The sequence below is a fragment of the Momordica charantia genome (genome assembly GCF_013281855.1).
Source record: "Momordica charantia cultivar OHB3-1 chromosome 5 unlocalized genomic scaffold, Mcharantia_2.0 BLBB01000005.1, whole genome shotgun sequence".
Classification (NCBI taxonomy): Eukaryota; Viridiplantae; Streptophyta; class Magnoliopsida; order Cucurbitales; family Cucurbitaceae; genus Momordica; species Momordica charantia.
This window is the reverse complement of record NW_028275163.1, coordinates 24,923,000-24,974,433: the sequence shown is the minus strand read 5'-3', so window position 1 is coordinate 24,974,433 and position 51,434 is coordinate 24,923,000. Positions and strand designations below refer to the sequence as shown.

At 35.4% G+C, this 51,434-nt stretch overlaps 7 protein-coding genes and 2 long non-coding RNA genes across 16 annotated transcripts; 4 read left to right on the top strand and 5 right to left on the bottom strand.

Moving 5' to 3' along the window:
* Window positions 1-420: 420 nt before the first annotated feature.
* LOC111015111 (putative L-type lectin-domain containing receptor kinase VI.1) lies at window positions 421-2,835 on the top strand. The gene has a single exon (XM_022290033.2). The coding sequence runs from the start codon at window positions 686-688 to the stop codon at window positions 2,690-2,692; it is 2,007 nt and encodes a 668-aa protein (XP_022145725.1). The 5' UTR covers window positions 421-685; the 3' UTR covers window positions 2,693-2,835.
* A 2,789-nt stretch (window positions 2,836-5,624) lies between these two features.
* AMT2 (ammonium transporter 2) lies at window positions 5,625-8,680 on the top strand. The gene is made up of 4 exons (XM_088123579.1): window positions 5,625-6,583; window positions 6,701-6,986; window positions 7,186-7,289; window positions 8,140-8,680. Exons 1-4 carry the CDS (start codon window positions 5,942-5,944, stop codon window positions 8,572-8,574), a joined length of 1,467 nt encoding a protein of 488 aa, XP_087979705.1. The 5' UTR covers window positions 5,625-5,941; the 3' UTR covers window positions 8,575-8,680.
* A 28-nt stretch (window positions 8,681-8,708) lies between these two features.
* LOC111015122 (PEBP (phosphatidylethanolamine-binding protein) family protein) lies at window positions 8,709-9,848 on the bottom strand. The gene is made up of 2 exons (XM_022290047.2): window positions 9,154-9,848; window positions 8,709-8,920 (listed from the first exon to the last, which is right to left on the bottom strand). Exons 1-2 carry the CDS (start codon window positions 9,580-9,582, stop codon window positions 8,846-8,848), a joined length of 504 nt encoding a protein of 167 aa, XP_022145739.1. The 5' UTR covers window positions 9,583-9,848; the 3' UTR covers window positions 8,709-8,845.
* A 557-nt stretch (window positions 9,849-10,405) lies between these two features.
* Window positions 10,406-14,236, bottom strand: LOC111015013 (receptor-like protein 39). The gene has a single exon (XM_088123566.1). It carries the CDS (start codon window positions 13,957-13,959, stop codon window positions 10,561-10,563), a length of 3,399 nt encoding a protein of 1,132 aa, XP_087979692.1. The 5' UTR covers window positions 13,960-14,236; the 3' UTR covers window positions 10,406-10,560.
* A 4,039-nt stretch (window positions 14,237-18,275) lies between these two features.
* LOC148211585 (receptor-like protein 6) lies at window positions 18,276-21,564 on the bottom strand. Its single transcript, XM_088123570.1, has one exon. The coding sequence runs from the start codon at window positions 21,562-21,564 to the stop codon at window positions 18,397-18,399; it is 3,168 nt and encodes a 1,055-aa protein (XP_087979696.1). The 3' UTR covers window positions 18,276-18,396.
* A 1,606-nt stretch (window positions 21,565-23,170) lies between these two features.
* On the top strand, window positions 23,171-28,917 carry LOC148211584 (uncharacterized). Its single transcript, XR_015790729.1, has 5 exons — window positions 23,171-23,799; window positions 24,018-24,095; window positions 24,933-25,070; window positions 25,877-27,635; window positions 28,269-28,917. It is a non-coding gene; the product is annotated as an uncharacterized LOC148211584 (long non-coding RNA).
* Window positions 28,918-30,063: 1,146 nt separating this feature from the next.
* Window positions 30,064-34,228, bottom strand: LOC111014965 (uncharacterized). 7 transcript variants are annotated; one of them, XR_015790951.1, is made up of 6 exons: window positions 33,890-34,228; window positions 32,798-32,951; window positions 32,346-32,553; window positions 31,224-31,332; window positions 30,786-31,089; window positions 30,064-30,536 (listed from the first exon to the last, which is right to left on the bottom strand). It is a non-coding gene; the product is annotated as an uncharacterized LOC111014965 (long non-coding RNA). The 7 variants fall into 7 exon arrangements; XR_015790953.1 differs by having other exon boundaries at window positions 30,064-30,517; window positions 30,786-30,947; window positions 33,890-34,227; XR_015790952.1 differs by having other exon boundaries at window positions 30,786-30,947; window positions 32,346-32,517; window positions 33,890-34,226.
* Window positions 34,229-34,466: 238 nt separating this feature from the next.
* APTX (APRATAXIN-like protein) lies at window positions 34,467-37,999 on the top strand. Of its 2 annotated transcripts, none has more exons than XM_088124339.1 (6): window positions 34,467-34,676; window positions 34,788-34,904; window positions 35,107-36,065; window positions 36,558-37,203; window positions 37,338-37,508; window positions 37,588-37,999. In XM_088124339.1, the coding sequence occupies exons 2-6, from the start codon at window positions 34,809-34,811 to the stop codon at window positions 37,924-37,926; spliced, it is 2,211 nt and encodes a 736-aa protein (XP_087980465.1). In that variant the 5' UTR covers window positions 34,467-34,676; window positions 34,788-34,808; the 3' UTR covers window positions 37,927-37,999. The 2 variants fall into 2 exon arrangements, with proteins under 2 accessions (XP_087980465.1, XP_022145665.1); XM_022289973.2 differs by having other exon boundaries at window positions 34,783-34,904.
* A 1,744-nt stretch (window positions 38,000-39,743) lies between these two features.
* Window positions 39,744-42,912, bottom strand: LOC111015108 (pyruvate decarboxylase 1). Its single transcript, XM_022290030.2, has 6 exons — window positions 42,169-42,912; window positions 41,915-42,078; window positions 40,675-41,325; window positions 40,456-40,573; window positions 40,181-40,369; window positions 39,744-40,095 (listed from the first exon to the last, which is right to left on the bottom strand). The coding sequence occupies exons 1-6, from the start codon at window positions 42,694-42,696 to the stop codon at window positions 39,925-39,927; spliced, it is 1,821 nt and encodes a 606-aa protein (XP_022145722.1). The 5' UTR covers window positions 42,697-42,912; the 3' UTR covers window positions 39,744-39,924.
* Window positions 42,913-51,434: the final 8,522 nt, after the last annotated feature.

The window sequence follows — 51,434 nt, the reverse complement described above, 5'->3', positions numbered from 1 at the left end:
GATAGCTAATTTTTTTTTTCTGTATAACAAGATTAATAGTTACTCGTTAGATTTATTTGAGAATCAATTATTGTCCTGACCAAAACTAAATAGAACCAAAACCCAAAATTTAGTGATGCAGGTAAAAATAATGTTTTAAGGGCTTAAATAGATATGCAAGTTCATAATTACAATCATGATTTGACTAAAACGGATTATTGTGTAAATTTACCATTAATTGGGGAGACAGAGGGAAGGAAACGGTCTGATGAGGAAGGAAGTCACTACGCAACTGAGCGTTGAAATGTAACGGTCTGATGAAGATTGAGGAGCGAGTCATCACTACGCAACTGAGTTTTTTGCCTCTGGCGGCCCTTGAATGAATCTCATCTATATATTCATTGCATTAACTTTCTTCATTTTTGTTGGAAACGAATGGGTGGCACTGCCATTAGCATTTTTTTGCTTTGGACTTCAGCCTCTGAAATTTCAAACTTTCCCCATCAAACCATTTAATCTCCCATTCCCATTCCCAATGACTTTGCTCTACTCCACATCTCAAATCAATGACTCTCTCAAACCCTCCAACCATGGAGTTTCCCCTCCAATTGACCCATTCCATATCTCTTCTCTATATTAACAATGGAGTTCAAAAACTGACCCATGTGTTCTTCTCTGGAGCTTTGTTTTCTTACCAAAGTCTCGCATGGCTGTTGCAGCACGTTTAGCTCTTCTTTCTGTGTTCCTCTCTTTGGCTGCTCATTCGGCGCAGTCTTCATTTCCCTACCATGGATTCAACGACACAAGCTTTGATCTTGATGGTGGAGCAACCGTTGTGAAACCATCTGGTGCGTTGAGGCTCACCAACAGATCACAAAAAATCATCGGCCACGCATTCTATCCAATTCCGTTCCGGATGTTTGATGAAAGTTCCAACTCATTTCGGAATGCTTCGTCTTTCAACACAAGTTTTGTGTTTGCAATCGATCCATCGAGTCCCGGCCAAGGGGGCTACGGCTTGGCCTTCACCTTAGCTCCATCAACCCAATTTGCAGGTGCTGAGAGTGGGCACTTCCTTGGATTATTCAACCATTCCAACAATGGAAGCTCTTCCAACCATATATTTGCTGTTGAATTTGACACTGTTAATGGGCAAGATGAAGGAGAGAACAGCAAAGGAAACCATGTTGGGATCAACATCAATAGCATTTCATCTGTTGCTTCCAAACCTGCTGGTTATTCCAACTATGGCAATCCTAATAACGGCGACTTTCAAATCGATTCTGGCAATCCGATTGTCGTTTGGATTGAATATGATGGCCCCAGAAGAACTGTGAACGTCACTATAGCTCCAATGACCAAGCAAAACCAAAAACCAACAGAGCCACTCCTTTCGCATCAGATTGACCTGACTCCTTTTCTAAAGGAACAAATGTTTGCTGGCTTCTCGGCATCGACTGGAGATAAAACAAGCTCTCATTACATTTTGGGATGGAGCTTTGCAGTGAACGGATCGGCGCCGCCCCTGAATCACTCTCTTCTTCCCAACCCACCAAAAGAGCAAGATCCTCCTCCTTCACGCAATTCCCACTTAAAGGTACTTTTTGCAGCTTTATCTGTGGTGGCCATTATAGGAGTGCTTTTCTTAGCTTTCTGGTTCAGAAGAATGTGGCAAACTGAGAGCCTTGAGGATTGGGAAAGAGATTGTCCTCACAGATTCAACTACAGAGATCTTTACACAGCAACAAAGGGATTTAAAGACAGCGAGCTAATTGGAATTGGGGGGTTCGGCTCAGTATACAAGGGCCACTTACGTTCAACTGGAATTGAGATTGCTGTGAAGAGAGTAAGAAGAAACTCAAAACAAGGAATGAAGGAATTCGCAGCAGAAATCGAAAGCTTAGGACGATTAAGACACAAAAACTTGGTTAATCTTCAAGGATGGTGCAAGAAACAGAACGATCTACTCATAGTTTACGATTATATTCCAAATGGATGTCTCTATTCGCTTCTATATCATCCAAAAAACAACTACATATTGAATTGGAAAGAAAGATTCAACATCCTTAAAGGAATTGCCGCAGGATTATTGTACCTTCACGAAGAGTGGGAGCAAGTGGTGATCCACCGAGATGTAAAGCCAAGCAATGTTCTAATCGACGGCGACATGAATGCACGATTGAGCGATTTTGGCCTGGCCAGGCAATACGACCACAACGAAGTATCGCACACGACCGGCGTCGTCGGCACCATCGGCTACATAGCGCCGGAGTTGGTTCGCACAGGGAAGGCATCGAAGAGCACCGATGTGTTCGGCTATGGAATTATGCTTCTGGAAGTGGCGTGTGGGAGAAAGCCTCTGGAACCGGAGCAGTTCATATTGGTCGATTGGGTGATGGAATGCTACGAAACTGGAGGAATTCTTTACGCTGCTGATCCGAAGCTGAATTCAGTGTATGAGATTGAGGAGATGGAGATGGTGCTGAAATTAGGGCTTCTGTGCACTCACCAGAGACCAGAAGCTCGGCCGACGATGAGACGGGTCACGAGATTTCTTCACGGCGACGATCCACTTCCGGCGGTCGACGGCTGGGATTGTTCTCAGAGTTATTACGGATCTAACTCCAGAACGACTGAAGTCATTTCAGCAATGTCTTATCGCTCATCGTCCATCGGCGCAATCTCGTCTGGCTCCATAGACGCTGGCAGATAATTTACCATTTTCCTCTTTTATTTTTCTTCTTTAAATGTTCATTCATTTTTATCTTTATCATTGTAACCTAGTTGTTCAACTTTGTACAGAGACGATCATCAGAAATTTGAAAAGGTTACTGTTCAAAAAAAGAAATTTGAAAAGGTTGTTAGATATATATTTTTTAAATCTGAGCTGTTAAGTATCTTTACACCTCTTCTACAGGTTGCAATTTCTACTCCAATAGTGTAATATTTAAAAAATAGGGTAAAATAATTTTGCTTTTACCCTTCAAATTTTGGTTAATGTCTATTGGTCTATGAGATTTCAAAAGAAATTTATGTTAATATCTTCTATCGAAAATAGATACTAATTAAACTCATGTTGACTAATCAAATTCAGATAATCATAATTTAATCGATAAATAAAAGATTTGAAATTTCAAGGACCAAATAGGCATTAAATTCAAATTTTAAGTACAAAAGTAAGTATATATATATATATATATATTTTTTTTTTTTTAAAAAAAAAAAAAGTATATATTGTACCTACAAAATATTAACAAAAATTTCAAACTAAGAAATTTCCAATTATTATTAGTTACTTTTCGTTAAGTATAACTCAATCTAAAAATGATTTCAAGAACTACTTACAAAAAAAGAGTTTAAATGTACATCTCATATTCTTTTTATCTTAACGATAGACATATAAAAATAGAAATTGGAATTGGCATTAAGTTATCAATGTTAAGTTACGTTCGTTCATGACTAATAAATCAACATATTTTAAGCATTTTTTTTTTTTTATTGAAACAAATATTAGTATGGGTTAGAATTTAGATGCAGTGAAGAAACTTCTTCGAAGAAGACAAATTTAAAGTCTAGTGCAACTCGGGCCCAGCCCAATTGAATGTAATTTCGAGGTCCACTCGTTTACTCATGGATGGGCCTTAAATTTTGTTTTTTTTAATACTTTGTTCTAAAAAGTAAATAGGTGCTTCAAAGAAGGTGTTTTTCGTAAATACGTTCTAGAACATGATAATATCAAGGCTGTACATTTATCTATGGGTATCAATAGTCCTCCTTATTTTTAGTTCTTCTTTAGAAAAAAAAAAACAAAAAAAACAAAAAAGAGTCATTCTCATTTCCACCCCATTCCAAAACAATCCCATCGTCTTTCAAAAAAAATCTGCATTTATAGAATGAGCGGAATTGTGGAAATGAGGAACGAAACTCACCATAGGAAATTTTGGAAGGAACGTTTTCTTGCGTAGAAGTTTCTTTTCCTCGTTGAAAAGTAATATTTATTCCAAACTGAAAAAAGTAATACAACAATTTATATTTCATTAGCCTTTTATCATTCTGCAGAAAGAGTGATGTTTTCAAGGAAAATAATTTAAAAAATATTAATATAAAGGTTAAAGACAACTTTAGTAATTAAACTTGTTATGTATCGTTGACCTATAAGTTTAAAAGGACGTCTAATGTATTCCCAACCTTTCAATTTTGTGTCGGGTAGATTTGTGAATTTTAAGGAACGAGATATTATTGAAACTTAAGAGATTTATTAGATATTTTTTAACGTCCAAATATCTATTAGACACAATATTAAATGAAATATAGGAGTAGTGTTGGTATCGAAGTTGAAGAATGTCTTTATCTTCTCTATCTAAATATTAAAATAGAAAAAAAACATCGTCATTAATTCTCTTTTTAACGAAGACTTTGGGTCTCCATCCTATTTAACAAAGTTATCCATTTGAAATCAAATGAATTGTAACCTAATAAAATCTTTGCAAAATTACATATCCAATATAAAGTTCAAGTATTGCAATGGCTCAAAACTTGAAGAAGGATTAGAGGGTGCACAAACTTCTCCAAGACTTCGGTTGACTTTGATTCAATTATTCTATATCAATGCTTATATTTAATTAAGTGTTACATCCATTTGATTTGACACCTTTCAACCAAAAACCCTAGCCTTTTATATTATGGTTCTTTTTCCACCTCCGACTCTACCCAACATCAAGTTTTAATTAAATATTAGAAAACGTTACGTGTCGTAATAATATAAAAATAACCATGACTATAATGCTTTTTTATTTTATAAGTTAATTAGCTAAATCTATCAAGCTCATAGAGTATTATTTTTTTATCATAACATTAGTTGAGAATTAGTCCACTAAGATAATCGGAAAAATACCATTTTCAATATGTTATATATACACGACTCAAAATAAAAACAAAATTAAGTCTAAGATGGATCATATTCAAATTAAAGTTATTTAATTAATTTGATTTGGTTTTACAAGCTCACAAGTTGAAAAAGAAAAATAATCTGATGTTTGAAAAGCCTTGTGTCAATCCTATTGGAGCCACCTCTCGAAATTAATGGGAAAAAAAAAAGTTAAAACACAATCTATACCAATTTTAAGGGTGTTCGGAAATCAAATTACAAAATAGTTGTCAAAATATAGTTCAAATGTTCAATTAGGTCGTAAATTCGAATCTCATTACTACTGTGTGTTGTATTAAAGAAAATAAAAAAGAAGCTTTTGTTATAAAAAATATTATGAAATTTTTTTTTTTATGTTGATTGGAGATATATGTCAATTACGACTCAACTATGCTCGTTTTGACAAAATATAAAGTACATTTTATTATATTTAACGTACTTTCTTTGTTACTTTCTAGATTAAGTATTAAAAAAGTAACTAATGATTTCAATTTATTATATTTTTTAGATCAGTATTTAAAAGATAAACTAAATCATTAAGAAAAAAAAAGAATTGTGTAAAACAAAGAAGTCGAAAACTTGATGTTGAAAATTAGGGTTAGCTCAACTTTTTATTGAAAATTATTCCATAATTAAGATGATTTAGAGAGAACACACGGAACGCGGAACGACGGAAGGGTCCAACGGCTGAAGAACATGGCTCAATCAGCACACTTCGATTCTTGGAGTTCATACTTGATTAACCAATCCAACGGCTCAACTAAAAGCAACTCCCCGTCCCCATTTCTTACGGTCAACCTTTTTTATGCGTCTGCTGGAAAAAATTCAACTCGTCAATCCCCAATTTCTCTACACATTCCTTAACGAATGATCGAAATTTCACCATCTAACACATCAATTCGTAGAAACCCACTTGTCCTTCCCTCACAGTTTCCTTCCTCGGCCGAAATTCCTCTTTAGAATCTTCATTTTCGAAAGTCCCATCTTCTTCCAAGTCTCAGAAATTGGGCAACTGAAAAAAGAAGAAGAATAAGGATGAACAACCCCGCACCGCCGGGAAATATGGCCTCCGGATCTCCGCCGTGGCTGAACAGCGGCGACAACGCGTGGCAAATAACCGCCTCCACTCTCGTCGGACTTCAGAGCATGCCGGGCCTGGTGATTCTCTACGCCAGCATCGTCAAGAAGAAATGGGCCGTCAATTCTGCATTTATGGCCCTTTACGCCTTCGCCGCCGTCCTAATCTGCTGGGTTCTCTTCGGCTATCGCATGGCCTTCGGCGAGCAGCTCCTTCCCTTGTGGGGCAGAGGCATTCCTGCTCTCGGCCAAAGTTACCTAATCGGCCAAGCCAATATACCCGAGAGCATCCACCGCCGCCGCGACGGCACGGTGGTGACGCCCAGAATTGAACCCAGCGTTCCCATGGCCTCGCTCGTCTACTTCCAATTCACTTTCGCTGCGATTACTGTGATTTTACTTGCTGGCTCTGTTCTTGCTCGAATGAATATCAAGGCCTGGATGGCCTTTGTTCCTCTTTGGGTCATTTTCTCATACACCGTCGGCGCATACACTATATGGGGCGGAGGGTTTCTCTTCCACTGGGGCGTCATCGATTACTCCGGCGGCTACGTCATCCATCTTTCTTCGGGAATCTCCGGCTTAACCGCTGCTTACTGGGTAATTGCAAAAAAACAAAAAAAACCCCAACAAATTTCGCCCACTCTCCGACCAAATTCGCAATCGGAAATCGGAAGAGCGTTAATTGATTAAATTTTACTCTTTTTTTGTGGTCAGGTTGGTCCGAGAATTAAGAGTGATAGAGAGAGATTTCCGCCCAATAACGTGCTGCTGATGCTCGCCGGAGCGGGGCTGCTGTGGATGGGGTGGTCGGGATTTAACGGCGGCGCGCCCCACGCCGCCAACGTGGTGGCCTCGATTGCGGTGCTGAACACGAACGTCAGCGCGGCGACCAGCCTGCTCGTGTGGACCACTTTGGATGTCATTTTCTTCGGGAAGCCATCGGTGATCGGAGCCGTTCAGGGTATGATGACCGGCTTGGCTTGCGTTACGCCCGGCGCAGGTAATTCCGCCTCCACATTAATTAGTATTTAATATTAGTTATTAAACTTTTAAAAAAATAAAATTCCTAATATTTGTTATTTTCCTAAAATTCATTATCAAAATGTTCATAAAATATATTAGGAATTTAGGGTCGTTATTGATTGCAATCTTGGTTCCTTCTCAAAATATTAAGATTTTTAACAAATTATTTAAAACAGGAGTTGTGCAAACGTGGGCGGCTATCATAATGGGGATTCTAGCAGGAATCATTCCGTGGGTGTCCATGATGGTCCTCCACAAAAAATTGAGTTTCCTTCAGAAGGTATGTCCTTAAATCTTCCAACTGTTTCTAAAAATTCTCACCTACTTTTTAAAACAAAATTTTAATTTAAAAAATTGTTTATTTAATCATTTTTTAAATTTATTTTCTCTCACTTTTAAAATTTACTTTCAAGAGCTCACGTGTTACGCGTAAAACAAGAATTGAGAGAAGAAATTTTATTAATGAGTAATTCTCTCTCGTTGTACATAAATACAGGAGACTGTAAATAACAAACTATGGTTAACAAACTATAGTAACTCTAACATCACGAAAGCTATTTTGTAATCAATAGTTATAAATTTATTGGTAATATGAATAACATATAATTTTGTCATTGTTTATCAGGTTTTTTTTCCTCAGAAAATGACATAAAATTAAATATTTGCCAAATTAATGCTAGTTTCTAGCTAGTCTTTGGCAAATCATAGTCAATGGTCCGGGCCCTCTGTCCTTACAGATTACTGTTTTGTTGTTTGTGGAATTTTCTTCCGAACGTCACTTTCCGTCATATTTGAATATTCTTCCCGATCCCACATCTTTCGTGTATAATTATCTTCAACAGATCAATAATTTCATCCCTTAATTTTGTAGAAATATAATCGATAGGTATTTCTGACGAAAGTATAGTAATAAAAAAATCCATTACAAATATTTAAATTGATAATATTTTGCCTTATTAAGGAGCAAGATCAAAGCCCGTTAATTCTCCCAAAAAAATATATATATTTACAAAATTTACATATTCTTTTTAGTTCTACAAATTTACATTTTTTCCTCCATAATATTAAAGATATTTGTCTTTGAGATCCAATATCCGTAATTTGTGAAATAATGTAAAATGTAATAATAGGCTGACGACACGCTTGGCGTATTTCACACGCACGCGGTGGCGGGAATGTTGGGCGGGCTTTTAACTGGGCTTTTGGCGGAGCCCGATCTATGCGATCTGTATCTACCGGTCCCCGACACGCGCGGTGCCTTCTACGGCGGAACCGGCGGCATTCAGTTTCTTAAACAACTGGCCGGAGCCATGTTTATAATAGGATGGAACGTTGTGTCGACGACGATTATACTCCTCTTTATTCGGCTGTTCGTGCCGTTGAGGATGCCGGACGAGGACCTCATGATCGGAGACGACGCCGTGCACGGCGAGGAGGCTTACGCTCTTTGGGGCGACGGCGAGAAGTTCGATCCGAGAAGGCACGGCAATGCGACGGCGAGCACGGAAGAGAGAGCGGCGTCGCCTTATATCAACGGTGCCAGAGGAGTGACCATCAATTTGTAAAAATAAAATTAAAAAAGAAAAAAAAAAGTTTCTTTTACTCTGTTTCTTCTGCGTCTTGGTGTATAATAGTGTTTTGGAATTGCTTGGGTGTTCTTCCTTTTTCTAATGAATGCTTTCTCTGGTGTGGCCGAGGATTTCAAGCGTGGAAAAAAGCGAAATCTCTCTTATTAAGAAAGGAAATAGTTAATCTAATTTACAAACTGCTGTCTTTTTGCGATATCAGATAAGATATATAGATAAAATAGTACAAAAAGTTTAATGTCTCTCATGATCAGAAGACCGCCATTAGTACTGCTTCTCCCAGCACGTGCCCTTCTATTGCGTCTAACAGCTTGTCCTTTGTTGCCTGCAACTCAAAGCATCGAATCATCATATAAATTTTTTCTCTCTTTTTGAGATCGATCATATAAAAATGTTAAAAACGAAAATACTCAAGGTTAATCTATTTTTCCGCTCATTAATTTCACAACTTAGCAAAAAATTCCTTTCCAAATTCTTGAATTTAGATCACCCAAAATTATTCCAAGACTGCTGAATAAACTCTAATAATTAGAATTAAGAGGGAAGGGTTAATTTTACCTTGTGGCCGAGGTTCAACTGGTCGTCCAAAGCGTAGAGCTTGAACTCGAAGCGGTGGCCGTGGGAGGGCAAAGTGGGGGCGCGCCAACCAGGGATTTTCTCGTCGTTATTCCCCTCTTGGATAGCGGCATAATCAGCGCCGAGCGCTTCGTGTTTGCCCGAGAAATCTTCGGGCAGGCCCTTCAATGTGGGCGGAATGTTGAGGACCACCCACACGGTCCACGGCACAATCGGACCCTGCGGGTCCGGCGCGTCGATGTCCTGCACCACCAGGGCAAGGCTCTTGGTCCCCTTGGGCACATTGTACCATTCCAACGGCGGAGATTTATTCTTCTGCGTCCCTTGCCCTTCCGACGTGTACTTTCTCGGCAACCTCCCTTCGTGATCTATCGCCGATGACACCAGCCTGAAATCCTCGCTGTCGGCCATGCCTTCAAAAATTAACACTAATTAGGCTTTAATTTCTTCTTCGGTATCGGTCGTTGGTTTTGTTGCGTCATTGGAATTGATTTATACACTGCGCCCTTGGTTCTTGCCCATATCTTCAGCGACATTTGGTCAGGAAACTTCAAGTTGGCAACAAAAGGAGAGGGTTCAAGAAGCTCACGACACGTCACTCTTGACGTGGCAGACTTAGAGTGTCCTCCGCGGACTGGAGATCTGTGCATTTTCACATCTTTTCGTAGAGAGAAAAATTAAGGAAAGAAAAAAATTTACCCATTCAATTTTTTGTAAATTTTTTTTTTTTTGCCAAATCATGTCATTTTTTAAGGACTCAGGTAGGCCACTAAAATTTTAGCGAAAGATTGAAAAATTTTCTCCCCAGTATATTACTGAACAAGTTCAAATTAATTGACATTCTATTTTTAAATTTGCTATCAAATAAATATTCAAAAATATTAAAAATAAAATACAGTTCTAATTTTCTATTTAATCTTTTTGTTTTCAGAATGCAGCTAAATCAACTAAAAAGGACTTTGAAACTTGAAAACATATTTTGATCTGTATTGTGGTTTTTAATGATTTAATGATCATATTTTTAAAATATAAGAACTATTGACAAATATTGCAGAAGCTAAACTATAGAAACTACAAATAGGTTTTAACCAAAGAAAAAAGAAGATAAAATTGAACAGTTTAAATACATCCAGTATGAAGATCAAGGTAATTGAATCTCCCTATTTTGCTTACACTTTCATGAAGAAAATTATAATAAATGATCATTTCGAATTAAAAAAGAATAAAATATACATCCAGAGGAAGGGTAAATGGGCGCATTTCAATGGTATGTCAAACGACATTTTCAACAGCCCAAATCTTCAACTTCATGATCTCTCTAATTATGTACATAAGAAATGCTCTTATTTTCAACATTACAGAATCGCCTAAAGAATGAAGCTAAAATTTTCACGTTTTAATTTTCTCTGGGAATGCAGAGAAAGAAGAGGACGGGGATGGTGAAGGGAGGCATGTACATAGAGGATCATGAATGACCCTTTTCAAATAGATGTCAAGTTTTGAACAAAAAACACAATACGGCCCTCGAAATTCTGAGGATATTTCTTCACTTTCTTTATCTTCATATCCACCTCCAATGTCTTCATCTTCTTCACTATCATCTTCTGGTTCTACTTTCCGGTCCCTGGAAGTCAGGTAGATACATCCCATCAATGGGAGAATTGCCAGAAGAATTTTGTCGACGGTGTCGTCGGACCATTTTTTTCCGACCTCCAAAAACATAAGCGGAGCAACAACTGCAGCTGCTCCAACTCCGAACCCCACTCCAATGAACATGAACTGCCAATCAGTAGAATAAGCTACTGAAACATTTCCTGAGATACTTGTATCTGAAGTTGGTCGAATGGCAGTTTTACATTCCTTGGGCAAGGGGGCTCCGCATAATCCTTCATTACCTTCAAAGGAATCTGGTGGGAAGGATTGAATTTGAGTGCCAATGGGGATCATCCCCACCAACCGATTGAAGGAAAGATTCAGTACAGATAGAAACGAAAGCAGTGCAAGCTGTGAAGGGATTTTGCCAGTAAGAAAGTTGCTTGAAAGGTCTAAAGATCCCAGCTGACTCAAGTTTCCGATGGATGAAGGAATTTCATCAGACAGAGAATTGTGCGAAAAGTTGAGAACATAAAGTGCCTTGAGTTGTCCGATTTCTACAGGTATTTGGCCACTGAAGTTATTGCACGAGAAGTCGATGGCTGTGAAGAGTGTTAGGATTTTTGACAGTTCCATGTCCAGACCTTTGCTTGTTACTGTCACTGTGTCTTGATAATTCACAGAACTGAATTTGAAGAAATTAAACCGAAGGTGATTAGCTCTTGACTTGCTATATTCTTCCTCATCCACCATTGCTTTCCACTTCATCATGCATTTCCCAGATATATTACCAGTAAAGTTGTTTCGAGATAGGTCGACAATCTGCAGGCTACGCCACGTGCCATTCGTTTCTGGACATCCGAACTTCCCATAAAATTGGTTCGACCGAAGAACAAGGACGCGCAAGGTAGATATGTTCTTCAATGGACATGGAAAGACATCGTGTATCTGATTATTCCCAAGGTCCAAAACCTCCAAATCTCCGCAATTGGATAAAGAACTTGGTACCTTCCCTCCAATGTTGTTTCCACTGAGATCAAGAGTCCTCAGACTGCATGTAACTGGAAATGTACTAGGAATAGAGCCACTGAAGGTGTTTCCTCTTAGATTTAGTACCACAAGATTATCAGTCATCTTAGTTAGACATTGGGGAAACATGCCACTCATGTTATTATTAGATAGATCAAGTACCTGAAGACTTGTAGCATTGCATATGGATTCGGGAATACTACCTCGAATATCATTTCTTGATAGAGAAAAGAAGACTGTAGATGAGAGGTAGTCTCCAACATCAGGTGGAATAACGGAACTGAAACTGTTATTGGAGAAATCCAAATAGGCAGCAGATGGAGGAAAGAATGTAAGTGGCCCTTTAAATTTGTTGGAATGGAGGTCAAGAAGCAGAAAGGAAGAAAGATTCTTTGGTGACCCTTCAAAGCCCTCAAGAGAGTTGCAAGAAACATTTAGTTGATTGACACTTTTAAGTTCCCAAATCCAGAGAGGTATTTCTCCTTGAAGTTCATTATGGGAGAGATCAAGAGAGTTGAGTTTGGATTGGTTTCTCAAGAAGCCAGGGAAACTTCTCAATTTGCAAGAAGCCAACTTTAATGTGGTCATTTGAGGAAAGGCAGAGAAGTCAATACTTTCTGTTTCAACTGACAGGCTGTTGCTTGAGAGTTCAACTCTTGAAATATTTTTCAGCTGCTCGAACATGCTTAGATTCAACTTTCCAGTAAAATTGTTGAAAGAAAGTGAGAGAATCTTAAGACCCCGAAGTTCAAAAACCGACAATGGGAATGGACCTCCTAACTGATTGCTCTCCAAATCAAGGGTATCAAGTAAGAAAGAAGACACATTGGAGAGCTCCTCCAAACTACCGTTCAATTGGTTGTAGCTAAGCTGAATCTTCTGGACTGATGGAAGATGGAAGAGAGACAAAGGAACATTTCCAGTGAGTGAATTGTTACGCAAGTCAAGATTAACAAGATTGGAAAGCTCTTCCCATTTGGTGGAAAGCATGGAACCAATCAACCGATTATGAGCAAGGTTCAAGACAGTAAGATTCTTCAATAACGAAAATGATGGGATTGGACCAACAAATCTGTTAGTTGAAAAATCCATATACGTGAGTTGTGTGAGCTTTGCAGTAGAAATTGGGATCAACCCTCTAAAGTTGCAACCCGCCAAATCTAATCTGGTCAAGTTCTCAAAATATCCAATAGAATCTGGAAGTGTCCCGGAAAAATTCGTGGTATGGAGCACTAGATTTTGAAGGGGTGCATTGAATTGAAAATCTGGAACAGAACCTTGCAGCAATATATTATTGGATAAGTCGAGAGTCCGAAGAGTTGATACCTTGAATATGCTCTGTGGAAATGCTCCAATCAATCTCGAATTGCTAAGACGCAGCGAAGTCAAATTTGAGAACCCTTCAAATTCCTCGGGAACAGGTGAGGAAAAGTTGTTATTATCCAAACGAATTTCTGATAGATACTGAAGCTTCACAAGGGAAGAATCGAGAGGTCCAGAAAGAGAACAGCTCGACAAACTCAACACTCTCAGATTAAGCAGTGAAGATGATAAGACCTTGCTCCATTCACTTCCTCCTGCTGATAAATCAACACCATCTAGAAATAGCACTCTCAAATTTCTCAAATTCTGAACAAGAGTCATCAAATTTGGATTCTCAAGTTTCAGTGTCGAAGTTTGTAGGAAGGATGAGCTAGAAAGATCCAGAGTAACCAACCTCGTTAAGCTTGAAATCCCAATAGGAATTTGGCCCCCAAATCCTGAATTAGACATATTCAGAACACTCAAATTGAGAAGTCTTTCAAACCCGGACGGAATCGTGGAATTAAAACCGTTGCAGGACAAATTCAGATTTCGCAAGAACCGAAGACCGAAAAGACTGCTTGAATTATCAATCGCACCGGAGATGAACTCATTGCTCAAATCAAGACCGACGACACAGCCGTCGTCGCAGATTACACCATTCCAATTACAGTAATCGACACTTACATTCCACATCACGAGTTTCTTGGAGAAGGAAGAATCATATGTGAGATTATTCTTCAATTCGAGCAACAGAGACTGCTGATCCTCAGGACATCGTCCACGGACCACATACTTTCCGATGCTAAGGAAAATCGAGCAATGGAGCATCAAGAAAATGCATGAAAGAAGCAGATTTCTCATCGGGACCGATTATGGGAAAGTCCCATAAGGATAATAGAACCGGAAAGTGGTGCGAATTAGAAAGGGGGTTTGGGAAGTTCATAAGCTACCAGGTTGAGGTTGACCGTGAGACATGTGTGGGTTGGGCAGGAACAGAACTCTGAATGGAAAAAGTTGCGAAGACGAAGAGCAGGGAAGGAGAAGAGGAATCAAAGAGAAATTAGGGGAAATGGCATTACGGGATGGTGGAATGGTCAGCGTCAGCGATGGGAGCGGTTTCAAAGTAAACCGCGTCTATGTGAAAGCAATTAAGCAATAATGCAAAAATTCCGCCGCCGCGACTCGTATACGAAGCTACGGCCATTTTCTATTTTCTTTTTCACCGAAAATATATTATTGAGAAATTAGAAGTAGAATAGAACCAGTGATAAATAGTTTCGTCCTATTTAAAAATAATTTTTTGCAAATAGATAATTTTATACGGCAGATATTTATTACTTTTTAACATTTATTACAGTAAACATTTAGGAGCTAAACTTTTATACATATTTACAAAAATGTCAACCACTTTTGTATTTTGCAAATATGGCAAAATATTTGAATTTTTATTTTCGAAATTTTTATTATTCCAGTTTTACCCTTATGATATCTGACATACACCCGATGTATATCTGATATAAGCCTAATGAATGTATATCTAATATACACCTGATGAATGCATATCTGATATATGTTCGATATATCTCTGATATACTTCCGATCTATCTCTGATGTACATTCGATCTATCTCTGATATATATCAGATGTACGTATTATACATCTAATATACATCTAATGTATCTCTAATTTATGATATATTAAATATATTTGTAATGATATACCTATGTATATCTTATCTGATATATATTCGATGTATCTCTGATGTACATTTTATGTTCATCTGATGTATATCAGTGGCATCCTAATACATCATATGTAGATCACAGATGCATCAATATTAGATATCAGTAGATATCATGGTTATATCAATGGTAAATTAGAGACATATTAAGTATATATCATGGATGCATCAAAGTTATATCAGTGGTAAATCATATAATCATATGAGAAGTTATATTAGTAGATATCATAGTTATATAAGTGGTAATTTAAAACATATCAAGTATACGTATATATAAGTGTTATATCGGCATGGTAAATCAATGGTAAATTATATAATCATATAAGAAATTATATCGGTAGAAATCATAGTTATACCATACCTATATCAGTGGTAAACCATATTAGAAGTTATATTGGCAGATATCATAGATATATCAAAAGTAAATCAACTGTATATCAGTATTATATCAGTAGTATATCAAAGACATATCAATAATATACTACACATGTATTAGTGGTAAATCAATAAATAGTAAATAATATAATCATATAAGAAAATATATAAGTAGATATCATAGTTATATCAATGATATATCAGTTGTATATCAGTAGTAAATCATATGTATATATATATGTATATCATATATATATATATATATATATATATATATATATATATATATATATATATATATAAGTACTATATCAATGGTATATCAATGCTACAAGGGTAAAATTGATATTTTATTACTGGACCTCCGTTTTTTCTAAAAATTTTGCTATATTTTCAAATTTAAAATGTAGATGCTAAATTCATTATTTCCTTAATTTTTTTTTGCCATATTTGTAACTGTCCCAAACATTTATGATTAATATACATTTATCATTCGCGAGATATGATGGGTTTTTTCCAATTTTCAAATATCTTTATTTTGGCTAGCTTAAAATTATGTAATATGTTGAAGGTAGATTTCAGCATACACGTGGTAGGAGACGAGTGGACATGGAAGGTGACACGTGCCTCATAGATCCTGCAGAGGATTAGCCCAAGTATGCACATCTCGGGTCATCCATATGCCCAAGCCGAGACCGTTTCGGTGGTGGAGCCGAACAAGCCTGTTAATAATCGTGTTCCCATATTATTGGTTGAACTAATTAGCTTACCTCAGTTCGGTCACATCTCCGACACACTCTACGACAACATGCCGCGTTTCACGGTAACCTTAAAGAGCCGTTGAGGCATTGTCGAGAACACGTCGGGGTCTTCGCCTATAAAGAGAATCATTCCGTTCATTTAGAAGTATGCGAACATTTCGATTCTGTCTCGATTTAGTTCGGACTTTCACTGAATTTAGCATTGAAGTGCTCACCCTGTTAATAATCGTGTTCCCATATTATTGGTTGAACTGATTAGCTTACCTCAGTTCGGTCACATCTCCGACACACTCTACGACAACATGCCGCGTTTCACAGTAACCTTAAAGAGCCGTTGAGGCATTGTCGGGAACACGTCGGGGTCTTCGCCTATAAAGAGAATCATTCCGTTCATTTAGAAGTATGCGAACATTTCGATTCTGTCTCGATTTAGTTCGGACTTTCACTGAATTTAGCATTGAAGTGCTCATTCTGTTTTGCAGGTCTTCTACGTGACATTCAAAGCTCTCTGTCCAACTCACCATAGCCGAACCGACGTTCGCGGAGTTAATCAATTTCTTGATTCAACATTTGGCGCCGTCTGTGGGAATGATTTAATACTCTCAAGCCGTTACCTACCAAATAACCGAAACAAGCGATGACAGTCCCAACCCGCTCACAACTGTCCCACACTCCTAACATCTTTGAGGGGTGAGATGGAGAGTGTTGAACCTACACTCATAGGACCTATTCTCATGTCGCGGGGACATCGACTGACCGCGTTCCGACTCGCCGGCGGGCGATGAACGTGTCAACCCGGAGCATCCCATTGCTAGCGACAGGCCAAATGGCCCACCTGCTCCAGATAACAGGGGAGAATTTCCCCTCTTTCTCCATGCCTGCTGACCCTCTCAGGGTAGGGGTATGTCTGCGCTCAGGCCAGAGCTTTGACCCATCCATCATCGCCAATGTAATTGCTATGATTGCAGAAGTCAGGGCTCGCCTCTCTGCTATGGAGCAAGTTGAAGGCGAGTCAACGCCTTCAATCATCCATGACCCACACAAGGGGTAGGGACCAGCTGACTCGACCCCAAGGACAAAGGGAAAAAATCGGGTGACCTCGCCAACAAAGACCAGGCCGACCCCATCGGAGGCATCCACATTGGCACTCCACCACCCGGAGCTCGCTGTCCAGTTCATCTATCGCGAACCAACGTTTACAAAGTTGATCAATTTCCTGATTCAACATAATATTTGCTAGTATTTTTAAGTTGAGCTATATTTGCAATTTTGTACCAAATTGCTATATATATAATTGTTGCTATATAATTTAATCCAGTTTCAAATTTATTGAATTTCCCTCAATATCTTTAGTTTGACAAGACAAGAAGTGGAGATTTATACTCTTGAACTTTAACATAGATGTATTATGACTAAATTAATGAGTTGGTAGGTGAATTCACATGAACAAGATTAATGAGCCACAAAGGAAAAGAGGTTTGTTGAGACGATATTAATATACAAAATTTAATTATGTTCTTAGTGTGCTATGCTTATATTTTTAAATATGCTCTTTTTATCTTTAAAATTTTAATAAAAATTCATTACTTTTAAATATAAATTAAAAATTTTCATTTTAGTCACTCTATTAAATTTCTGCAGTTATTTAAGATAAGTTTATGTGACTTTTATGTTAAATGTAATTTAAAAAATTAATCATTAAAATTAAAATAGACCTTTAAAATATGAGGCCAAAAATAAATAATTAGAATTTTTTTAATAGCCGAAAAGTTAACAAAATACAATAAGTAAAAAAAGAAAAAAATCTAGGGCCAATCTTCACACTTGGAAAGAAGTAATAATAGCTTTGGTGGTGATCGATGTTCTATTCTCTTTAACTTTTAATTAATCACTATTAGAAATACATAAAATATTTATTATTATTATTTTTTATTTCAAGACGTGGGAGAAACTCAAGAGGTAGAAACTAATATTCTTATTATAAACAATCATTTTTTTATTAAAAAATATGATAATTTCTATTTCTTCAACGAATACTGGTTGATGAGAGAAAGACATATGTGAATTACCATAATTATTGGTAGCATCATATTCAGGATTTGAAACAATATGGTACTGGATCTAGCTTCGAAACTTTTATTGATTGAATAAGGAAAGAGAAGACGACTATTTTGTTTTGTGCTTTACTAGATAAGGTATACCAAGAGAAAAGCCTATTTGACAATGTTGACAATAAAAGTTACCAAAGATCTTCATTTATCAAATTCTAGCTTGTCCACGAATAAAATATAGTAAGTCAGTTCTTAGAACCATGTGATTTACTAGTGCATTCGATTTGCATTGAGTGATGGTGGAGTTTTTAGAGTTCCTGACTCCTTATTTATTTATTTGATGTATATGTCAATCATGATACGAACAAATTTACTTTTTACCTTTTCTTTTGTTACTACTAAAAACCAAAGACGAGGACCATCTCATCAGAGTAGTCGATTGTTTCTCCAAAACCCTAAGGCCGGCGATTACTCCCGTGACCACTCCTGATAAGAATCCAAGGGAAATGATTATGTATTTCCATCCAGATTCATTTTCTGAAACTTCATCTGAGATTCTTGTATCTGAAGTTGGTCGAATGGCAGTTTTACATTCCTTGGGCAAGGGGCCTCCGCATAATCCTTCATTGCCTGCAAAGGAATCTGGTGGGAAGGATTGAATTTGAGTGCCAATGGGGATCATCCCCACCAACTGATTGAAGGAAAGATTCAGTACAGATAGAAACGAAAGCAGTGCAAGCTGTGAAGGGATTTTGCCAGTAAGAAAGTTGCTTGAAAGGTCTAAAGATCCCAGCTGACTCAAGTTTCCGATGTATGAAGGAATTTCACCAGACAGAGAATTGTGCGAAAAGTTGAGAACATAAAGCGCCTTGAGTTGTCCGATTTCTGCAGGTATTTCGCCACTGAGGTTATTGCACGAGAAGTCGATGGCTGTGAAAACTGTTAGGATTTTCTTCAATTCCATGTCAAGACCTTTGGCTGTAACTGTAACTGTATCCTGAAAGTTCACAGAACTGAATTTGAAGAAATTAAACCGAAGGTGGTTAGCTCTTGATTTTCTATAAACTTCCTCATCCACCATTGCTTTCCACTTTATTAATTCTTTTTCAGATATATTACCGGTAAAGTTGTTCCGAGATAGGTCGACAATCTGCAGGCTACGCCAGGTGCCATAGATCTCTGGACATCCAAACTTCCCATAAAAATGGATCGACCGAAGAACAAGGACACGCAAGGTGGATATGTTCTTCAATGGACATGGAAAGAAATCATGTATCTGATTATTCCCAAGGTCCAGAACCTCCAAATCTCGGCAATTCGATAAAGAACTCGGTACCTTCCCTCCGATTTTGTTTCCACTGAGATCAAGAGTCCTCAGACTGCATGTAACTGGAAATGTACTAGGAATAGAGCCATTGAAGGCGTTTCCCCTTAGATTTAGTACCACAAGATTATCAGTCATCTTAGTTAGACATTGGGGAAACATGCCACTCATGTTATTATTAGATAGATCAAGTACCTGAAGATTTGTAGCATTGCATATGGATTCAGGAATACTACCTCGAATATCATTTCTTGATAGAGAAAAGAAGATCGTCCATGAGAGGTAATTGCCCACATCGGGTGGAATTACAGAACTGAAACTGTTATTGGAGAAATCCAAATAGCCAGCATTGGGAGGAAAGAATGTAAGTGGCCCTTTAAATCCGTTCGAATGGAGGTCAAGAAGTTTCAGAAAGGTAGAAATATTCTGCGGTGACCCATCAAAACCAACAAGAGAGTTGCAAGAAAGATTTAATTCACTGAGACTTCTAATTTCCCAAATCCAGGGAGGTATTCGTCCTTGAAGTTCATTATGAGAGAGATCAAGAGAGTTGAGTTTGGATTGGTTTTTCAAGAAGCCAGGGAAACTTCTCAACTTGCAAGAAGCCAACTTTAATGTGGTCATTTGAGGAAAGGCAGAGAAAGTAGAACTTGAGTCAGTACTTTCTGTTTCAACTGACAGGCTGTTGCTTGAGAGTTCAACTCTTGAAATATTTTTCAGCTGCTCGAACATGCTTAGATTCAACTTTCCAGTAAAATTGTTGAAAGAAAGTGAGAGAATCTTAAGACCACCAAGTTCAAAAAACGATAACGGGAATGGACCTCCCAACTGATTGCTCTCCAAATCAAGGGTATCAAGTAAGAAAGAAGACACATTGGAGAGCTCCTCCAAACCACCGTTCAATTGGTTGTAGCTAAGCTGAATCTTCTGGACTGATGGAAGATGGAAGAGAGACAAAGGAACATTTCCAGTGAGTGAATTGTTACGCAAGTCAAGATTAACAAGATTGGAAAGCTCTTCCCATTTGGTGGAAAGCATGGAACCAATCAACCGATTATGAGCAAGGTTCAAGACAGTAAGATTCTTCAATAACGAAAATGATGGGATTGGACCAACAAATCTGTTAGTTGAAAAATCCATATACGTGAGTTGTGTGAGCTTTGCAGTAGAAATTGGGATCAACCCTCTAAAGTTGCAACCCGCCAAATCTAATCTGGTCAAGTTCTCAAAATATCCAATAGAATCTGGAAGTGTCCCGGAAAAATTCGTGGTATGGAGCACTAGATTTTGAAGGGGTGCATTGAATTGAAAATCTGGAACAGAACCTTGCAGCAATATATTATTGGATAAGTCGAGAGTCCGAAGAGTTGATACCTTGAATATGCTCTGTGGAAATGCTCCAATCAATCTCGAATTGCTAAGACGCAGCGAAGTCAAATTTGAGAACCCTTCAAATTCCTCGGGAACAGGTGAGGAAAAGTTGTTATTATCCAAACGAATTTCTGATAGATACTGAAGCTTCACAAGGGAAGAATCGAGAGGTCCAGAAAGAGAACAGCTCGACAAACTCAACACTCTCAGATTAAGCAGTGAAGATGATAAGACCTTGCTCCATTCACTTCCTCCTGCTGATAAATCAACACCATCTAGAAATAGCACTCTCAAATTTCTCAATTTCTGAACAAGAGTCATCAAATTTGGATTCTCAAGTTTCATTGTCGAAGATTGAAAGAAGGATGAGCTAGAAAGATCGAGAGTAACCAACCTTGTTAAGCTTGAAATGTCAATAGGAATCTGGCCCCCAAATCCTGAATTAGACATATTGAGAACACTCAAATTGGAAAGTCTTTCAAATCGGGACGGAATCGTAGAATCGAACCTGTTCCAAGCCAAGTTCAGATTCTGTAAGAACCGAAGATGGAAAAGACTGCTTGAATTATCAATCGCACCGGAGATGAACTCATTGCTCAAATCAAGACCGACAACACAGCCGTCGTCGCAGCTTACACCATTCCAATTACAGTAATCGACACTTACATTCCACAGCACGAGTTTCTTGGACAAGGAAGAATCATATGCGAGATTATTCTTCAATTCGAGCAACAGAGATTGCTGATCCTCAGGACATCGTCCACGGACCACGTAATTTCCGATGCTAAGGAAAATCGAGTAATGGAGCATCAAAAGAAGCCATGAAAATAGCAGATTCCTCATTAGAAACGATATTTGCTGCAGACGGGAAACGAATTTTTAAGAAATCGTAATGGACTTGGATTGAATAAACAACTTCTAGTATAGAGATTTATCAGATAGCCAGTAATCATAATTTCGGGGAAGAATTTGACATTGCTACTACAGCCAAACTAACCATCGACTGAAAATCTGTAGTCGTCTCGCGGGTAGGCTTTCAATTAGCATTTTTAAAAAGAAAATATCTATATTAACTGTGCATAAGTTCAATACTCCTCTGTTAGGAGTGGAACACACCGAGTAGGGAACAAATTTGCGACTTTTTGATTAGAGTAAGGAACGAATTTGCGACTTTTTGATTGGAAATAGTTTTCTTGACCAATTGAGTTAGGTTTCAAGTTAGTCTATGTTTAAAATAGTTAGTCAGGTATGATTAGTCAAAATTTTGATGGATTTGTTAACAGTTGATTCTTAGCCCCCACAATTGAACGAAAAAAAATGCTTTGATGGATTTAAATCATATTTTGATTTCTGAAATTTTAGATTTATTTTATTCATCACTAAGTTTTCAAAAGCTCAAGCTTATGAAAATAATGACCCTCGCATGAAATTGGAAGCCAAGCCATTGTTGACCCCCTTGACTTTGGGCGACTTTGATATTTTCCTTTTTAGATAAGATATTTAATAAGGACCATTTCTTTACTTATTTTTATGACATTTAGGAGTATTATTCAGTGAGTTTGTAGATATCTTTAATCTTCGATCATCTCAAGCAATAGATATTTGAGTTTCTTTAAAAAAAAAAAAAAAATCAGAACTTTGAATTTCTAGTTGAGTGTCTCTTTGTTAATCTGGTACTATATCCATTTTTTTTTATTATGTTAATGATATCTTCTTATTCCTATCTAATATAGAAATTTGTCTGTTAAGATCTAGAATTGAATATTTTAGTTGTTAATTATACTCTAAGGTATAAATAATTTTAACATGAACATAGTTAAATTGATAAAACAAGTAGAGTAACTTCATTTAAATTTGCAGATTTGAATCTACACCTCATATTTAAATTATAATATTAAAAAAATAAAATAACCTTCAATGAGTTTTTTTTATTGGAAACCATGTATGATTTTTTTAACATGCAACGTTCTTGGATTGAATAAAGGGAGAGAGAAAACAAACAAATTTAATTTTAATTATCAAGTTAAGTATGCAGCTTTTGACCAATGTATTGACTATGAGGTTTAAATCATATGCTTTTTTATCCTTGAGTTTGTAGAATTATTTCCTTTTTTTTTTTGACTATCAAAATGTTATTTTAGTCTTTAAATTTTTAAAAGAAATTATTTGGATGTGAATTATTTAACGTACTGATAATGTAGCTATAAAAATGTATATCAATATATTAATTCATGCACGTTGAAACTAAATGTAGCTATAAAAATGTATATCAATATATTAATTCATGCACGTTGAAACTAGGTGGGTTGGTTGAGGTAATTATTGAGTATGTAAATATTAGATAATAGAATAATAACACTATTTTTTTTTAATTTATGGGATAATTTAGAAACAAAAACACAAAATGATTCGTCTAAAAAAACACACAAAATGATTATTATTTAAATTTAATAATTAAATAAAAATTTTAAAATTCAGAGGCGAAAATGAGACTATTTAAACCAACGGTCGCAAACTCGGAGTCGCGATCTCTCTCCCGCCAAAGCCCCGCTCCATCGGCATCCTTTCAAAGTCTCCCATGGCCTTCTTCTGTTTCTCACTTTTCATCGCCATATCGATCGACAAAATGTTATAATCTCTGTTCTATTTGCTTGCCGATGGAACCGAAGAGACCGCAACCAATTTTGTTTTCTTCGTGCCTGAGTTGAGAACCAACATAGGCTTGATTTCAGGTTGTTTACCTTTGTAGTTTTTACTTCCAATCGACGAACCTCGACAGCGACAAAACGCTACATCGTCGAATCTTTGTTTCAAATCATCAATGGCGGAGCGGGATCCGGAGCCATTAACGAACTCGACGAATCGGTCATTCCTATCGCTTTGCTGCGGTCCTTCAGTGTCCATCAGGAATTGGCTTTTAAATAACGCCGAAAGGCCATCACTGTAATTCACTGTTTTCCTAGGGTTTACCAAGGATCCGTATTCATATGTTTGAGGAATACTGTTCGATGACGGTAGCATGCTATTGAGCTTCTCAACGATATGAGGATTGTGTTAGATCCAGCTGCAGTACGCTCTGTAAGATACTCGTTTTGCAGATCTCTTCTTTCTCCATCGTTTATCTTCTGTCACAATGCACAAATGTGATGAAGTAATTTCGGATTGGTAGTAAGTCGTTGTTACTTGGCTTGATGACGAATTCAAGTTAATAGTCGTTTCATTACTGTGATCCAGTTACTCATATTGACGGAATATTACGTCCTTTTATCAGTAAGAACTCTTGATGATTGATCCAGGTCATCACATGTGGCCTAATGCTTGCTTCGCATAGTCCAGAGAGGAAACGATATTTGTCTGATGAAATATTCATCAATGTAAGTTTAAATTTCAACATGCTGTTGATTTCCTCAGATTGTTCAAATTTATCCATTGAAAAACTTATCATTCTTGGTTTAAGGTATCGTCCTTAACTGTACAAGGAAAATAAGGTATTGTCCTTAACTAGAATTCGAGATATCGTTCTTATTTAGAATTAGATTGCTCCATCATGCTTTCGCCTTCACTAGAATATATTGCTCGTCCTCTGAGAAACTGTTTTCTGCCTGTCTGTTGGCCTGTCTTGTTCTTTTACTCTAGTTTGATATATCATTCTTGAGAAACTGGATTTTTGGATGTTTGGTTGAGATAATTCATTCCATTTATTTATTTCATTCATTCAATGGAATTGGTTTCTTATTCTGAAATAGTTTTTAAAAAGATCTGAAGAATTCAGAGTCAACAAAGTGGATTTTTCAAAACCTTGCTTATATCGACCTTTTCTGCTATACTTTATAGTCTTTTTTTCACACGTCCATCAGCATCCCTGTTTTTTCAGTTTTCATGTACGGATACTCTTACTGTTTTTATTAAAAAATGTTTGGATACCATTACTGTGATGTCATGATGTGTAGAATGAACGAACTTACCTGGACCTAGTCCTTGGTAGTCTCAGGATAACCTTTCTGGCTTTTGCTATTGTGGATTGATTTTGTCTTAGGAATTCATTTTCCTTGGTTGTGTGCAACTTTAGATGCAATTTCATTTTTTCATTGGTGTTTGATGAATTAATGACAAATTCTAGTTAATAGTTGTTTCATTATTTTGGTCAAGTCACTCACATTGACAGAATATTACGTCTTTTTATCAATAATAGCTCTTGACGATTGATACAGGTCCTGGGGCCTACTAATGCTTGCTGTGCAAATTCCAGAGAGGAAACGATACGTGTCTGATGAAATATGTTGTATGCTGTTGGTTTCTCTCGATTGTTCAATCTTATTCATTGATGAAGTGATCATTCTTGGTTTAAGGTATTGTCCTTGACTAGAACTTGAGATATAATATTTATCTACAATTAGATTGCTCCATTATTTTCTCCCTAAAGCATTAGAGTGCTTGTCCTCTGTAAATCTGTTTTCTGCCTATTTATTGGTCTTGTCCTCTACTCTAATTTGAAATATCATTCCTACGACACTAGATTTTTGTATTCCATTCATTCAATGAAATTGGTTTCTTATTCAGAAAGATCTAAAAAAAGAAGAAGACAAGAAAAATCTGATAAATTCAGAGTTAATCCAAGTGGTTTTTCCCAAGGATGCTCTTATTGTTCCTAGTAAAAAATAAATAAAAAATCGATGCCATTACTGTGATGCGTAGATTGAGAGAATTTACCTGGACCTAGTCCTAGGTAGACCCAGTATAACCTCTCTGCTTTACGAAAGTGGTGGATTGCTTTTGTTTTACGAAACTTTAGATGGACTTTAACCCCCCTCCCAATTCTTCATTTTAGACGTTTAAATCTTTCCACTTCTAACAGCGTCTGCGTGACCATTTCCCTAGGAGAACTTTAAGGAAGAAATCACTATTTTCCCATGCCAACTTTAAGGAACTGATCACTACCTTATCGTGTACTATTATCCCTGTGCCCTTCCCTCGTGTTCTTTCTTCGTTATTGTGTATAATCTTTTGAGATTCTTTTTACTTATTGAATCCCATTTTTGGGGGATAGTATATATTTGTTTCTACATGCATCATTTGGGAAAGACAATCTAATTGATATAAGATTTTGGTTTTTTTATTACTACTGACGTGCTAATGTCACTTTGTTATTTCCTAGGAGGAGTCTGATGTGCTTCGGATATGGTTGCATTCATCATCACGGAGATTTGAACTGGTTAGCTTGGTTCCTTATTTTCCTTAATGGTATTGCTGGAGTCATGTAATAGTCTTATGAAATCTGCTCCTAGGAATGCTAATTAAAATTTGGGCTAGACGTTGACAGGTTAGTTGCAGTACCCTTTACCCATGTATATGAAGATTCACTAGCATATCGTTCTAGCTCCTGCTTTTAGATAATTGTGTGCTCTCAAACTTGTTCTTAAGCAATTATATTCCTCTGGAGGATCTCTCATGATTTGGGCGACATTACGGACCAAAACACATTTATGCTTTCTTGCTGCAAAACAGTAAAAACATTGCATTATCTAATCTGGGCTTTAATCCAAAGGGGGGCCCTTGCTCACCTACACCTGGAGGTCTATCAATGGTACACTTGCCTCCCTTAAAACATGATGATGCCATCATGCCATAGAGCCTATCAAGACTATCCTTTAAGAGCGGCTGTCTCTATCAAGACCATAGAGCCCAGCAAGATATTTGGCCATTTAATACAATCAGGATTTTTGCATGAAGTTTAAGAACGAGGTTTGTACATGAGTTCTTTGTTTGAAATACTTTTGAGGTAGAAGTTTTTGAGGTAGCTAAATTTTGCTGTTACTTTTGGTTGCTATAGATGCTGCCTTTACTCCCATTGTATCTAACACTTGTTGGGGTGGTTTTTTGTTGTTAATTGGGGGAATATTTGTTTTTGCTCGTATTTTGTTAACAAGAAACAACTTTTTATTAATAGATGAATATGAATAAAATGTCCAAAGAAATAACCTCCAAAAGAAAAAAGAAAAAAAGATAAGAACCACAACCAAAAGAGAGCGGGCCAAAACAACCGCTCTGAAATAAAAAAATCCAGAAACAAGCCAAATTACCAACTAACCAACCAAGAAAACAAAAACAGGAGCCAAAAAGAAACTCCTCTCAAAAAACCAGAACCAATAAATATAAATACCAGCAAACCAAAACCAAAATTCCCTGTAAAGAAATTAAATCTTAAATAAAAATTTCTTGCCCTTTAAAACCAGACACTTCCGAACTGAGTTTGTGCTAGATTGGTAATTCTAGCTTGCTCAAAATAATCCGAAAAATCGCTCGTCAAGAGGAAAGGGATTAAAGTCCTTTGAACAACCATTGGATAACCTCTGTTTAGAACCATCTTCATCAAGGATTGTCAACTGAACAGCCAACTTTAGAAACTTCAGCAGTGAATTCTTTATCGAAAGACAAAACTGCTAACACTTGCATCGTAATCTTCATCATCATACAAAAAATCAGTCTCCGAAGGGGGAAATTATTTAGAAGAATGAGCTACTCACCCAATTGTTTTTGCTTGGTTGGTACGGTCTTTTGCAACTTTCCTCATGTCAATGAAACGTGTTCCTAATATATATATGTTTTGACATGCAAATGAGGCTTGCTTTTGTCATTGCGGCATGATTTTTCTAAATTCTAATTATAATTCCAGAAAGTGTTACTTAATTGTAATTTCTCTTTCGTTTTCGCTCTCATCACTCATAGATTATTGGATTGTATTTTCAGCCAATATAAATTCATTATATAATCTTTGGTCTAATTTCTCTATTTCTTTTTAGTTTATGCAGGTTTTGCAAGCAGGTTTTGAGTATAGAGTATTCGCGTATCAGATATACATTTAAAGCATTTACATTGCAGTATCTCATGTTGTCTGATGGAAAAGTTTAAAAGGAGTAAGTTCAGATAATAAAACTGCTGGCAAATGGTATGGAATTTGATGTCTGCAAAACATATTTGTTGTCGTAGTCATAGAATCGGGGAATCGCGACTTCCATTAGGAAAGCTAGAAAGGGGTTTAAAGAGTTAAAAGGATTAAGTTCCTTGGAGAACAGGAACTGCATATCTTAGAATTGATGTTGGTAAATTGTGTTGTCTAATGGGGTTGGTAATCCAGTGAACCATCGCCTTCTGAGTTTGAAGTTCAAAGAGCACTTTTCAACCTTGGAACCATTACTCCTAAAGCTTCTTGCAATTCATTTGATTTAAGAAAGTTGCTCAAATCTTTCACTCTTAACCGTCCAGAATTTTCTGAAAATCTTAAGCACATCAAGAAATGGCCATTCCTATTGGTAATCCTTGCCAAGTCATCCTACACAATGTTCTAAGCGAGTGAAAGTTGCTGCTTAGAATGACTGGATAATATGACATGACAAGTCAGTTTATCTTTTTGGATTTCCTTCTCCTTGGAGATTGTGACGAGATTAGAGAATTTACCTATATTGTTCCATTCTGTAGAACCTCAAAAGCTTCTTCCTTTGTAGCTACGATTTTAGTGTAAAGTTTAACTGTTTTTGACGTTCATGCAGAAGCTGTTACTACGGAGATTTGATCAAAATCAGCAAATTATTATTACGGATGTCTTGGAATGGAAGCTCAGCACATTGATCATCCTTTAAAGGTATTTTCTCAAATTTCAATTTTTATCTCAACATGTTACTCGTAGTTATAGACTTGAAAACCGGTGCCCTACGAGTGAATGACCTTGATGATAACTAATGCCAGAATCCAATCCCTGGTATGCCTCCATTCTAATTTTTCTTACTCCTAAACTCATATTTGAAATATGGAATAATATTAACTACGGTAATTGCCAACTTAATTTTGCTGTACTTTATTTTCAAAACCTCCACATACGATTAGAAGTCGTGTTGAGTTTATAACTGAAAAAATTAATTATGAAGGTGAAAATTTTCTTGTTTCCCAACACATGATTGGATTTCTATTAACAATTCAATCGATTGTTCGTAGAAGGGGATGGTCAGGATGGTTCAATAAAATGCAGGTCATCAAGAGTTGATTTAGTAATGTTAACATTTTATTTTTGTTTTCATTTTGAATTATTTTGAAACAAAAAGTGTGTTTGGTAGCTGTTTTTGTTTTTCATTTCTCAAATTTTAAGAGTCGTTTCTAAAATTGTGTGAAAATTTTAAAAATAACACCATAAAAAAATTTATGTTTCTTATGATTTTACCAGTCAAAATGATAAAATAATATAACAAATAAAATTAAAAATTAAATTCTATATTATATCAAAAAAATTAAATTTATATAACAAATAAAATTTTTTTAGTTTAAAGTTTTAGAGAACAAAAAAAACAATAAATATCTACCAGACATATTTTTCATATTTTTTTAATAATACATACCGGAAATATTTACCAATTTACGTTTCTTCTTTCTATAAAAGAAAAAGAATAAAAAGTAGTTGTCATACACAAAAATAAGATATAAATGTAATCATGTTTTCATTTATTAAAAAAGAAGATTAAAAACCAAAAAATAGAAAATATAAACTTTACTCCATCGCTTTTATTTGATTATGCAAACGTCTCTTTCACGTAGATTTATCATGTTGATGCTATGAAGATTTAATCTCATACTACTTTTAGGAAAAAAAAAAATCACTTTAAGATACATATGAAATATCAAATTTGAAGTATTCTCATTATTAGCGAGTAGTTATAGTTATCCAAATGCATGGATAGGACAAATCAATTTAAAAAATCTAAATTTCAATTACATGCAAAAAAAAAAATTTGAACTGCAGAAGTCTTATTTTCAAGTACAACAATTGTCTAGAACCGTACGCAATACTCAATTCTGGTTTTATCTTGGACTCGATATTCTTAGTTCAAATACAAATGCAATATTTATCATCCCCAAATCTAACTCTTCTCGATAATTTTAAAATTTAATTAATATTGTTGACTAATAAAGTAATATAATTTATTATTTGATTAATCAACTATAAAGATAAGAATAAATACAGAATATTTATATTTTATTTATATTCTGAACTGGATGTAGGTTTTTTTCTCTAAATATTAATAATCTTCTATTTGAAAAAATTTAAAATGGTTAGTTAAAAATAATAAAAAGATATATTCATCTATTGTATTCTCATTTATCATTTTAAAATAAACTTTATGTACACAATATGAAAGAAATTATACATATTTTACGAAATTATACATATGACTAGTTATTATGGTAACGGTACCTCATTTTTCGTAGTGAAATTGGGGGGTGTTACAGTTATCACAGTTCGACTCTCTCGATGATAACGACTCCCTCGAGAATTGTAATACAGTAATCTAGAGATACTTTAAAATTTGTTATCTTATATTTAGTGTGCACATATGTATGGGAAAATACAAGTAGCTTATGAAGATTGGTCCAATTTTTAGAGGTTAATCCCATAATTGAACCTAGAAGCTGATAATTTCTAATATATTATTATGACCCAGACGCTCATCCATGACAAAGAAAAAAAAAATTTGAACAGAAGCCGAGAAGATACCACAAAAATATAATGGAAGAAATGGCTTACAGTTTCTCGAATGACATCCTCGTTTTCCATTCATACTAGAGGATTTGGTTCCATGAATGTTATCATCTTTCAAGCCAACTCAATTTTTTCATGCGATTGGCAGCGACTGAGATAGTCATGTGAATTAGAAAAGAAATGAAACAGAGGTCATGGTACGTACCTTACTCCAAAATAATCCCTGCAAATCATACCCGCCCGTTTCATAAAGTACGCCATCGAGCTCCGCTGCAGCAACAGCAGATCGCTGAAGATAAAAAAGATAATAATCTTGCAGTTAAAGAAATTATAAGCAAATGAAAGTTTGAAGGATCTATCCTCCAAAGAAACGGGAAAAAAAAAGTTTGACGTATCTATATCCAAGGTTAATTCAAGCATTGCAATATCCAATCATTATACTAGAAAAGAAAACGCCAAGAAAATTTTGTTTGTCACACAGGTAGATAAAACTTAGAATTGAACGTTAGAGGGCAGGCATGCCAAAAACATCTTTTACCCTTTGTAGCTTTGACCTTGCGCTTGTACAAATCCATCATCCATGATCTCTTTTTCAAAAAGTCCGCACCCACGCCTCGAATATTTCTAGGTAGGTGTTAATTAGAGACCGTTGACCTTATCCAATAGGGCCACCCCTTGGCAGTTGATCCATGTCCATGATCTAAGTCAGAAGCATTCAATGTCATTTCCACCACCAATAGCAAATAATTTGTTACGAGTGGTAACTCCGCCCAGGCTTCCCTTTCCCACATTTAAAGAAGGGCACAAGGTCCAATAATCATTCTCTCGGTTATATGATTCAACTTCAACGATAAAGATTGAAAATGTGAGAAATTATTTGGTTATACAAACTAAGACATCCGAGAAGGAGAAAACTAGTAAAAGCTCGTCTTATACCATGCATAACCATTACCAGCACCAAAAACATGAAGCTTACCGTTCAATTTGTTCCTAAACTGCCCCCTCTTCATTTGAGTTTGACAAAGAACCCAAAATCATACAACTCTTTAACTCCTGGATTTCTTCTTCTGCGGCTCTGCCTACAACTGCAAAAAGAAGTTAAAAATTCTCCCATAAATCATACAATATAAAAGTTACAGCAAGAGTTGCTGTCCGCCCTTGAAATATTTTCATATTTTCTAGAAGGGTCACAAGGGAGGCGTTGTAGATGAAGATAATGAACTAGTTAAAAAGAAAAGTTACTTAAAACACAAATAGGAAAAAGATTGTCAACCAAATGTAGTAGGGTCGGGCGGTTAGTTCATGAATAGTCGAGGTGCGTGTAAGCTGGCCCGGACACACAGATATCGGAAAAAAAAAAAAAGAGAGAGATAGAGATTGTCAACCCTCATCCTCACAGAAGCATGCATCATTTTGCAAACCTTCAGGAAACCAACTTCAAACAGTAAACTTGTTGGAAAATGTCTTACCATTTAACCCATAGTGTTTGTCGACTTTCTCAAATTGCGAATTACAAAATAACTAATGCAAAGTGCAAACTCTCAGCTAAAGGAAATTGCGTAGACAGTTGTTTAAAAATTATCTCCTACATGGAAGCCTTCTTTAGGATCAACAACATATACCTTATACCATCCATGTAGAGAACCATCATTCTCTTTAGTTATGTATGGTCCACCTATGTTTTAATTAAAAAACATGAAGATATTAGATTGTTGAATGTGACCAAAAGCACAGACATGCCAATGGAATAAAGATAGCTTATGGTAGTGAACTTTCGGAAGTGTAGCCTACACAAAAAGTTCTCCACTTCTTTGTAAATTGTTGTAAACATGGAGCCGCTGCTTGAGATGCTAATAAAGAAATAAATTTATTTGTCTGGGTACGGCCTAGCTCTAGGGGCTTAAATTTTTGTCCGTAAACAGGTTTGAACTGATTTTCTAACAAAGGGTGGCATGGCACTGATCAAATAGATACCATCAGGAAAATAACGTTTTCTTGGAGATGATCACTGTCTCTTTACAATCATGCAAATTAGGAGAAATAGACAATCATGCAAATTAGGATAAATAGAACAAGCAAGGAAATATTCATGTAAAACCTGAGCGGGAATGCGGGATTAAGTGTTCTCTCTAAATCATCAGTAGTCCTCCCATACAGATTAATATTCATCTGACCAAAACTAACTGCCTGAAAGATAACATGCATTTTTTGGCTGCTAAAGTTGAATAGAAACAAGGAGAACCAGGACCAATGATCTTCACATATGAATACTGTTGAGCGGGCAAACAGATAGATGGAAAGCAAACCTGTTAGTGATCAGAAGACAAAAATTGAAACAAAACAAAAAAAAATCCTATATCCAAATGATCATAAAGTGAAGAGGTGAGGAAAATTGTAAGAAGAACAAAATATTGGTGGATATCACACCATGTGATTTCAAGCAAAATAAATGACAATCTTTGAGCAATCAAAATGTTGAAGTGTAAATATAAAACTATTGAAAGAAGTAAAAGAAAAAAAAAAGGAAAGAGAAGAAAATAGATAACTAACCAAATAGCTGTCTGGAAAGAAATTCCTTCATGCTGCTGTTCTTGGAGCCAAATATTATGCTTCCAAGGCGCGTTCAAATTTCTGGTAACTGCAACAACATTCAGTGAAGTAGGAAATCCACCAGCACTTTTTTTAGACTTTGGAACTCTCCTCCCTGTTTTCATTGTTTTTTACGGAGAAATGAAAGTAAAACTAGTCAAAATCATAATCTGAAAGTAAATTGCACATTGAAACCAAAGGCATACGCAGCCTGCACAACTACAAATTCATCCAACAATTGCATTCACTGTCCACTTTAACTATCTCTTGATTTTTGCTATGACAACATAATTTTTTTAATAAAAGGTAGGTTCTTAAGTGGAAAACCACATTTAGTCCACAAAATTCATTGTACTATTGGCTTTACAAAACTGCAAAAAAAAAAAAAAAAAAAAAAAAAGTAATAATGATAATAACAGATTGACCTTTTGTGATTTATATTTGGTCAGAGTCGATTACTAATTGGCCTGAGTTCACCATAAGATAGAAGTCCTATATAATATACATAGCATGTAAAAATGATTGAAGAAGAAGGTAAAAATCAAACACTCAATGCTGAAAGAACCTTTCGCATGCAATAGAAAAAGAACGACTGAAGCTACATTGACTACAAAGCAACAATATAAAACAAAATTATGTCAAAATGCACAAGGATTCTTCAAACACGACGTACTTCAAAACATGATCGTAGAGCAAAATGCAAATTACAATTCGTTTTAAAAGAAAAATATTTAAATTATCGCGGCTATTTAACTAATTTGAACTGATACCTAGTAATACATCCGAAATTGCATTTGAAAAATACGTAGCAGACTTCGCCAGTGATTCTTATCCTCTCAGAGGAAAAAAATCCGCAAGCATTACTAGGATAACCACACTTGGAACAAGAGAGATAATAAGAATACGCGCACTTCCACCACCACTAGGTTTTTCGAGCGCTAAGAACGTAAAACCAGAAATCCATAACCTCTTAACTATAAAACAAGAATTATGTCCATCATTTTCAATCTAAACAACAGAATCATACGAGATTCTCGGAATCTGAACAATTACCTTGCTCATCGGCGACCGATTCAAATGAAGACCTCACCATCGGAACAAAGAAAATTCACAGCGATGGACTCAGATTGAGTTCTCACTTTCTGCTTACTCGTCCTTCTACAAAATCTAAAATGATCAAATTATTCAAGCGATAAAGTTCCCTTTCACTCTCTCGCAGACTCTCACACGATCACCAGAGAGACTCGTATCCAGCGACTGCAACTTTCTCCGCGGGATCGCATTTGCCGCGAAAACTCAAAACGGAGCGCGAATGAGAGTGAGACTCGTCCGCGTCTTTTCATTTTTCATTTTTTTCATTTTTTTTTTCCTTTTTAGTTCAGAAAAATGCCCCGGTCCTCTTGGCTTAACAACGACGCTGGAGAGAGAGACTCTGTTGCTTAGTTGGCACTTTCAACGGTCCTAATTTTGTAATCCAACGGTCCAGATAAAAAACAACGAAACGAACATATTTTGGGCGAGGGACACAATGTAATACGTGCACGCTGTTGAAAGGTCGAAGAAAGAGTCAAAACTAACTTTAAAATTAAATTTAAAAAATTAAAAATTAAAAAGAAAACCCTTGCCCTAACGATTTTATTCGGTACAAGGACATGAGAACTACGAAACCAAACACTCCCGTAGCAGCAAATTGGGGAGGGAGATGACCGTGGCGTATTCTGCAAGCTTTCACTCAGCGGCAGCTCGAACGTTTGTAATGGCGATTGATAGGGTTTAAACGAAGACCTAAAAATTATTCAAGAAATGGACATGGATATCGACGATAATTCGACCGCCAAAGGTGTTTGATAATTTTTATTATGTGTTTTTGTCTTTTCAGATTCGTCGTTAACGATTGAGATTCTTTCGTTTGCGATTTTTGACTTGATTAGTGTGTGTATTTAAAGGAAAGGAAGGGCAAGAGAAGCTCATAATGGTGATATTAGTTGGTGCACCAGGAAGCGGCAAGTCCACCTTCTGCGAACTCGTAATGGGTTCCTCTTCTCGCCCGTGGGCTCGAATTTGCCAGGTTTCTCTGTGACAATGAATTCTATCTGTTTGATGAAATGCTTCTTTACACTTCAGTTTATCAGTGACAGTGTAGTGTAGTGTAGTTCGTGTTCGATTTCATAGTTGAGAATTCTGGGCTGGGCACATTTGGAGTAGTTTTATGGATCTTGATGTTCTTCCACTTTCCTCTGCAACATGTCACAATAAACTTGTTTTTTCAGGACACCATTGGAAATGGCAAGTCTGGAACCAAAGCACAGTGCTTGAAGAGCGCATCAAGTGCATTGAGTGATGGAAAGAGTATATTTGTGGACAGGTGCAATCTTGAAATAGAGCAGCGTGCAGATTTTGTAAAAATTGGCGGCTCTGGAGTGGATGTACATGCTGTTGTACTAGATCTTCCTGCACAGCTCTGTATCTCTCGTTCAGTTAAGCGGACCGGTCATGAAGGGAATTTACAAGGAGGAAAAGCTGCTGCTGTTGTGAATAAAATGCTGCAAAAGAAGGAATTACCCAAGTTAAATGAAGGGTTTACTCGCATAACGTTTTGTCACAATGAGACCGATGTTCAATCTGCTATAGATACGTACAAATCACTTGGTTTACATGATACGCTTCCACATGGATGTTTTGGACAAAATAAATCAGACAATAAAGTACAACTTGGCATAATGAAGTTCTTAAAGAAAGCAGACAATCCTGCTAAGACATGTTCTAGTGCCAATGCCATTAAGGATTCTCCAAATCTGCAAACTTCCCGGGAAAATAGCTACTCTTGTGATAAAAAGGAAGAGCCTGCCTGCACAATAAGGGGCAATGTCGATAAAGAGTCAGAGAAAGGCGAAAATCCAGGTGTAAGATCGTTAGGAGACAGTATTTCTCGAAGTGATCCTCCAACCCTTGCATTTCCGTCAATTTCGACATCGGATTTCAAGTTCAGCCATGAAAAGGCTGCTGAAATTATTGTTGAGACGGTTGAGGAATTCATGGATAAGCTTGGAAATGCCAGACTTGTTTTAGTAGACTTGACTTATGGGTCAAAGATGTTGTCTTTGGTTAAAGCTAAAGCAGCCAAGAAAAAGATTAATTGCTCCAAGTTTTTTACATTCGTTGGAGATATAACTAAACTCAATTCAGAAGGTGGATTGCGCTGCAATGTTATAGCCAATGCTGCAAACTGGTATGCTTGTGAGATATTTATGTTTCCTTTCCTATGCAGAGAGTAGATTTTGCCCCAGGCCAATGTCATAGAATTCCAATCATTTGAAGTCTTTGAGATCTTGTTAAATAATGTTTGAGAAAATTATGGCACTTTCATATCATGGTTTTGTTACCTGCTATTTGAACTCTGCATTTGATTGAATTCCTTTATCTATTCAAGATACTTTCTCCAGTTGCCCTTACATTCTGAACTATATCTATCAGCCATCAGGTACCAGGCCTAGAGAAAGATCTACGGAAATAGGGATATTCTAAAGCCTTAACGTCGGTGTTCTTATGTGGATGCTTAATTTTTTTTATCTTTAATTTTACCCTCCCTGTGATAGTATGTGTAAGATCTATCGGCCTGTTTTATCTTTCTTCTTAAAACTTGAGGAAAATTGATTTTATTAGGTGATATGTTTGTTAAAATCTGTATTAGGAAGAGACTGAATAAAGATATTTTGTGCAGGCGACTGAAACCGGGGGCTGGTGGTGTCAATGCTGCAATTTTTAGTGCTGCAGGTCCGGGTCTGGAAGTGGCAACTAAACAACAAGCGAACTCCCTTCGACCCGGCAATACCGTCGTTGCTCAATTGCCCTCAACTTCTCCTTTGTTTAATAGGGAAGGAGTAACCCATGTCATACATGTTCTTGGACCAAACATGAATCCACAGAGGCCAAATTATCTCAACAATGACTATGATGAAGGTTGCAAACTTCTCCGTGCCGCTTACTCTTCCCTATTTCAAGGTTTTATTTCAATAGTAGAAAACCAATTTAAGTCGGTGAAGGGAATTCAGAAACACCTTGGCTCGGCGCCTTCAGAATCAGAAAAGCACTCCGAGGACAGCCCAAGAAGTACTTTCCCGAGTTGCGATCACAAGTTTAAGAGAGAGGATGTGCAGAATCCTGAAAGAAGCAAAAAGTGGAAAGGATCTCAGGATTCAGCTGAAGCATTCAACCAAAATAACAATACGATTGTCCACAAAATGAGTAAGCACTGGGGATCATGGGCACAAGCACTCTACAATACTGCAATGCATCCTGAGAGACATGGCGATACAGTACTGGAGTTATCAGATGATGTTGCAGTACTGAATGATATCTATGCAAAGGTATTTTTCTTTCTTAGTTCTATTGATCCTGCCCTTGTTCTTTGATTGTTGAGTTGGATTTATTTACCGTCTCCTACTCTCTTAAATTTGAGCTTATTAAGAAATAAGAGATTGATTTTAGACTTATTTTGCAGGCACATAAGCATCTTCTGGTAGTGGCTCGGTATGAAGGCCTCGATCAACTAGCCGATGTACGGAGAGAACACCTTCCATTGTTGAGAACGATGCACGATGTGGGTTTGAAGTGGATAGATAAGTTCTTTCATGAAGATGCATCATTAGTTTTTCGCCTCGGATACCACTCGGTAGGTCACTAATACAATTGGGAGCCAAATACATACCAGAAATCCTGATAGGCAAAGTGTTCTGTTTACTTCCTTGCAGGCTCCATCCATGAGGCAGCTGCACCTACATGTTATAAGCCAGGATTTCGACTCAAGTCATCTGAAGAACAAGAAGCATTGGAATTCTTTCAACACCGATTTCTTCAGAGACTCGGTAGACGTTATGGACGAAGTCGGTAGCCATGGAAAGGCAAGCATCAAGGACGACGAGAGCTTGATGTCTATGGAGTTGCGTTGCAACCGATGCAGAAGTGCACATCCCAACTTACTCAAATTGAAAGCACATATTTCAAAATGTCGAGCGCCTTTCCCTTCCACACTACTCGAGGGCAGTCGTTTAGTGATTGCACCAAGTAATACTCATGACTCTCTATCGTAGTTTTAGTGATTCTACTCGTACAAAACTTTTGTTGTAAATATTATTAACTGAATAGTTTTGGTGGTTTGTGTTACTCTTTTGATGGCCTCATGAAGCATGAGTTAATAGTTAGATTCACCTAAAGAAGTACCTCACTTCACTCAAAAAGGAAGTTGGAGTAGGGCTCTGAACCACGAGTCTACTTTTCTTTCATTTTTTTAGAGCAGTATAACTCTTACTTGATCAGATCGTTCCTAATTATTTTAATTGAATAATAAATTTAATATCTATAAATCAATCTACAAAATATTGATTTGAGCATAGTTCAAGTAATTATGTATTTAAGGTGTATTTGAAAGTGATAGTAGAAGGAATGATTTTGAAAAAGAAGATTAAGTATAATTTATTTTCTAAAATCACTATCTAAGTGATACATTAAAAATTAATTTTAAGTGATTTTAATTTTTTTAAAATCAATTTTTTAAAGTTGAACACCCTCACTTCATTCATAATAACATGATAAACTATAACGGTAGAATTGTATATGAGCAAAAATAAATTCAATCTATCAAAATAAATAGCAAAATATTTTTTATTGCAAAATAAAAAAATCGGCAAACTAGTCTTTTGCGATCGAGGACAAGACAAAAAGGAACATTTCAATTTTTGGTAGGTCCCACATAAAAGGACATAGGATAATTAGAAAGGATATCATTTTTAAAAGTCGGCCTCTAATGCAAAAGTGAACCTGTCATTGTAAACGTTAATTCATGGTTATAGAAAGCATCCAAGAATACCTCACCTTTTTCCAAAGCCAACTTCTTTCCTCGAAGAATACTTTTTTAAGTAAACTGAAAAAAAAAAAAGTAAAAATGAAAAAGAAAGAGAAAAAATGGAGGAGAAATTTTAATATCCGATCTACTTGACGAAAATAGGAATAAATGTTGATCTTCATTTTTGTATTCCTATCATTTATTAAAACAACTAAAGAATGATATCTGACTTTTAAACTCCCAAAAATTGAAAATGATCATTTTCATTCATTTTCTCAGGTAATGAATGTCATTCCGTTACTTTTTAAAATTAAAAAACTTTCAAAATATATTTTAACCAGTTAGTTAGGTTCATGGCATTAGTTATTGATATTTATTTACATTTTGTAATAACTAATAATCCTCTAAATTTTAACATCTTCAAACAAACAAAATCTCTAAATTTTTAGCTTTCTATTTAAACGTCAAGTATAGCTCAATAGTAATTGATATATATTTTTTCACTCGAGTTCGGGAGTTAGATTTCTCCAAAATAAAGAAAGAAACAAAACTTTGATTTAAAAATAATTTTGATTAGATATAATAATAAATTTTTCAGTGTTGTAAAATAGCAGCCCACGGTGTTTATTTAGTGGGAAGTCATATCCAACAGAACTGGAATTGGAAGTACTCCGACAAATTCCCCACTGAAAAAGAAAAGCCAATCTCGTCCGACATGCCTTGTGATGAAAAGAACCTTCGAGGACACAACATATGAATGAATCCTCAAAACGCCATAGAAAAACCAAGAAAAACTTCAGCCACTTCGATTTAAAAATTATTTACATTTTGACTTAATTTTTAATATAAAAAAAGTTGGAAAAACTTTGTTGGAGCTATTCAATTTCAAATATTGTAGCTTTTTAATCCTTTTCAATTAAGTATTACAAATGAAGAAGGATCTTCCAATGCCATGTCATGTGTTGTTTTTAATGAAACATCACGTGAGGAGCACGCGCAACACTCGCAATTGCTAAATTTTCTTTCTGAAGACTCCAAAGGGAGAAGCAAGAAAAAGAGAAAATGGAACCCGGAAAATATTGTTCTTAATAACAAAAAGTTCCAAGGAATTTACACCAGAAAATACTTGTTTTTCTAATACAATCTTAAATCACTCTTTTTTTCCTTTTTTTTTTCTTTTTTCAGCTGAATATGATGACACAATAACAAGAAAAATGTTGCAGAATTGTTCCAATTGCACCAAATTTTACTGAGGATTGGGAGGACGGCTGTTGGCAGCAGAGACTCTCGAGCCCCATTCCAAAAGCTCTTTGCTGGTATCATCCTTATGAGCAATTACCTCAATGAAACACAAGCTGTCCTTCTTGGCTTCTGTAGCTGTTTCAATGGCCTCCACAAGCTCTTCCTCGCATCGAACCTGCATCGACAGAAATTTGTTCACAAAACTCGAATTCCATCCCAAAAACATTCATCCGAAACCAACGAGTTCGATATCAACTCACCTTCGTCGTCCAACACTTTCCTTCCCCGTTGTGGATCGCATCGACCAACGCAGTGTAGTTCCAGTTCTTTATCACATTGTAAGGCCCGTCGTGGATCTCGACTTCAATGGTGTAACCACCATTGTTTATCAAGAATATGATGGCGTTCTGCCTGCATCGGATCATGGTCGATATGTCTTGTGCAGTCACCTGTAATGTAAAGTAGTACGGATCGATCGTCAATGTTTTTCTTCAACAGCCTCGAGTATCAAAGTTTGATCAAACCAATTAATTACCTGAAAGCTTCCATCACCAATACAAGAAATTACTCTTTTCTCTGGTACAGCCTGTGCATATCCAAGAGTGGCACCAACTGACCAACCAATAGAACCATACTGCATTTGGAACTCATATCTGCAAACAAACAAAAAACAAAGAGAACAAAAAAAAAATTCACTTTTTAGGATCTGAACATAATGTTTGAATAAATAAGTTTTGTATAAACAATGGCTTACCCGCATCCTTTTGGCAATCTAAGTTTCTGGCAGTTAAACCAAGAGTCCCCTGTTTCAGCAATCACAGCCGTTTGATTACTGAGCATCTTCTGAATGTGTTGGAACAAAACATTGACTCTCAATGCCTCTCTTGGCTCAGATTTCATCGGTTGGCCTTCAGGAACAAAGATCCTGTGGTAGTTTTCATAGGCAGTGATGTTGTTCTTCACCCGCTTTGCAAGTGCTTGGAGGAAATCTTTCATTAGAACACACCCAAATGTCGGTCCATTGCCGATGGTCACGCGATCGGGCTGCACGATGATCGCCTTCTCTCTTTTGAGCAACAGTGAGTACCCAACAGAGCTGTAGTCGTTGAAAATTGGCCCTGCAAACACATACGCATCAGCAGACTCGACGATCTCAGCGCAGAAGGAGGTGCTGACAGCGCCCCAGTAAGTTCCGATGAAGTGAGGGTGGTACTCGGGGACGAGCCCCTTGGCCGATGGCATCACGGCCAAGGCGTAGCCACAGGCATCAGCGAGCTCCACAAAGGCGCCACACGCCTTGGCAACTCGCATCTTAGGCCCACCAACAAGGACTGGCTTCACGGCTTTGTTCAAGAAATTTGCCGCCGCCTCCACCGCAGCCTCTAGTCCAGATGGATTGCTCACTCTGTTGCAATGCCATTACAGTAATCATTCAATCATTTCAAATCTTAAGTTCCTCTCTAAAATGGCATAGTAAAATTCAGGTTATAAACACTACTTTTTACCTAAATTTCTTTACCTCTCTTTGGAGTAAAGAAAGTTTAAGAAATAATTTTGAACTCCGTGATTTGAGATCAAAAAATGATTTAAAATTTTTTATGCTGTTTGGAACTTGAAATTAATTAAATTAAATTTCTTGGTTTAGATATTAGCAGAAAAGGAAAAGAAGGAACATTTGACTGATCTGGATTTTAATCTAAATTTATTAATTACTTTTTAAAACATGACACGGTTAAAGGTAATTTATTTTGAAATTTTATGAAATCAATCCGAACATTTTGTTTCGGAAAATTTTTTATGTAAAAACAGAAATCCCATAGATTGAAAATCATTCACAGTCAAATTGCAGAATTCATTTGAAAGTCCAAATTTATTGCTTATTTTTTATTTTTTATGTAAAAACAGAAATCCAATAGATTTCAAATCATTAAACAGCGAACTCATTTGAAATCTTTCAAAATCCGAGGTAACAAAGATAGCATTAAGGAACTTACTTGGGAGACAGTGAAAATGGAACTGGATCGCGGCTGAAGGTGGGATGGGGAATCCCAGGCAAGTTACAACTGATGCTTATATAAACAGGTTTGCTTTCTTTCAGGGCAGTTGAAATGGCAGTATCAATCAACTCATGTGCATCTTCCAGATTATTCACAACCGCCTAAACAAACCAAAAAAAAATCCAAGAAATTCCATCAAGAACAGTTCATTAATCCACAAGAATCTTTAAAATGTTGTATTCTATTTGTACCTGAAAGCAAGTGACGGTTTGAAAGCATCTAAGTTCTTGGCTGAAGTCAGGGAGGCCGATGGTGTGGTGGAGGATTCTGTTGGTTCCGTAATCGTTGGAGTTGGGACCACCGACGACGCAAATGAGCGGCAAGTTCTCACTGTACGCGCCGGCGATCGCATTCAGAACGCTGAGTCCGCCGACGGTAAACGTGACGACGCACGCGCCGACGCCGCGGGACCTCGCGTAGCCGTCGGCGGCGTACCCGGCATTAAGCTCGTTACAGCAGCCGATGTTGTTCAGCCCGGGCTCGGCGATTAAATGGTCGAGAAGCGTGAGGTTGAAATCGCCGGGGACGGTGAACACATCGGTGACGCCGATTTGGACGAGGCGGCGGGCGAGGTGGCGGCCGAGGGTGGCCTCCGACGAGTTAACGACGGCGGAGGAGGGGACGGAATTTTGGATGGTGCAAACAGAGCCGTTGGATGGGCAGCAGACGGCGCTGTTGGGGGGCTTGCAGGTGTCGAGGGAGCCGATTTTGATGTCCATTGACTGAGGAATAAATCGGGGATTTTGGGAAGGCGACAAGAGAGATGGGGATTTTAGGATTTTAGAGAACGGTGGTTTTGAGCGATGAGATGCCGAGGAATTGAGATGGGGGTTTATATACAACTGATGAAGAGGGGGCAGTGGCGTGGGAGTGGCTATGGGTGGCAACTGGCGACTGGCAAGTGGAAGATGAAACCATTTACAGAGGAAAATAGCGGTTTTGAAAAGGGAGTATTTTTGGAGTGCGGTGATCTCTGTGGATTCTCATGGGTTGGAATCTGTAATCATTGTGATTGGAGTTTCGCGAGTAAATTAAACAGACTAATTACTTCTCGCTTTTCCCTTCCTAATTTGCTAATAAACTATCAATTTTTTTTTCTATTTAGTTATGTGATTTAAATAGTAATTGCTATGACTTATTAGGAACATTTTAAATGTTGTAAACCTCCTTGTCTTTAACTTCAACAAAATATTAATAGTAATATTGATAAAATATTGGTGTTGATAGATATTTCTATAAATTTGTAAAAATAAAGAATTTATAATAAATATATTTCACTTTTTTAAATAAATTAAAATTATTAATATTAATATTAGGTTCATATCAGTTATGTTTTGTTGATATATTTTTTTAATCTTTTATCGATTTTTGGTGATACTATGAAAATGGGTTCATCGCTATGTCAATGTCAAATCCTGGACATATAGAAATGTCGACGTGTCGATAAAAATTTAATATCCTGGTTATGGAATAAAATCAAGTGCAAGCTCTTCCTACTTACACATGTGTGTTCGAGCCTTAGCTTGGACATCGAGAGACAAAGAGGAAGAGCTTGTGATAAAGTAAAAGATCTTTGCATTGTCCATGGTGAACCTTTGAATGACAAAGCCTTGATTCTCAATTCTCTCTCGTTTAAAAGACGAGCCTCACTTTCAAAAAGTTTGCAATCTTTTGCATTCAAATTAAGTTCGGCACGACACTCATTCGAAGTTCTAACTTAAGCTTTGGAGTGTACATGGTCGAGTACCATACCTATGCAATATTCTATTTTCAGGTGCCAACATAGACTGTGTTAGATAGCTTGTGCCAACATAGTCGACATATAATAACAACAAATTTTACTAACCAACGTGGTTATAATATCTCTAATGGATTATAGGTAATGTATAAAACATTTTTAAAAAGTAATAATAATAACAATATTTTAATATATATTTCATATTTTATCAATCTTTTGACAATACTATAGAAATGTTGATTTGTTCTTCATATTAATATCGAACCATGGACATTTGAAAATGTTGACATGTCTACGAAAATTTAATAAGCTATAATAACCCTTATAATAAAACTTATAATATAAGGTATTTAGATTTTATTTTTTTTATTTTTTTTTAGGATCATTTCGAAAAGTTAAACGTGTTTGAGAAATCAAGATTTGTGGAGTCCATTTTGCTAATTATAAAAAAATCGGAAATAAATAAATTGAGATGAAAGTGGTTTTTCTTTTTTCTTTTTTCGGATAATGAGTCTGTTGGCATTTACTTAGCGCATTGCTGATAATGGGCATTAATCTTATTGTTGAAATAATGATCATATCGATATTAATTGTTGGGTGAATTTATAAAAAGACCTTAATCATTCTTGAGAGGTATTTCTTAGAAGATGTCCTAAGTCATGCACTTCGCGCTAAGTGATGCACTAAACATGCATTAAAACCAGTCTTAGAATATGCGAAAACACGCTATATAGGTCGACAAAGCTATTTTAGTGCAGCATAGGACGGAAATAGAACGGTTATAGGTGAACATGGCTCCACCAATAGTCTCACACACCATATAGCTCGACATGAGCTTGATTATAAGTCGGTCATCACCTTAGGTCGGCAAGTCAGCCTTGGCTATTTTAGGTCGACCTCGACTATTTTAGGTCGACCTCGACTATTTTAGGCAGCCTCATCCTCCGTAGGTAAGTGGACCTAGCTCTGTCTAAAGTCAACCCAATCACCTACAAAGTCTTATAAATATGGGGGGTCAGGGACCATGAACCTTCCAAGATATGTCACTTCTTCTCAAACCATTATTTACTTCTTTCCTCTTAACCTCATATATTAACTTAAGCGTGAGATAGGGCGGCACCATGCCGACATCCACTCACCTTCTTTTTTTGCAGGTTTGTTTCGCCTTAGTTTTTGGAGTCAAGATATCGTATAGACTATCAAATCTCACGGTCTTCCAAACAACAAGATCTCTTATTATTGATCACTCGGCAATCGATCCACGCAAATTGTCTGGTTCAGATAACATCGACCTCCAATCCGACCGAGTTCCCAAAAAAATCCATCAACCTTTATGATTATAGATGCATGACAACTGAACGAAGAATTCTCACTATTTTTATCAATTTTTTTTTATTATTGTTGATGTTAATCTAAAATCCAATTTGATAAGAAAAAAAAAAGTTGTATAAAAATTATACTCGTTATGATATTTAGCAACCATAATCAAAACAGATATTTTTAAAGTCTAGGTACTCCAATATATTCCTTATAAAACATGATTAATCTAATTAAGAGAATAAATGTGTTTCAAAGAATTAAGAGCATAAATGAACTCATGAGTCAAGAAAAAAAATTTCAATATTATAATATAGAAAAATTATATAATATTATCATATCATACCCTGCGATATTAAAAACACAGTTAATTTTAGAATGCAAAAATAATAAATTAAGTGACTACTTGACTAAGAAAAATTTGTAGCATGTTTCAAGAAAAATATTTAAAAATTTTGTAGCAATTAAAACTGAAAATTTTCTATTGAAACAATACAATTTTTCTTAAGAGAATTTTCCTTTACCATTTTTCAAATATAAAGACCAAACCATTGTATACTAAAAAGTTTACAAATTTAATTACTACAGATTTACAATTACACCGTTTCTCGATGAGAGCTCAAATTTGTTTTTTTTTTATATTTAAATTGTTATTATTTTCAGAAAAATTGTAAGAGTTTTACTATATTTTTCTTGTTTGCAATTCAGTGAAGCCGCCATCCGGAGTTGCCCGCTATCATCTCCGCTACGGGCTCCGAGTCGTGTGATGCACGAGTGCGACAAATTGACAAGTTCAATTGCAATTTCTCGCATTTTACTAATGTTGCAATTGCAAAAGATAACGTTGGAGAGAAAAATTCGACATAACACATGGATCAAGTATATAGGTTAGATCGATATACTTATCCAACCTTATTTAGATAAACTAAGGTATTTAGTTCTACTTAAATTTTGGGATCAAACAATCGAGTTCGAGAGGAACTAAGACGACCTTCACAAAGATATGACTCACACCACGGTCATTATCGACCTATGACTCGACCATCTGTAACTTCCAACTGCTTGTTTGAACGTTATAACGGGTTTGTCCATTTCCATCATCCGCCTATAAAATGGCACCCACTCCTCTCCGTTAAGTATGCTATTATATCTGAAACTAACTTGCTCAACTCGAGTAAAATATATTTATCTCTTACTTCATAATTGTTAGATATAAACACACTTACAACTTTAAAATGGAATGGTAATATATCTAAAACCTATAATTCAAAATATAGATTTCTTTTTTAATAATAATTCAAAATATAGATTTACTCATATATTTCTCTAACCGGTCACAAATCATCTTAAGTTGCTATCGAGATCACAAAAACTTGAGAAGTAAAAGAAAGAGAGAACTAAACATAGAAAGAAAAAAAAAACAAAATAGGGTTTAAATTATTGGTGAAAGAATGGTACGAGAATTTATTTTATAATGGTAGAAAATAGCACATTTAAAAACTTTTAAAATTTCAACTAATGTAAAATACAATAATTAATTATGACTAAAGACAAGATCATTAAATTTTTAGAAAATTAAATGTTAAACTTTTCTATATTCAGACTCTTTAGATTTCATGTATTTATCAACTAAAAAAATACATTTACTTTTATTCATTGAAAACTAAATTTCTGCCAATTATATTTTATTCATTAATAATTTTATAATAAGATTTTAGACTAATTTTTTCTATTATTAAAAATTCATGTGGTAAAATTCCATAACATATTAATAACATTATACTTTTTATTTGGGGTAAAATTGACTTATTTACATAATTTTTTTAGAGAGGTAACTTCACTCCCCATAAATTTAACATAAATTTCCTGCGATCAAAAAATTTTTAAAGTAATAAAGTAATATAAAGTAAATTTTAAAGTAATAAAGTAATATAAAGTATGTATAATATATAAAATTATAAATCTTTTGAAATTTCAAGATTTTTTATCTTTCTAAATAAAATATAATATAAATAAAGGTAATTTATTTAATTAACTTTTCATATTCTAACTTTTTAAAATTAAATTAACGTAAATTTTGAAGATATTTTAAATATACCGCAGCTTCTTAATATATTATAATATATAAGGTAATAATTATTAACTAGGTTGCTTTTCAATTTCTAAACTTTTAAATCAGTGATTTTGATTAAATATATAATTTATTAAATAACAATAATTAATTGTAGGTGGGATAAAATAGTTTTAAAATATTTTTAAAAAATAGTTGTTCGCATGAATTTCTAATATAACACATAATTTTCTAATGCTTCAAATTTCAAGGGTCGGTGAGCTTGTTCTCAAAATAATGAAGTTGACGCTTCGACTTGTAGATTGTTGAAGAATCTTTGAAATTTTCGACTTTTAGCTAGTCGAAGATTTTCAGCTTACAGTTTTAGTGAAGTTCTTCGGTTACATAGCTTGATGGAGTATTTGGCTAGTTGCAGCTTGACGAAGTACATCGGTTACAAAGCTTAATGAAATCTTTGACTTGCAGTTGATGAAGTTCTCTCGCTTGCAGCTTGATGAAATCTTCGACCTATTGATAATGAAATCTTTGGCTTGTATCTTGTTGAAGCCTTCAACTTGCAATAGATGAAGTTTGCAACTTGATGAAGTCTTTGTATCTCCAATTCTTATCGACTCTAGATGCTTGTGGACGATTTTGAATGTTCGGATAACTTTAAATCGGAATTCTTCTAAATGCTCAAAATGAGATGTGACCTCGTATAGTCTTATATGGATCTTCTTCTCATGGGTTTAATGAGTTTGAGCTCAGTCTCCAGAGAGATTGATTTAATCAGTCGATGTCATCCGACAGTAAAGAAAGACAAATGACATAATTTGATTTTTTTTATTCCAAAATTAATTTATGACATAGGTATAAATTTCTGTTTGATTCTAAATATAATTTTAAAATAATAACGTGACATTTAGTTATTGAATAAATTTTAGCATTAAAAACTGGTAGCTTTTTAATATATTATAGGTTTGTTTATTACCATTTGTGTTTGTCTTACAAAGTGGTCAGGAATCTATTCTTATTCTTTTGGAACCTTTTGTAATTTTTGTTTTTTTAGTATAAATTAATGTTTAACTCTCAAGTCTCCCAACATTCACCCAATTCTAATATTATATATGTGCGCTTTTAAATATTATAATGTTTGGATCTTTAAGTTTTGCATAAATATTCATTTTAACATTTATTGTAAATTTTGTATTTATTATGAATTTTATATGATGTCATGTGACTCGTATGTTTCATTTGGTCAAGTTACATTCATTTAGAATCACATTTAGGAGACAACTCGCTTAATATCAATGTTAAATATGACATGAAAGTTTAATGATGACGATTATATAAAATTTTAAGGATTGAGAAGACTAAAAACAAAAACACGTAAAAGTATAATTAAAGTTCAAGACGCAAAAGAATTAAATGTATAATATGTTATCATAATCAATTTATCTCCATATTTTATAATAATTAAATATATTTTGGCTACTCATCATTTTTTTTAATACAACGATACGTAAGAGTAGATGTTCGAATTCACGACTTTTTTATCTTAGATAAGTATCTTGACTAGCTAAATTTTGATTACCTATCCTGAATCTTTGATAAACCAGAGAAAGGAAAACATTAAGGAAGAAAGAGAAAAGATGTTTATTTTTTAAGAAACAAGTGAGAGTTAGAATCTTATCTTTTGGTCATAAATATTTAATTTAATCAATTAAGTTATGTTTAAATTGGCAATGTTTATTCATAGAAACAATGTAATAGCTTTTCACATTTAATATATCCGTTGAAGAGAGAAACATTAATCTTGTAGTACAGTATGATATTGCAATTTTTTTTATTTTTTTACTAAAAAAACTACCAATAGAAATAATTGTGGTAAAACAAAACAAAACTACCAATATAAATAACCGTGGTAAAACAAAACAATGGAATATATATATATATATATATATTGACAGTAGACCAATAGAGATAATTGCTAATTGGTATTACCATTTTGAGAATTATAATCATCATTTTATTATTTGGGCAAAGCATAACTATTTAATTAAAAGTCAAAATGAACATAATTCAACGGTAATTAATATATATCTCTGACTAAGAAATTTTGAGTTCGAATCCTCTCAACCTAGGTTGTACTAAAAGATATATATACATATATATATATTTAAATAATATATTTTAGACATTGATGCAAATTTCCTGAAAAAAGTACATAGTACATACATGCACAATTTACATGTTTAATATAGAAAAATCAGAGTGAATGAAAGTCGCAATTTTAAAAAGTTCATTTTGCTGTAAAGGGACCATTTTTTCCCCTTAATTTTGTTCTAATATCATTTTTCTATTAAATTTCAACATAATCCTATGCTTAAATTCTAAACGAATATTTTGAAAATACATATATTAAATGAATCAAAATTAAAAATAACAAAATTAAAATAAATACTTTAAAATTACACGAGCTAAAATCGGATGATTTAATTTTTTCTTTCTCTTTTTTTTTCAAAAAAAAAAAGAGAGAGAGAGAGAATTTGTTTTTTATTACGATAATCAACTGCACATTTTTTGTGCCCGTTTGGCTGTTTCTTACGGTCCTGCCGACGGCGTTTATCTTGCAACGAAACCGAGCAAATGCACGAGGGGCACACCAACCTGCGAAGTTCACGGCGTCAATCAAGACCAATTTTTCTGCACAATGAGGGAGATGTAAAATTGGAATGAAATATCATGGAAAAAATAATGTGTACGCAATTTTTAGATATTGTATTTACTAAAATTATTTTAAGATTAACCTTATAAAACATATACTTTTATTTTAATATATATGTGTGTTTTAATCGAGAAATTCGATTAGAGCATTAACATCTCTAAGAACACTCCAAGATAAGAAATGATCCTGCAAAAAATAGTTAACACTCCAAAGATTTTATCAGTTCAAGATTCAATACGTAAAATCTCAAATAATCAAAGTTTTGCATCCCCTGTTCAATTTCAAGATATTTATATGGAGAGTAGATAATTGTTGGCATCATGGATTCAAACCCATGGTTATCCCTAAAATTGTAGGTGTGAAATACGCTTTGAGGTTGAAATGTAATTGTATGGTTACATATTTAAACGCTAGAATCAAGTTTGAAAACTCTTAATACGTAATCTATTTATTCGGTAGTTCGTCGTTCGACTTTTTTCGAACTTGCTTCCAAACTCACCTTGTGGGGTTCGCACGCAGGACTGACTGTTGATTCAATGATGACGTGTCTTTTTAATATATATATTAATATTGTAATAAATATATGTGAATTTTTCAAAAAAATAAATCTGTACATTATTTCATTAGTAATTAGTAGTTTAATATACCATGAAAGAGTAATATTGATCTGGCTCCATTGGTTAGGTTAGTCTCAACAATATAGTAAAATTCTTAGAAAACTCATAGAAATAAAATATTTAAAAAATATAGAAATACTTCATACTTAATTACTATTATTATTATTAACATGTTCTTGTTAATTATATTCTGTCAATATTATTATAATATAATTGAACTATCAAAATATTTATTTTATTACATCTTCAACTCAATAACTTAATCGATTATGATGTTACTTTATCTCATCATAGATCGGAAGTTCGAATTTTAAAAGAAAAAACCCTTAATGGAAGCTTCTAATAAAATATTGGCCAATTGAACATTTGATGGCGATACAAATTGACCGTATAACCTAACAATTTCCATGGATCGCATGGGAGACGGGACCAATAATTTAAGCATATTTTATTTCATTAGACGGGGCCCACCTAAACACTTTGTAAAAGTAACCTTTATACAATCCCGCACCCACACAACACCCACGATCAACACAACATTTTTCTAAATATATATTTAGAAAAATATCATTATTTTTTTTTCAAAACGTCACAAAAGTAATTTGTGATTAGTTTTACGTGAATGTATTAGTTTGCAATTTATAAATTAAAAAAAAAAAAGGAAAATTAAACCTAATGCAATTTTGCAGTTCACTACTTTCAATTTGCGGTATCTAACGTGAACAGCGTTACAGCCCCGAGGCACAGTTCCAGTCTGTAGTTCTAGAACCTTCAATCTCCTACGTTCGCTTTTTGAGCCTGTGAGCTGTGTAACAAAATAAATTGCTTTTTTCTTTTAAATAAAAGCTAAATAGGAAACAAAAAAATGACGTTACTTTTAATTTAAAAAATGTGCAACGTATTCGTGGGCGGCAAGAAACAGAAGTCAAAAGCGTCAATAAATGAAAAGAAAACCACGGGAAATTGGAGAAGCCAAATTGGGGTGGGGATTGGGCGTGGTAAGTGGG

Excerpts from the sequence above, each read along its gene's own strand:
- LOC111015108 (XM_022290030.2), bottom strand. The coding sequence starts at position 42,696 with ATGGACATCAAAATCGGCTCCCTCGACACCTGCAAGCCCCCCAACAGC. Across the intron at positions 40,574-40,674 it reads AGATTGCCAAAAGGATGCGG|ATATGAGTTCCAAATGCAGT; the intron begins GTAAGCCATTGT and ends GTTTGTTTGCAG. Across the intron at positions 40,370-40,455 it reads TTGGTGATGGAAGCTTTCAG|GTGACTGCACAAGACATATC; the intron begins GTAATTAATTGG and ends TTTACATTACAG.
- LOC111015111 (XM_022290033.2), top strand. The coding sequence starts at position 686 with ATGGCTGTTGCAGCACGTTTAGCTCTTCTTTCTGTGTTCCTCTCTTTG.
- LOC111015013 (XM_088123566.1), bottom strand. The coding sequence starts at position 13,959 with ATGAGAAATCTGCTTCTTTCATGCATTTTCTTGATGCTCCATTGCTCG.
- LOC148211585 (XM_088123570.1), bottom strand. The coding sequence starts at position 21,564 with ATGAGGAATCTGCTATTTTCATGGCTTCTTTTGATGCTCCATTACTCG.
- LOC111015122 (XM_022290047.2), bottom strand. The coding sequence starts at position 9,582 with ATGGCCGACAGCGAGGATTTCAGGCTGGTGTCATCGGCGATAGATCAC. Across the intron at positions 8,921-9,153 it reads AGTTGAACCTCGGCCACAAG|GCAACAAAGGACAAGCTGTT; the intron begins GTAAAATTAACC and ends TTTGAGTTGCAG.
- APTX (XM_022289973.2), top strand. The coding sequence starts at position 34,640 with ATGGACATGGATATCGACGATAATTCGACCGCCAAAG. Across the intron at positions 36,066-36,557 it reads ATAGCCAATGCTGCAAACTG|GCGACTGAAACCGGGGGCTG; the intron begins GTATGCTTGTGA and ends TATTTTGTGCAG. Across the intron at positions 37,204-37,337 it reads TGAATGATATCTATGCAAAG|GCACATAAGCATCTTCTGGT; the intron begins GTATTTTTCTTT and ends CTTATTTTGCAG.
- AMT2 (XM_088123579.1), top strand. The coding sequence starts at position 5,942 with ATGAACAACCCCGCACCGCCGGGAAATATGGCCTCCGGATCTCCGCCG. Across the intron at positions 6,987-7,185 it reads TTGCGTTACGCCCGGCGCAG|GAGTTGTGCAAACGTGGGCG; the intron begins GTAATTCCGCCT and ends TATTTAAAACAG. Across the intron at positions 7,290-8,139 it reads AATTGAGTTTCCTTCAGAAG|GCTGACGACACGCTTGGCGT; the intron begins GTATGTCCTTAA and ends ATGTAATAATAG.